Here is a 72,089-nt window from a genome sequence, read left to right as displayed (position 1 = left end):
TCCATTTCCTTTGCTTTCCCTTTATTAATCTCTTTGCCATTCTCCGTATATTCCTCTTTCTTTGGCCTGTGTTCTGGGTGCAACACCCAACATCCTTGAACATCATGTCCTTGTAACTTACAATGAGTACAATATTTTAGCAAATAATCATAATGAATGTTTTGACATTTTGATGTAACTTCTCCTGTCTCCTCATCCACACAATTTATTTGTATTCTTTTAGGTAGCTCCTTTAGTAAATCAACTTCCACCTTAATCCTAGCGCAACTAGGTCTTGTTTGATTATTCGTGGCCTTGTCAAAAACTAAAGGTGTTCGTACTGCATTAGCCAGTGTGAACATGGATTCTTTGTCAAAAAGATTTGTGGGTAGCGCCAGAAAAGATATCCATGCAATGGTGATAGTTGTTTCCTCCTCTGGATTAAATCATGGATCCCATTTTAGGAATCTTAATGGAAAATATCTATTTCTCACCTTTAATTCCCAAGCTTTCGATAAAAGTGCAGCATAATCCTCCAACAAAGATAATCGAATCAAAATATGTCATTCCTTTAGGTACCCAATGTCGCACTTTCCTTTGACTCCCTATTGAATCGGTAATATCGTCCTTAATTCGTTTAAATCAGGCCGCCCATAGGAAAATTTTGCTACAATAGCAAAATGTATATTTTTCCTCACCGCTAAAATTTCGAACTCCTTCTTTGTATATGTCATTATATCCTCTCCGTGTAATAGAACAATTGGCTTAATGCCAATAGGATTAGGGATCTCTTGTACAGATTCATTATGAAGCACAAGTGCATAGTTAATAGGCGTAGGGTTGGTGGTGCTCGTGTTTGGTATATCATGATTGGTTGTTAGCAAACCAACCCCAGTAGAGGGTTGGTTGCCGGCCAGCATGGCCATCCGGCGTGAACTAAGGAAAAGTATTAGGTTTTTGTAGGTTTTTGTAGGTTTAGGGTAGAGAGCGTTTGCCATTAAAGAGCTTGAGACTATCAACACCATTTTGTTGAGGTGTTCTGGGAGCAGAAAAATTGTGACTTATACCATTTTCAGCACATAATTCTTCAAATTTGGCATTTTCAAACTCACTACCATAATCAGATCTAATACTTACCACTTGATTTTCCAACTTCACTTGAATCTGTTTCACAAAAGCCACAAACACAGGGAATGTTTCATCCTTGGTTCTTAGAAATAGAGTCCAAGTGAACCTGGAATAGTCATCTACAATCACAAAGATATACTTCTTTTCTCCTCTGCTTTGAACCCTCATTGGTCCACACAAATCCGTGTGAAGAAGATCTAGTGGCCTTGAGCTGCTCACTTCCTTCTTTGGTTTGAAGGAGGATTTCACCTGCTTTCCTTTTATGCAAGCATCACACATCTTATGATCTTTAAACTTAACATTTGGCAGCCCAAGGACCAGGTCCTTCTCAATAAGCTTGTTCAGCAGAGAAAAATTTGCATGTCCTAATCGCCTGTGCCACAACTCAGCATTATCATCTATAGCACTAAGGGATGTCAAGTCACCACCATTCAATGAATCAAAATCTGCAACATAGATGGTTTTGTATCTTTTTGCTATCAGCACCACTTCACCGGATTTGAGATTAGTGACAGTGCAAGAACAGGACAAAAACTTCACTTCATTTCCCTTATCACAGATTTGGGACACACTTAACAAACTATACATCAAGCCATTTACATAATAGACATTTTCAATCGCATGGGGGAGTGTCTTGTCAATTTTTCCAATGCCAAGAATATATCCTTTCTTGTCGTTTCCCAAAGATACATTCCCACCTTGGAAGGCCTTAAGTGAGAGGAAATCATCCATTCTTCTAGTCATATGCTTCGAGCAGCCACTATCCATGTACCATTTTTGACTGCCTCCTCTCACTTTAGCCTGCAAATAGAGTCACTTGTTAGATTTAGAAACCCAAACCAGCTTGGCTCCCATATACTGATAGAACAAGTGAATTAAACTTTTTTTTGCCCATGCAGGCATTACATTCTTCTTCTTTTGGGGATCAGGTCCCTCAGCCTTCGACTTCTTTTCAGCAAAATTCTTATTTTTCTGCAAGGACTGAAATTTGGCTTTACATGTATCCTTGTAGTGGCCAGTTTGGCCACAATGAGTGCACAACCAATTACTAGTCACAGTAACATACTTGCTATGAGGATTGTAGGGGCTTTAGCTTTTTGAAAACCAATTCCTTGCCTTCCACCCTTACTCTTGTACATAGCAGCAACCACATTAGAGAACCAGGTCCAATGAAATGAGTTGTCAAGATCAAGTTTAACCCTTTTCAGATCCTCTTGAAGTTGCTAATTCTTCTCTAGCTCATCAGTGAGACTTATTTTGGTTTTCTTAAGCTTATATTCAAGCTCAAGGTAAGTCTTACTGGCCACTTGTTTCCCTTTAGATGGAGTGCTCATCCATTTTTTTATTTGGCTTTATAACAGAGAATTTTCTCTAGTTACTTCCTCAACTTGCTCCTTTAGATCTACAACAATTTGTTCTAATTCATCAATTTCTTCATTTAGACCATTTTTCTCATTAATAAGGCTATGATAGGCATCAATCAACACATTTGCTAAAGATATCAAAAAAAAAAAATTAGAGTAACTTTTTAGATTTTTCTGAACATCAAAAAAAATTACCTCATCTTTCTCATTGTCATCATTCTCTTCAGATTTGGCCATGAGTGCAGAGATTAACTCATATTCTAAATGTTCATTGTCACTACCCAGCATGGTTGTGTCTCCTTCATCATCTTCATCTTCAAATTCACTAGAGGAATCTCCCTAAGCAGCCAGAGCCTATTTTACTAAGTTGTCAGCAATATCCTTTTGTTGAACTTCTTGTCAGGGACCTGGTTCCTCTTACCCGCCTTATCAGCATTTTTGTAATAATCCTGCTTATGAAGAGGACATTCTTTAATGAAGTGTTCAGGCTTCCCACATTTGTGACAACAATCATTTCCTTTGAAGTTCCTGCTGGAGCTTCCTTTCTTTGCCATGAATTGAACTCCTCCCCACTACCAATCTGCTAGTGGTTATGATCCTTATATTAAAAAAATCCATATTCACCTTCTTTATCTTGATTTATATCTCCTTCACAACATATTATCAAGAGATATCAACAATTGAGACATATATACATTATGTATAGTCGTGTGTAGTCAACTACGATCAAACCCTCCTCTGCCACTCCTCCGATCACCCTTAAACCGCCAGCATAGTATAACAAGCATATATACATTGTATAAAAGTGTATAACAAAATGTTATACATGATTATACCAAGATATACACTTTTATACAGTCTTATATGCACTTGTAACCACCCCCCCAATCACCATTAAACCACTGTATAACTAATGAAACTATAATGTTACACAATGTATAATAGGTGTATAATTGCATAATAGGTTGTTATACACTTGTTATACAATGTAGACAACATTTTATACACATTGCATTACAAGCGCTTTTGGGCCACCATTAAAACCCCAAACCATCATTGTACCCACTTCAAAATATCTCAAAAATCCACTCTCCACTACACTCTAAGAAAAACATATCAATCTCAGCACCATATAATGTCTTCTTCTATGTTCATTGAGAAGATTAGGAATGCATTATGTGGCTAATAAAATTTATAAAAAAAGTCCCGACCGATTATTATTAATAGTTTAGATAGACTAGGGCTATTTTGAGTTTATCATTAATATGGGCCACTAATTGAGTTAATTATTCAAATATTATACCCTTTTAGAAATAAGTTCGATTGCTAAAAAGAAAAAATCAAAGACCAACCCATTTGAAGGAAAAAAAATTATGGACCAGCCCATTTAAAGGAAAAAACATGCAATTTCTTCGGCGAAGTAGTATTTGAATTTGCAGAAATCATGAATTGAGGTTCTCTCTAGAGATTGAGTGGAGTCATCAAAACGAGTTTGGCTCATGGGTTGTCGGCCCAACCTAACCTAGATAATAGTATGCGAATTCGAGTTAGGTTATTTTCTACCCTTTTAAAATTGAGACTGTTTAGCCCAACCCTTGTTCATTTGTCGGTCTCTAGGGCTTGGTTGAGACCATAAGAGTGTTTGACTAAGTTTATAAATTGCTTAGCTTGTAAGTTTTCTGACTTTATACGTGGTTGATAAATACCAAAAGTGTTTATAAGTCAAAATCAAGCAAGGGTCATAAGTCGGTCACCTCCAACTTATGGTTTTGTATCTTATAATTAAGTATTTTTGGACTGACTTCAAATTTTACGACTTTATTCCTACTGTCTTTTATAACCTCCTAAACACTCATCTAAACATAACTTTTATGTGTCTCTCTATTCTGCATCCATCATTCGTCATTTTTATGCAAAAACACTTTTAAATTTTATATTTTTTGTAAATAACTTTAAGAATATTTTGGTCATTTTAATAGTAAAAGTTATTTATTAACACATTTTTACCAAACACGCTAACTGTTTATTATCCGCTTCAACGGTTCTATTCAAACACATAACACCTTATTTATAAAATCGGCTTTAGCACCTAAAACCAATACCAAAAGAAAAGTACGTATATTTCAATCGAGTCATACTGTATACTGGGCAGTAGTAATTGATGTATCTTTTCCACACGAGAATTTTATATCTCAATAATATGTGTTGTGTATTTATTAACAAAAGCTAAACATTAATGCATAGAAAATTAATTCATGTATTATACACTGTGTTAATGGAAAAGGTGGGAAAATATTAAATGAGTCCACTTGGATGTGGTCTTTTAAATTGTATTATCGTATTAATTCGATGGAAAGTGAAACTCCTCATTCAACTAAACTTCAAACATGCTTCACTTCTTACCCTGCATTTGGCATCATTTTTATTTTCCAAGTTGATATACATTCCCCCAAATCCCATATTTCCCTCGACTTTCCTCATTCTTACATGCATTCCCACTCTCTAATTTTTACCTATAAAATGGTACTAATCACAAGATATTTTCTTCATCATTTCTCATCATTCTTGAATAGCCCATCTACTCTCATAGAAAATAACCCTATAGTAATGAAAATGAATACAAAAGCTAGCACTCGTTTTCCTACATTAGACTTTTTAATTTTCTTTCATTTTTCTTTGATTTCTTGCCGCAAAATAATAAGCCATCATGGTGGAAATGGCTTCACTATTGATCTTATCCACTGAGATTCTCCTCTTTCACCTTTCTATACTCCTTCAAACACTCCATCAAACCGCCTTCGAAATGCCTTCCATCGATCATTTTCACGGGCTTCATTTTTCAAGAAAAATACCTTTGCTACTAACAACACAATCCAATCAGATATTTCTCCAATCCTAGGAGAATACCTCATGAAAATATCAATTGGAACTCCATTGGTGGAAATTCTAGCAATAGCTGACACTGGCAGTGACTTAACATGGATTCCAACAATCAGCACCTTGCATTAATTGTTTCCAACAATCAGCGCCTCTTTTCGATTCCAACAAAAGCTCTACTTATAAAACGGTGGGGTGCAACGTTGAAGAATGTACATCACTAGGGACTTCTTCTTGTGTAGGAGGAAATATCTGTGAATATCAAATGAGTTATGGTGATCATTCACACACTTTTGGTGACCTTGCTTTTAAAAAATTCACGTTTCCTTCTACTTCTACCAATAACGTTGATATTCCTAATGTTGTCGTTGGTTGCGGCCATGAAAATGGTGGCACATTTAATAGCTATACTTCTGGTATTATTGGATTAGGTGATGGTGAAATCTCAATTATCAACCAATTAGATAATAAAATCAATGGGAAATTCTCTTATTGTTTGATCCCAATTCCATTAGAATCCTCAATTTCCAATGCTAGTAGTCACATCAACTTTGGAAATAGTGCCATCGTGTCAGGCTCTAACGTCGTTTCAACTCCCTTGATAAAAAAAAGAACCAACTACGCTCTATTATCTAAATTTGGAAGGTGTCAGCATTGCGAATAAGACGTTGACATTCGAATCTTCTAAAATTGGCTCTTCTTCTGCTGGTGGTGGTGGTGATGAAGGTAATATTATAATCAATTCTGGTACGACGCTAACACTTCTACCTAACGATTTTTACATAAACTTGGAATCAATGTTGGTAGATTCGATCAATGCTACGAAGAAGGACGATCCTTCGGGAACATTTAGTCTATGTTACGAGTCAGAGAATGGTACTATCGATGCTCCAATGATTGTTGCACATTTTACAAATGTCGATTTAGAGTTATCACCTTCGAGAACGTTTGCGCAAGTGGAGGAAGGTTTGGTTTGTCTTACAATAGTGCCAGCAGAGGAAATTGCTATTTTTGGAAACTTGGCGCAGGCGAATTTCCTGATTGGATATGATCTTGTGGCAAACAAAGTCTCCTTCCAGCCAACTGATTGCACCAAGTACTAAGGGTTTAGCTAACTAGCGTTGAAAAGTAATGAATTAATTGGCTAGCTAGTGTTATTTTGAGCCTGTTTGGATTGACTTATAAGTTGCTTATAAGCTGTTTTCAGCTTTTTTGAGTGTTTGGCTGGCCAGCTTAAATCCATTTTGTGCTTAAAATAAGCCCAAAAAATTAATTGGGCCAGTTTGGCTTAGCTTATCTACAGCTTATAAGCTGCTTTTTTAAGCCCATCCAAACAGGCTCTTTATTCCTTCTTCGTTTCTTGATCCTTTAATGTTATTAGCAGTAATTCAAATGTTGTTTAACTCTTGATGACTTTACACATATATTAATTCCATTTGATGCTTACCGATTAAGATATTATTATGTGTTTAATGAGCAGGGTGTTGTTGCTTAATTACATAGATATTAGTAATTAATTACTTGGTTGTTGTAGATGGGGATATTATAGAAGTGGTTGAAATTTCTCTGTTGAATAATTTACAATCTTTACCCTCTGGTCCATATGCCTAGAATTACCAACCTTGAAGGCATCAGTTTCATCATATATACCAAGACACAGAGGCGGATCTAGAATTTAAACACTTGGGGTTCAATCTTTAAATTTTTTAGCATTGAACCATTATATTTCTAAAGTTATGGGTTCATATATACTATTTATTGTAAATTTAGTAAATTTTTACATATAAATTTGTACACCGCATCGAAAGTTTGGGGTTCAATTGAACTCCAAATTATAATGCTCCATCCGCCTCTGCCAAGACATGACTATGGGATAAAAAGAATATAGTGAAAAAATGTTTGACTCTTTCCCGTTTAATGGTGGTCAAAACAACCAAAAAAAAAAAACAGTTTATCAGCTGGTTCTTATGGTTACCCCCAATATATTATGTGCTGAGAATTATGTAAAAAATTGCTATGAAGTGTGACCTGAGACTAAGAGCATGGCCTTATTTTAGAAAAAAGATGTTAAGAAAATAAACAGTTTTAATTATTTAGTATTCTAGTCGTAATACAATATTGTAATATTCATATGTCTATTTGGATTCAAACGTCCTGATCTTAATACACATTTTAATATTTAAATGTATATCAAATTTCAACGTCTTAATATTTTATAAAAAAAGTGTGAATCCCTCATTGCTCCCAAATTTGATCCGCGGGGATTTCGGTCTAATTCCCCCTATGTTCTAATTACTTTTTTTCTGTATATGGATCTGTGTTTCCAGCTTGGTCTTATGCATCCTTTCACTATATTTACCACCAAAATATTGAGTCATATTCAATATTGGTATATCAATAATGATTTTGAAAACATGAAAATAATACCAAAGAGTAGTGCATTGGCTTCAGCTACATTTCTTTTTCTTTCTTTTTTTTTATGAAAAAAATTGGGGTAGGGGAAGTGGAAATGGGGGAGGATATTACAGGGTGGGAATCGAACCTTCACCGACAAGGTGAAAATTCATGTAGTCAACTAACTGAGCTACTAACATTTCCCTGGCTTCAGCTACATTATTATAGCAAGTGCCATAATAATCGTTGTGATCTCTAAGGACACAACTACCACCAGGCATACTTGGATTGCCCTTAAAGCAGTCTATCAATGTTCAACTTGAGCTCAAACATTTTAGGTTTGTAAAGCAATTGAGAGAAATTAAGAACACAAAAAACAATTGGAAAATTTCTTGTAGTATATTTCTCTGCTCAAATTTGTGTACAAGCTACATTATTTATAATTGCTAAACTAAGGACTGATGCTGTAAATTATCAATATTACAAGGAATGTAAAAATAATGTGTAACAAACTTTTGTCCTATACAAGTGTCATTTATAGGGTGTGGTAGAGTATATGTGTACTACGGTGTATATGTGCATCTTGGGCTACTGAGATCAGTGTTGTAGACTAAGTGGGCTTCTGGAATAAAGCAGCCCAAATGTTCTTTGGCCCAAACTTGAATGAGAGGACAAGACTCAGCATCTCAACATTGTTTTATCCTAACTCCATCTGTGTGTGTGTCCTCTTCTTCGTTGAGCTCAATAATAGACATTTTATCATCCCCCCTCAAGTTGGTGTCCATTGATCGGATACCCAACTTTCTCAAGAAATGTCAATGAAGAGGACCAGCCAAAGCCTTGGTGAAAAGATCAGCTATTTGTGAGGACAACAGTATGAAAGAAAGGGAAAGGAGGCCACCGAGTAGTTTTTCACGAACAAAATGGCAGTCAAGCTCGATATGCTTGGTTCATTCGTGAAAAATGAAATTTTTGGCTATGTGGATGGCTGATCTGTTATCACAATGAAGGGAAACTAGAAGGGAAGGAGAAACGTCAAGGTCTGAGTGAAGTCGAACCAACCAAGAGATTTCTCCGACTAGCCGTGGCATAGATCGGTACTCAGATTCAGCAGAAGAGAGTGAAACTACCGGTTGCTTCTTGGATTTCCAAGACATTGGAGAATTTCCAAGGCTGATGTAATACCCACTAACGGAACGCCGAGAATCGGGACACGAGGCCCAATCGGCGTCACAAAAACCAAGAACTTGAAGAGATGGGTCGGTATTCATAAAAAGACCTGAACTTGGGTCTTTTCTGAAGTATCAGAGAGTGTGAAGGGCTGCTTGAAGGTGACCGGAACAAGGTCGTTGCATGTATTAGCTGAGAGATTGAACGGCAAAGGCAAGGTCAGGGCGAGTATGTGTGAGGAAATTGAGCTGACCTAGTAGACGCCTATATACAATTGGATTTGGCAAAGGCTCGACGGAATCAATGGAAATTTTGAGAGTAGGATCCATAGAAGTAGAACCAGTGCGGGAAGGAAGATCAGGGTATTCCATAAGCAAATCCATGGCAAATTTTCGTTGTGTCACAATCAGTCCATCTGGAAGAGTTACAATTTCCATACCCAAAAAATAACTTGCAATACCCAAATCTTTAATGCGAAACTCATCATTAAGGAAACACTTTGAATCACTAACTTCCTGTTGATTGTTGCCAGTAAGAAGAATGTCGTCAACGTATACTGCAAGTATAGTGACAAAATCTGGAGATGATCTGTGAAAGAGGGAGTAATCGTTCAAGGAAGAACTGAACCCTCGTGTACCCAGTGCTGATGAAAACTTCGAATACCATTGGCACGATGCCTGTTTGAGCCCACAAAGGGATTTTCTTAAAAGGCATACACATGATGGAGAAGGTGGAGATAGTCCTGGTGGAAATCGCATATAGACTTCCTCGTCTAAATCGCCATGTAAAAAAGCGTTATTCACATCGAGCTGGTAGAGAGGCCAAGACATCTTCACAGCAACAGTAAGAATGCATCGTATGGTGGTCATCTTAACAACAGGTGAGTACGTCTCTGTATCATCAATACCTTCACGCTGTATGTCACCTCGTACAACCAGACGAGCTTTTAGCCTTTCCAAATCACCATTTGACTTAAGCTTAACCTTATAAACCCATTTGCAGGGTAAAGGCTTTTTGCCTGGTGGAATAAGCACTTCATCCCAAGTAGAATTGGAAATCAGTGTATTGAGCTCATTGTCCATTGCAAGAGTCCAACCAGGATCACAGACTGCCTCTTGGTAAGTGCTTGGTTCTCTGATTTTCTCAATTGAATGTAAAAGTTGTTGATTTTTTGTGCTTAAGCAAGTAAAATAAAAATAATGTAGAGGAGGAATAGAAGAAGTAGGGGAAATGACTGAAAATGCATTATCATATTTAAAGTCAGACAAATGAGAGGGAAAAACAGATCTTCTGGTTGTTCTGCGCAAGCCTGCTTCTGCTGGCAACACATCCACAGTAGGAATAGGTGTAGGAATGGCATTAAGAGGAGAATTACATAGGATAGGTAAAGATTGTGGTGAAACATTATGGTGAAACATTTGGTTGAGGGGAAATATTATGAAGTGTTTGAGATGATGGTGAAGAGGATGTAGGATCAACGGGTGTTGTAGGTGAAAGAATTGGTGCAAGTGGAGGAATAGGAGAAAAATCAGACTCATCTATAGCTTCAGTACCAATATCTTCATTTACTTTGAAAAATCCTGGAAAAAGCTGTGACATAGGGATATTGTGTTCAAATGGAAAAATTGACTTATAAAACCTTACATCTTTACTCACTCTGACCTGTTTGTTAATGAGATTAAGGATTTTGTACCCCTTTTTTCCAAATGGGTAACCTAAAAACACTCCTGGAATGGCCCTTGGACTCATCTTGTCCCTATTTGCAGATAGAGTAGACACAAAACAAAGACAGGAAAATGTTTTTAAATGGGAATGGGAAGGTGCTTTTTGGAAAAGTTTTTCATAGGGTGTCATATTCTGTAGTACTTTGGTAGGAAGTAAGTTTATAATGTGAGTATCCGTTAGTAGAGCCTCCCCCAATACCTTGGTTTCAAATGGGATTGGTAAATAAGTGCCCTACACACCTCAAGAAGGTGTTTGTGCTTTCTCTCAGCCACCCCATTCTGTTGAGGGGTGGCCACATATGTGGTTTGATGGATAATACCTTGTGTAGAGAAAAAATCACTAGGAAATTGTCCAGAACCTAGTTCATATGCATTATCAGATCTCACCACCTTAATTTTCTTCCCAAACTGCCTCTCTACATATGCCAAGAAGGATTTAAAAACTGGAAAGGCATTGGACTTGCTAAACAGTAGATAAGTCCACGTTTTTCTAGAAAAATCATCAACAATGGTTAGGAAGTACTTTTCTCCTTTGTAGGTTTGAGTCTTATAGGGTCCCCATGTGTCTATGTGTATCATGTCAAAGCATACCTGTGATGAGATTCTACTGTTTGGGAAAGGCAACTTGGTTTGCCTTGCCATGGGGAAAATGTCACAAGGAAAATCATGTATTTTAGGTTGTTGTACAGAATCACCAAATATTCTTTTCATACAAATGTAAGGCAAATGTCCAAGTCTAAAATGCCAAAGTTTGCTAGAAACAAAATTCTCTTAATTTCAATTCATTTCATTGATGATAGAAGGATTGCAAACATTTGAACAAGTACTGGGTATGGAAGAAACGGATGAACCTTAGACACTAAAGGACAAACAGAATTAAAGAACTAGGCCTAACAACTTTATTCTCTGAAGGATGGAAAACACTGGATGTGGAATTGGTTGCAGATGTGTGACCTTTCAGCGGGAACAGACCTCCAACAGCTTCACTAAAAATCTGCTTCCTCTGAATTGTATGGCCCTATATGAAACACCCTTTTTTAGAAAAATTAATCTCAAGTTCAGTTTCTTCAGCATACTGACAGACAGAAAACAAATTGTGTTTAAAAGAAGGGACATAGAACATATTAGTTAGAGTAATGTGTTCTGATAAAATAATATCTCCTGCATAATGAACATTTACCTTATAAGAGTTAGATAAAGTTACAGAAACAGGGTGAGGAAGTAATTTAAGAGAATGAAATAGAGATTTATCAAAGGTCATGTGGTGTGAAGCCCCAGTATCAATTATCCAGGGGCTTGCCTGAAACCTTTTGATACAATAAGTGTAAGCTGCAAAAACAATTAGAGATACCATCCATGTTTGTAGTGTGTTGTTCCTGGGAACCAGTTCCATTTTGCACTGAGGTGAACATGTCAATTAGTTGCTGACACTGGTCCTTTGAGAAGTTGTTGATGTTGAATGCAGAATGTTTGTACATTCCCTTCACCTTAGAGGCTTATCCTTCAGGAATTGCAGTGTTATTCCCCTGGAAATTGACAACATTACCTCCACTGATTTCCTCTACTCCACTCACTGCATTGACCCTAGCATTGTTTGTAGGTTTCTTTGGCTTGTTTGTAAACCTGTACCCTTCTGGATAACCTATTAACTTGTAGCAACCATTGATAGTGTGGTTTGTTTTCTTGCAGTAGGTGCAAAATAAGTTGCCTTGGTTAGTTTTCTGGGAATTCCTAGGATAGGAGGAATCCGGGTAAGAGCTTTGTGTAGTTCTTTCTTTGTGTTGAACCTTCTCTTATCATTCCACTAGATTCCCAGAATGCACCTCTCTCTGTGATTCTTGGTTTAGCAAGATGGAATAGGCCTGACCGGTGGAGGGGAGTGGTTTCATCATCAAAATATTGGCTCTCACACTTGAGTATCCCTCATTTAAACCCATTAAAAATTGAACAAGCTTAATATCCTCATTCATTTTGTGATTATGCTCTTTTGCACCACACTTACAATCATAACTACACACCATAAAGTTATTAAGAACTTTCAACTGGTCCCATAATTTTTTCAGTTTATTAAAATAACTTGCAATGTCACTTGTTCCTTGCGTGATGTTGTTTAAATCCCTTTGAATTTGGAATATTTTAGATCCATCTGGCTGACCATACCTTTCCTCTAACTCATTCCACAGATCTGAGGTTGTCAAGGAGTAGATCAAGCTTTCAGCAATATCCTTGCTAAGGGAATTCAGCAACCATGCAATGACCATGTCATTGCATCTTCTCCACTGATCAAACAGAGGTGAATCCTGTTTTGGAATTTCTGATTTATCATTTATAAAGCACAATTTGTTTTTGGTAGAGAGTGAGATGAGTATTCCTCTCTTCCAATTTCCATAACTAGTGCCATCAAAGCTAACATTCAAAAGATTCATCCCAGGTTAATCTGATGCATTCAAATAATAAGGATGATTGAGTGGAACAACATCAGAAGACATCTTCTCAGTGGCTACACCGGAGTGTTCAGTGATTCCAGTGTTTCCTGACATTCTACTGATCTTTTGGAGAGAAAAGATAAAATAGGAGATGAAGAAAACAGATCTGGATCAGACCTGCTCTGATACCATAAAGGAATTGAGAGAAATTAAGAACACAAAAAACAATTGGGAATTTTCTTGTGGCATATTTCTCTGCTCAAATCTGTGTACAAGCTACATTATTTATAATTGCTAAACTAAGGACTAATGCTGTAAATTATCAATATTACAAGGAATGTAAAAATAATGTGTTTGTCCCATTGCTAAATTTGTGGGACATTTCTCTCCTTGTATATGTTGTTAATATAGTTTTTCCCAAGTAAAATGATCAAGTTGAAGTAGCATTTGAATTAACAATTGCAAATTTGCAAATCAAACACTTGAGCAAATTGAAGAGTTCTCTTGGAATTGAGTAGTATCATAAAAATGAGCTTAGCCCGTGAAATCAGCCCAACCCAACCAGATTGTTGGACAGATCTGGGATTAGGATTTTTCAAATCCATCTAAAATATAGGCTTTTCCACCCAGCCCTAGTTAGTCTGTCAGCCTCTATGCTTGGTCAAGTTTTTTTTTTTTAATTGAATATTGGTCCATTCAAGTATTTACACTAAGAGGTTCTTTTATAATAATAAAGGAGCTAGGGCTTACCTTATAATTCTAGTCGAGGTTGACCCCTAAGAGTAGAGGCGGATGTAGAGTACCGGTACCGGATTATCTAAACCCAATACTTTCGACGCATAAAACATAAATTTATGGGTAAAATCTACAAAACTACAACAAATAGTAGATATAAACCCATAACTTTAAAAGTATGATCAATTCACTGCTAAAAACCTTGAAGATTAAACCCATAAAGCTCAAATCCTCGATCCACCTCCGCCTGAGATAAAAAAAATGAATAAAAGAAAGATGAATTTTCTCAAGCTATAATATACAAATTTAGCATCAGGATATGATAGTAAACAAGTGCTCCGTTGTCAGAATTTTAGCATTTACTATAGTTTTGGTCATGTTCGCTCTTATGATAACTACTAGTAATTCTATAGCACGGGCCCAACATAAAAATTAAATTTACTGTTGTTTTAAAAAAAAAAAATTGGCCTTTTCTCTCTCGTAAGTCATGTGAAGTATTCTTTTGTTTCTATTTATAAGTCATATTTTTCTTTTTAATCTGTTTCAAAAAAATTAAAAATATCATACATTTTAATATTTATAAATATTGAATTTCATTTCATTATAATGAAAAATGAGGGAAAACCCTAAATTATAGTATTACATTTCATTAGCGCGTGTGATTATTCTCATTTCTCTATTTGCAACTAGTTAAACATACGAAGTGTTCACCAATGTACTCTGACTTTAATATTCACAATAAGCTCGTAAATGAAGAAATATGTGCACCAAATAGAAAATGCAGTTATGCAGTTTTAAATCTCATCTTTTAAAAACAGTGTATGTAACTTCATGACTTCATCTATACAGTATGCGCAACTGCCATGGATGATTTCTTGCTAATGTGATAGTTGCACTAATGTGTAAAAAAGTTCTCTCATCTATCTAACTACATGTATTCCATAAAATAATAGTAGCATTTTGTATTTCAAAATGAAACTCTTGTTTCTTTCAATTTTTCATATTCTCCAGCATTATATCCTAAAGTTAAAAATTTATATTAGCGATTTCAGCTGTTTATAGTATAAAATTAAAAGTTACGTTGTTTAAGATGTAGAGCTTTAATTTTCATAAAATTCTTTTATACAAATAATAGTACATGAAAGGAACAAATCTTTTTTAACTCCCTCAGCATACTGTAACTCACTACTCTGATCAATCTTAATAGGCTTGAGTTAAAACTTTACATATATTCTTTTAAAACCCAATCTGTCAAATATTGAGACATCATTGAAATTTAAAAACAATGCATTTTTAAGGTTGTGATTGGGACCCATACGTTTAAAAGAAAACCAAGGAAATGTAGAGAAAACAGAGATAGCTTAAATATGAATAGCCTGGGTCCCATAATTGAAAAGCATGGTGGCGTAAAAAAGCTGAAGTGCAACTATTTTTTTTTTAAGCTAAGACCTGTCACACCCCATTTTAACCGGGTTGATTTAGGGAGTATGACGTATTGGTGATTCCTATTTATTTGTTTTAAGGAGTCGCCACCTAATTAGTTTAACGGTGAATTAGGACACCTAGAGATTAACTAAGGCAAAGTTGAAACTAAACCTCAATTAATAGTCTGCTTAACCAGTGTGATTCTAGGTAAGGGCTCTATATTATCCTAAAGGGAAGGGGTTAGGCATCCTTTAGAATCCGTTAACTTACGGTTATCCGACTAACTTAGGTTAATTAATTAAGTTTTAAATATAGTGTTTGAATTTTAAGAAATAACTTGTAAAATATAGTAGTGCCATTTGAACTAACTTGTAGGAAGATATAATAACTAGCATAACGGGAATGTTTCTTTTTAAAATGAGACTTATAAATACTGTTGAAACTTTGAATGAAAATAGTAATGTTATCTGAAAATAAGGCTTACGAAGTATAATGTTTTGCGTAAAGAGGGGTTTCAAATGTTATTTATAATATGACTTGTAAAAGGTTTCAAATAATGACACTACTCAAAACGAGACTAACAATTTGTATAAAAGGATATTCTAAAATGCTATAAAATTATGAGTGTCACTAATGGTTTAAATGGAAGTGGAATAATGCTATTCAAAATTAGTTTTACGAAATATGATAATTTGCATATAAAAAAATAAAATAAAAGAAGATGCGGGGCAATGTTTTAATATATATTTGAAACAAACCAAACGATGAGGTATGAATTGACTTTGCATTTTAGAAAGATAAATGAAATACAAAACCGCTAATGAATTTACTTTATCCCTTTTATTGTTCCTTATTAAATACTTAGCCAAATATGTGTGGTTAATTCGACTTGAAGAATTTAAAATATACTGAAATTTATATTGGCACATTAATGACGTTTTGAAATGCTTAGGATAAAAATATGATTCCCTTTTTACTTAAAATATATAGTCGTGCCATTTTGTAGTTCAATTATTCCAGTGAAAAATAAACATTATAAGTATTATAAATAATTTTAACGTAAAATAAAACAAGAATGAAACCTATTAATTATTGGTTTACTACCCGTTATTAAGTAACTTCACTAAAGTTCATCTAAATTAACAGGTGTTAGTCACGCAATACAAATTAAATGCATAAAAAAAGTAGATATAGTTTAAACGGGCTCAGCCCATTTAGGACTGCTACAATCGAGAATGGATTCAGCCCATTTTTGGGGCTGTTTGCGATCTGCAGCTGTTATTGGGCCTCAATCCAATTTCTTCTTCTTTTGCAGGTGGGTTGACTCGAGAGCTGAGTTGGGCTTTTAGCCCAACAGCGAATGCAGGAATGACGAGTCTTTTGGACTCGTACACGATGGTCATGCACAAGAATGAAAGGAAAAGAATTAGTATCTAACCAATGGATAAGCCAAACATAAAAATGTACATCGAAAAAAAGGATCAGTAAGTTGTGTATATTCCGGGTATATGTGAGATATGTCCCATGTTTCAATCAATAACAGACTCGAGGCGTTGAACTAATTACCAGTTTAATCACTTGCAAAGACAAACGAACAGGATACAAAAGTATTTCAGATTATCAATATGCAAGCAATACGAACCAAATCAAGATATTTTTTACAAAAATATAGTTCTCTCAGACATAACAAACATAACAGATATTGCAACAAGCACTCAAAAGAGACAACACACAGCAGACGAACAAACAGATTTGCACATTGGATTCACACTTATCGGAGGCATGAACTAACTACTTATAAACAGAGGGAAATATCAGGGAAGAAGGGGAAAGTGTACATGATAAGAATAAAACAACTAGAGTCTCAAGTATTAAGCAGGAGGTCTAAATTAGATATACCACTAGATTGATGGTGATTCTGCATATGAATTAGGACACAAGGACCAGTTTAGAACGACATGTGCAAACTGGACTGGATTAGGCAAAGTCCCCCACATTATTAAAGTTTAAACTGACCATGTTTTTCATAAATTATGAATCAACAATTCCATAGAATCCTGATTCAGTTAACAGAACCCAACACAGCATCCCAGGTTACTTCCATATCAAATAAAATCTACAGACTATACTAAAGCATATTTAATCATACTGATTTCATCTTTCAACAAATCATAGATGACTGAAACCAACTAATATTGAGCATAAACAAGTACCACTGAATCTGCAGGACTATGTTAAACTACCACAGACTTAAGCAATCAAATTTTGATTGAACATACAGACTTAACCTACAACAGACTTAACCTACATCAGGAGTTGTGTAAACATAAGTTTGGATTGAACAATACGCTGACTTTGAAATGTCAAAATCATCTTCGGCAAATGAATGAGCTATTCTAAACAGGCTCAAACAAACCTTATTGTGTCAGATTAGAGACTAAATCGAATCAGCGACCAACATTGACGTATAATCATTCTATCATATTTAAAACAAACAGATTTCGTTCATGTTAGAGTATATTACTCGAATAAAGAGAGTGAGAGAGAGGCAACACTGAACTGTTTTGTTCACATGCCAATATACCTAAGTTATACACACAGTGCTATGTATATTAGATGTATATCGAACACATACTTCCCTTTGTGCCTTGATATCCACTGTATATTCTATGTATATTTATCTTTGAACAGATTCTAACTCTCGAGAATTCAGTCTAAAACCCCAAAATTACAATGTTCATCTTTCACAACTCATCTTAGTAATCAAAACACCTTGTTCTAACAGCATCTAAATATCAACAAACAAACGACGATAGGGACAAACTACACATTTAACTAACTAAAGCAAATGCTAAAGACCAAAAACAAGAGATGTATTAAGGTTTACCTTTTTGTCGTGCAGCGAACGGGATTCTAAATCTTCAATCTACCTCCGAACACTTATCAAATTCAGCTCGCATATGTGCGGATTCGAACTGATATCGAGGGTAAACGAAATAAAATTGATTTAATATTTTGACTTGGTAGAAATGACCCCTAAAGGACTGATGTTTAGGGAATCCTAGGAGACTTATGTTTTCTTAGGACGACATTTTTTGCGACTCGAGAAACTCGGATCTTAGGGAGTTTTTCTCCATCCAAAAACCCCTCCCCTGTTTCGATGAATCAACCCCATTTTATAGGGTTTTGGGTTCAAGACCAAAATGACGAAAGGAACAGAGGGAGAAGTAACGTGGCGACAAGCGGGTGTGGGGGTGTCAGACGCGTGGGGTGTCGGTGGTATAATGGAAGTAACGTGGGGGTATGGGGGCGTGATGGTGTCAGTGATGAAGTTGAGTGGAACAGATGGATGGCAGAGGTATGGGCGAAGTCAGAGGAAGTGGAAATCACGTGGGGGGGGGTACAGGTGCGGTGGAGATGGTGGAAGGTGGGTGGAGTTAGGGCAATGGCGATGGAGAGATAGATGGAGACGGCGGAGATGGGAGGCGGAGGGAGGTGCGATGGTGGAGATGACGATGAAAATGGGGAGGGAGACGAGGGAGTTGCGGCGGTGGTATGGAGGAAAGTGATGGGGAAACCCTAAAAGGGTTTCCTTATTCAGCTGAAAAATGAATTGGACCCGGTCCATTTGTGGACCGGGTCAAATTTTAGACTGGGTATTAAAAGAACGGACTAGTAAATTAAACATGGATTATTCTAAAAAATTGAGACAAGGGATACGGACTAGTCCTAAAAATTACCAAGAGTCAATCGGGCTTTAATTTGGAGTCCGGTAAGTCAAAATGCGGACCGAGTGCAAGAAATAGTTTGGCTTTAAATTTGAATAAAAGACCCATTTAATTAATGAATATACCGAGGGTGACAAAATATTACTTAATACCAAAAAATGTGTGATTATTAGACTCGGGTAATAAGATCATATGGTGTTATGATAGCCGTGTAATAATATATGTTATTTTTCTTTGAAAATCCGCACTAAATAAATACTATTATTTAATTATACAAAGATAAATGCGATGTGTGTGCGTAAGCTGGTAAAAGTACTGGAATGATAAAAATTGTGAATAATAATAATAATTATAATAGTAATAATAATAATAATAATAAAATACGGTAAATAATAATAATTGATAGAATAATACAATGGCGGTATTGATAAGAGGCTAATAATTATAGTAAACATAATATATATATTTTTTATTTTTCCCGAAAATATTAGAAGCTTAAAAATAGGTATTTTGGCAGAGAGACGGGACAAAATTGGGTGTCAACAACTTGTCCCTCTTTGCCCGGTAATGATGAAAAGAGTTGTTGGGCAAAGACGTTGACTCAGTAGCCTATTTTGTCCCGGCTAAAGGAAACTTGAGATTTTTTGAAAATTGGATTGCTGGAATGCGAAAGAATACTTGTGATTAGAGACGAGTGTTCGAGGTAGATCTTTGACCCGTGTCGGGAAGTTTTATTATCCTTCCCGACAAATTGCCCCAGTTCGCTGCCGAAGAAAAAGTTCCACGATTTGATGTGTGATGCCAACTTCGATATTGTTCAAAAGCCACCAGCTAAAAACAATTGTTAGCAATAAAGAAATATATGTAAATAAGACAGGGTTGGAGAAGTTACACTTGCAACCCCTGTTTCGAAAGTTGAATCCACATTCGGAGGTGGATGCCGGAACTGAAATATAAGATACCCGCATTCGGAGGTGGGTGCCTGAACTTGAAATATAAGATACCCGCATTCGGAGGTGGGCGCCTGAACTGAAATATAAGATACCCGCATTCGGAGGTGGGTGCCTGAACTTGAAATATGAGATACCCGCATTCGGAGGTGGGCGCCTGAACTGAAACATAAGATACCCGCATTCGGAGGTGGGTGCCTGAACTTGAAATATAAGATACCCGCATTCGGAGGTGGGTGCCTGAACTTGCAATATAAGATACCCGCATTCGGAGGTGGGTGCCTGAACTTGAAATATAAGATACCCGCATTCGGAGGTGGGTGCCTGAACTGAACATTGAAATACCCGCATTCTAAGGTGGGTGCCTAAATTGAAAATTGGCATACCCGCATTCTAAGGTGGGTGCCTAATTTGAACATTGAAATACCCGCATTCTAAGGTGGGTGCCTGAATTGAACATTGAAATACCCGCATTCTAAGGTGGGTGCCTGAATTGAACATTGAAATACCCGCATTCTAAGGTGGGTGCCTGGATTGAAATTGACATACCCGCATTCTAAGGTGGGTGCCTAATTTGAACATTGAAATACCCGCATTCTAAGGTGGGTGCCTGAATTGAACATTGAAATACCCGCATTCTAAGGTGGGTGCCTGGATTGAAATTGACATACCCGCATTCTAAGGTGGGTGCCTAAATTGAACATTGAAATACCCGCATTCTAAGGTGGGTGCCTGGATTGAAATTGACATACCCGCATTCTAAGGTGGGTGCCTTGATTGAAATTGACATACCCGCATTCTAAGGTGGGTGCCTAAATTAAAAATCGAAATACCCGCATTCTAAGGTGGGCGCCTAAATTAAAAATCGAAATACCCGCATTCTAAGGTGGGCGCCTATATTGAAAATTGACATACCCGCATTCTAAGGTGGGCGCCTATATTGAAAATTGACATACCCGCATTCTAAGGTGGGCGCCTAATCATGTCCACTTCCTATGGTGCAAAAATGTAAATCCATGCCCATTTTTCACGGTACAAAATATAAATCCACGTCGACTTTCACGCCTGTATTATACGGTGCAAAACAAACCTATATCTACTTTCACATCCGTATTATACGGCGCAAAATAAATCCACTTTACTTTCGAAAACGTAAATCTATATCCACTTTCTACAATTGTAGGTATATTTTCCGTAATATAATTCTATTTTCACTTCCATGCTCGCATCCACAATGTAAATGTAAATCCACGTCCACTTTAGAGATAATATTGTAAAAAGATATCCACATCTTACTCGATGTCCCATTGTGACGGGGGTTAAATCTATAATTAACCCCACAATTTGATATACGATGCAATATTTCGATCTTGTTATCTTATTAACATACTTCATTCTAAAAGAATTTGATGATGATTTGAACATGTATGAAGTGATGACGAAATTGAGGAATTCTAACCAATAACAGGTGATCAAGGTTAGTGTCCATGATTATATGTATTCGATCCATCGATGAATGTCACGAGCTAAAACAACTGTTAGTGATAAGAATCAATAGCTGGGTCTAAAAGAATTATACTTACAGCCCTTGGTTGAGAAGATGAACTTGTGTCCACTGTTGCAATTGAAATTTCGTGATGAGTGGAACGACGCCCACCGTTCGGCATAAGCTACCTTTGCATCCACGCTGAAGAGTATTTGCATTTTGAAGAAAGTTAACTTTTTTATCACGCCCATAATTTAATACATGCACCGTGTTCATGTTAATTGGACCTGTCTCAACAAAGAAAAATTGTGAGTTTAAAAGAAAATTGGTTGACTTGTGCATGTCGGGGAACTTGGCCCTTGAATTGACTTTGTCTCGGTCGCGTCCACGTTCTTCGATGTCTCACCACATATCTTGCTTTGCCGGGGAGTTTCAGTTATAAAAAAAATGTATTTTGAAAATAAAGTAATGAGATTTGGATGACTTTGAAAGGAAATACTTAGTGGCTCTAATATGTAACATGATTAAGAAGACTCGATTTTTGAATTTACTCACATTTTAGAAATATGGATGGACTTTTGTTTAAGACCACTTTTATGCTACTTCTAAAAATTTGTCCCAGTTTCAGTCTTAGAGATGCTTGATTCTGGACAATTGAAAAATAAGAACTTATAATGAAAGTTTTCGAAAGTGATTTGACCGACTTCGAAATTTGTCCCAGTTTCAAGTCCTGGAAACGCTTGGTTCTAAACGATCGAAAAGTGAGAAAATTGTAATGAAAATTTTTTTTGAAAGTGATTTGACCGATTTCAAAAAATTTGTCTCAGTTTCAAGATACTAAGACACATGAATTTAAGTGGTGGGAAGACCAAAATCTTGTTAAAAATCCTTATGTATTTTATACGAACCAAAAATGTTTGGCCAAACCGAAGATAAAAATTTCAAAATGGAAGGGCCGAACCCGCCTCGGGTTGCCTACGTATCCCAAAGGAATCAGGCCAGACGTAGTTCGTGATGAACATAAAGATTTTTGAGTTTGTTTAGTTTTTTAATAAAGGGGGGCCGAACCCGATATGGGTTGCCTACGTATCCAAAAGGAAATCAGGCCACACGTAGTTCCACCCATACAACAAAACACTGAAATATTTTGAAAAAGTGGCCGAACCCGATGTGGGCTGCCTACGTATCCAACAGGAAGTCAGGCCAAACGTAGTTCGTTCCAAACAAAATGACAGAATCTTAATTTAAAAAGGCCGTAACAAAACATAGAGGCAACATGACAAAAGGAACTAAATGTTCTAGTTGATGCCTCCGGCCTACTACAAAAAGGAAATTTAAACTTAAAATACTGAAACTCCCGGCGAACCGGGGCTAAGATAGAAGTTCAATTTTGCAACTCAGGTCCTGGCTCAGCAGCCTGTGAAGTCAATATTTCAGCAAAGTCTTTGATTATCGCAGCATGATCATTTTCATCTTCCACGAACAGGTTCTTGACTCCCTCCACGATATCATCATAGGCAACTTCAACAATCAGATCTGAAGGTTTTGAGAAAGTTTGATCAATGGTAGGAATAGGTTTTGGCAATGCAATCTCCTTCTTTTTATTCTTTCGTGCTTTCTTCACTTCTTCCTCAGTTGGCTCATATCCCAAACCGAATGTAAATTGTTGAGTAGGGAGAACGACTGGCTCAACCCGCCCATTTAGTGTTTTCCCTAGCCCAAATCCAGGTTGGTACCCATTTCTCACCATTTCTTTTGCAACCATAATTGCGGCGCATGATCTTTTGAACTCTTGAGTTTGACACACTTCACTCTCTTTAGTGACATTCACAACCTCCCAAGCATGGTAAGCTGCTCCGTCGAACCCTCCTTCTGCCTCGACGAATGGGGTGGATTGCTCTAGATAGAAAGACGTGTCTCCTTCTCCGTGTATACATATTTGTTGCTGATCCCACTCGAATTTGACAGTTTGGTGCAAAGTAGATGGTACGGCCCCAGCCAAATGGATCCACGGCCTACCTAACAGCATATTGTATGACGTGGAAATATCAAGTACTTGAAAATCCATAATGAATTCAACAGGGCCAATCAACACTTTCAACTCTATTTCCCCAATAGGGCGCCTTTGAGCCCCATCAAATGCTCGAATATTCATATCACTGGTCTTGAGCTCACTAACATTATATCCGATCTTCTTCAGACTTGCTAATGGACAGATGTTGAGTCCAGAACCCCCATCAATCAATACTTTAGCCACAAACATGTTACGACACTTGACAGTTATATAGAGTGCTTTGTTATGCATACATCCTTCTGGCGGCAGTTCTTCATTATCGAAGCTGATTCGATGGCTGTCAAGTACGCGCTCAATCATCCCAGCTAACGCCTCACTAGTTGTTTCGCTTGGAACATACGCTTCATTCAAGATCTTCAACAATGCATTCCTGTGCATATCTGAACTCAAAAGCAAAGAGAGAATAGGAATTTGAGCATTGGTCTTTTTCAACTGATCCACAACTGAGTACTCACTAGCCTTGATCTTCCTCAAAAATTCTTCTGCTTCGGTTTCAGTCACGACCCTTTTGGGAGGTACATTGGCTTCCTTAACTTGCCCCAATCTAACTAGCTCTTCTGGAGAATAGCATCTTCCAGACCTTGTCATTCCTGATGTCTTAACCTTGTCAGTGATCGTGTCCTTTCCTCGACATTCCATCACAGTTTGTTGATAATTCCATGGTACGGCTTTTGTATCGAGCACTGGTAACTGATTTGGTGCTTGAACTACTTCCACAGGCGTTGATGAAGCTCCTAATATCTCGACAGGCACACAACCCCTTATCACTACAGCCGGAGAAGCAACGGCTACAAAATCATGATCCTCCACACGATCCACAGGCACTATAAATTCGGCTGGGTCGTCAACATTTTCATCTATTCCAATCATATTTATCGTGGCCCCATCATGGGTCGGGAGTGGATTGTTAACCACATTTGGTGTTGGTGGTTTGACCGTGATCTGCTTTGCTTCAATAAGATCCTCAACCTTATGCTTCAATGCGTAACAACGATCAGTGGAATGGCCTTTTACCCCCGAATGATATGCACATGTTTTAGTGGGATCAAAGCTTCTGGGTAATGGATCTGGAATTCTACCTTCCACAGGATATACTAAGCCTGAAGCTTGCAGCCTTTCGAAAACAACGCTCAGTGGTTCTCCCAATGGTGTGAAATTGCGAAACGGTTTATTTGGGCGAGGTGCGGATGCATTGTTTGGATGATGAGGTTGTGATGGTGGAGCTGGATATGTTGGTGGTCGTGGAGCTCGATATGCTGGTTGTGTGTTGTAAACAGGGTAGGATATTTGTGGTGATTGAGGTTGGTAAGATGACAAAGCTTGGTCGTAGGGATGTGGAGAATATTGGAAATATTGTGAGTGGTGAGCGTTAGGCTGGTATCGCGGTGGTCGTTGATGGCGGTATGATGTGTTTCCCAAGGCCATCACTGATGCTGCTTCTTTCTCTTTTTTCTTTCCATTTCCGAGAGTACCAGTTTGTATAGCCCTACTGGTAGACTGCAAAGCTGCTAGACTTGTTATTCTCCCTGTCTTAATGCCATCTTCGATCATGTCCCCAGCTTTGATCACTTCTGCAAAAGTTTTTCCACTCATTGTCACCAAACGTTCATAGTATTCCGGTTCTAGTGCTTGAATGAAGAAAGTAACCATTTCTGTCTCCTCCATGGGTGGGTGTACCCTAGATGCTTCTTCCCTCCACCGTATAGCATATTCTCGAAATGATTCGGTGAACTTCTTCTTCAACTTTGTAATTGAGATTCTGTCAGGAGCGATCTCAACATGAAACTTGTAGTGATCCACAAAAGCATTTGCCAAATCATCCCAAGTACGCCATTTGGTTGTATCTTGCTTAGAATACCACTCCAAGGCTTTTCCACTCAAACTCTGATTGAATAGTTTGACTCTTATCCCTTCATTCTTCCCCACACCAATTAACTTTTCACAATAGACCTTCAAATGGAAGAAAGGGTTCCCCGACCCATCAAACTTCTCAAATTTTGGAATCTTGTAACCTGGTGGCAATTCTACCTCAGGAAATGCACATAATTCTTCATATCTCACGCTTTGGTTACTACCAAGTCCACGCAAACTTCTCATGGCATCTTCCAAACTTTTGAGCTTTCTATTTATCATTTCATCATTAACTGACCGTGCCTCATTTTCAACTTCGACATAATGATCAACATCTGTGCGACATTGTCCTTGAATCTGTGTCATGGGTGGAGCTGTGGTATAAGTATACACCGGCGGAACTTGATGTGTGTCATGTGCTGGCGGTATGAATTGAGCTTTTGAAGAGATGGTTGTAAATAAAAAGGGAGCATTTTGAGTGAGGTGTTCGGAACGAACTGGCTGAGAAGTGGTGAAATAATTTGCTTGGTTAAATTCGTCCAAATTTGGGAATGGATGTGGCACAGGCAAAGTCTGACGAACTCCCTGGGACGGAGTCATATGCGGCGGTGTTTGAGAAAATGACCGGTTATGAAGTACCATATGACTTAGTTCGGCAACTCGTCGCTCCAGACGAGCAATGGTCTCCAAATGTGTTTCTGGTTCATTAGAGGATGTGGGATCACTCGTGATTGGTAAACTAAGAGATGGCTCAGATGAAGTGGTTGCATTGATCAAACTTTGTTCCATTTTAGAACGAGTCCTTTTAGTTAACCAGGTGATTAGTGATGAGTCAGAATCTGATTTCTTGGCTTTAGACCGTGTGAAATATGGATGCTCCGCCAGTTCCCTTTTAGCACAAGTCAACCTTCTTCGTTTTGAAAATAGGTTTAAAAAGAAAAAAAGATAAAAACAAGAAAAAGAAAAGGAAAGTGAGTCAGTATACGGTAAGGATAATATTATTGCATATAAACACATTATTGCACATAATACATCGCGTTTTATAATGCAAGGGACCTCTTTATGCCAGAGGTAGGCCTAACGAACATTGAAGGACAAACATGTCTTTTATGTATCATTCCATAACTCTTCTTACAACTAATTTACAAGAAAATAAAATTTATTACATGCCAGTTTAATAATACAATTTAAAGTTGATCTAGGATATCTAACGCTTCATCTCCACTAATTTCTTTTAATTGTCTTCAACCTCCGACATTAATTTTAGATGCTCCACGTCAACCTGCAACAAAAGGTCAGTTTTTCTTGAAATACTTATCTATAGAGTACTAGGTCTACATATTCCACATATTTATCCTTCAAATAATGCACATAGATAGTGAGTAGTGTCACTTAGAGTCATGGACTCTTTTGGACATTTGGTAAGGTTGACTAATGAACTTAATACACCAAGGGTATTAAGCCTCCTAGGTTTTAAAATGATGCATGTTCTTACAAGGTTTTGGCTTCGCTCTACCCTAAGTAGACTAAGAATGGGTTTGCTAGACACAAGGTTCCCGAGCGGACTGCTCGAGTGAGAAGGCTACGCGGTCCCCGTTATTCGGGCACCCCCGCGCATGCGCCAACTCCCTTAAAATTTGGATTCTATGAAGAAATTTGCGGGTGCGCTAAGCACACCTCGCGTGTACGTGTGATAGTGTGAATTTTCCAAAAGTGGAGGAAATATGAACGGAATGCCAGTTTAAGGAAAGCAGTAATAACATATTACACAGAAAATACATATAAGGAATAAAAATACTTAAAAGCATATAAAGCAACAATATAGACAAAATAAAGCAAAATAAACAAAGCATCCAACAAATGATTTATTAACCTAAGTTGTTATGGTTAAGAGCCTAAAATCCCCAGCGGAGTCGCCAAGCTGTCACACCCCATTTTAACCGGGTTGATTTAGGGAGTATGACGTATTGGTGATTCCTATTTATTTGTTTTAAGGAGTCGCCACCTAATTAGTTTAACGGTGAATTAGGACACCTAGAGATTAACTAAGGCAAAGTTGAAACTAAACCTCAATTAATAGTCTGCTTAACCAGTGTGATTCTAGGTAAGGGCTCTATATTATCCTAAAGGGAAGGGGTTAGGCATCCTTTAGAATCCGTTAACTTACGGTTATCCGACTAACTTAGGTTAATTAATTAAGTTTTAAATATAGTGTTTGAATTTTAAGAAATAACTTGTAAAATATAGTAGTGCCATTTGAACTAACTTGTAGGAAGATATAATAACTAGCATAACGGGAATGTTTCTTTTTAAAATGAGACTTATAAATACTGTTGAAACTTTGAATGAAAATAGTAATGTTATCTGAAAATAAGGCTTACGAAGTATAATGTTTTGCGTAAAGAGGGGTTTCAAATGTTATTTATAATATGACTTGTAAAAGGTTTCAAATAATGACACTACTCAAAACGAGACTAACAATTTGTATAAAAGGATATTCTAAAATGCTATAAAATTATGAGTGTCACTAATGGTTTAAATGGAAGTGGAATAATGCTATTCAAAATTAGTTTTACGAAATATGATAATTTGCATATAAAAAAATAAAATAAAAGAAGATGCGGGGCAATGTTTTAATATATATTTGAAACAAACCAAACGATGAGGTATGAATTGACTTTGCATTTTAGAAAGATAAATGAAATACAAAACCGCTAATGAATTTACTTTATCCCTTTTATTGTTCCTTATTAAATACTTAGCCAAATATGTGTGGTTAATTCGACTTGAAGAATTTAAAATATACTGAAATTTATATTGGCACATTAATGACGTTTTGAAATGCTTAGGATAAAAATATGATTCCCTTTTTACTTAAAATATATAGTCGTGCCATTTTGTAGTTCAATTATTCCAGTGAAAAATAAACATTATAAGTATTATAAATAATTTTAACGTAAAATAAAACAAGAATGAAACCTATTAATTATTGGTTTACTACCCGTTATTAAGTAACTTCACTAAAGTTCATCTAAATTAACAGGTGTTAGTCACGCAATACAAATTAAATGCATAAAAAAAGTAGATATAGTTTAAACGGGCTCAGCCCATTTAGGACTGCTACAATCGAGAATGGATTCAGCCCATTTTTGGGGCTGTTTGCGATCTGCAGCTGTTATTGGGCCTCAATCCAATTTCTTCTTCTTTTGCAGGTGGGTTGACTCGAGAGCTGAGTTGGGCTTTTAGCCCAACAGCGAATGCAGGAATGACGAGTCTTTTGGACTCGTACACGATGGTCATGCACAAGAATGAAAGGAAAAGAATTAGTATCTAACCAATGGATAAGCCAAACATAAAAATGTACATCGAAAAAAAGGATCAGTAAGTTGTGTATATTCCGGGTATATGTGAGATATGTCCCATGTTTCAATCAATAACAGACTCGAGGCGTTGAACTAATTACCAGTTTAATCACTTGCAAAGACAAACGAACAGGATACAAAAGTATTTCAGATTATCAATATGCAAGCAATACGAACCAAATCAAGATATTTTTTACAAAAATATAGTTCTCTCAGACATAACAAACATAACAGATATTGCAACAAGCACTCAAAAGAGACAACACACAGCAGACGAACAAACAGATTTGCACATTGGATTCACACTTATCGGAGGCATGAACTAACTACTTATAAACAGAGGGAAATATCAGGGAAGAAGGGGAAAGTGTACATGATAAGAATAAAACAACTAGAGTCTCAAGTATTAAGCAGGAGGTCTAAATTAGATATACCACTAGATTGATGGTGATTCTGCATATGAATTAGGACACAAGGACCAGTTTAGAACGACATGTGCAAACTGGACTGGATTAGGCAAAGTCCCCCACATTATTAAAGTTTAAACTGACCATGTTTTTCATAAATTATGAATCAACAATTCCATAGAATCCTGATTCAGTTAACAGAACCCAACACAGCATCCCAGGTTACTTCCATATCAAACAAAATCTACAGACTATACTAAAGCATATTTAATCATACTGATTTCATCTTTCAACAAATCATAGATGACTGAAACCAACTAATATTGAGCATAAACAAGTACCACTGAATCTGCAGGACTATGTTAAACTACCACAGACTTAAGCAATCAAATTTTGATTGAACATACAGACTTAACCTACAACAGACTTAACCTACATCAGGAGTTGTGTAAACATAAGTTTGGATTGAACAATACGCTGACTTTGAAATGTCAAAATCATCTTCGGCAAATGAATGAGCTATTCTAAACAGGCTCAAACAAACCTTATTGTGTCAGATTAGAGACTAAATCGAATCAGCGACCAACATTGACGTATAATCATTCTATCATATTTAAAACAAACAGATTTCGTTCATGTTAGAGTATATTACTCGAATAAAGAGAGTGAGAGAGAGGCAACACTGAACTGTTTTGTTCACATGCCAATATACCTAAGTTATACACACAGTGCTATGTATATTAGATGTATATCGAACACATACTTCCCTTTGTGCCTTGATATCCACTGTATATTCTATGTATATTTATCTTTGAACAGATTCTAACTCTCGAGAATTCAGTCTAAAACCCCAAAATTACAATGTTCATCTTTCACAACTCATCTTAGTAATCAAAACACCTTGTTCTAACAGCATCTAAATATCAACAAACAAACGACGATAGGGACAAACTACACATTTAACTAACTAAAGCAAATGCTAAAGACCAAAAACAAGAGATGTATTAAGGTTTACCTTTTTGTCGTGCAGCGAACGGGATTCTAAATCTTCAATCTACCTCCGAACACTTATCAAATTCAGCTCGCATATGTGCGGATTCGAACTGATATCGAGGGTAAACGAAATAAAATTGATTTAATATTTTGACTTGGTAGAAATGACCCCTAAAGGACTGATGTTTAGGGAATCCTAGGAGACTTATGTTTTCTTAGGACGACATTTTTTGCGACTCGAGAAACTCGGATCTTAGGGAGTTTTTCTCCATCCAAAAACCCCTCCCCTGTTTCGATGAATCAACCCCATTTTATAGGGTTTTGGGTTCAAGACCAAAATGACGAAAGGAACAGAGGGAGAAGTAACGTGGCGACAAGCGGGTGTGGGGGTGTCAGACGCGTGGGGTGTCGGTGGTATAATGGAAGTAACGTGGGGGTATGGGGGCGTGATGGTGTCAGTGATGAAGTTGAGTGGAACAGATGGATGGCAGAGGTATGGGCGAAGTCAGAGGAAGTGGAAATCACGTGGGGGGGGGTACAGGTGCGGTGGAGATGGTGGAAGGTGGGTGGAGTTAGGGCGATGGCGATGGAGAGATAGATGGAGACGGCGGAGATGGGAGGCGGAGGGAGGTGCGATGGTGGAGATGACGATGAAAATGGGGAGGGAGACGAGGGAGTTGCGGCGGTGGTATGGAGGAAAGTGATGGGGAAACCCTAAAAGGGTTTCCTTATTCAGCTGAAAAATGAATTGGACCCGGTCCATTTGTGGACCGGGTCAAATTTTAGACTGGGTATTAAAAGAACGGACTAGTAAATTAAACATGGATTATTCTAAAAAATTGAGACAAGGGATACGGACTAGTCCTAAAAATTACCAAGAGTCAATCGGGCTTTAATTTGGAGTCCGGTAAGTCAAAATGCGGACCGAGTGCAAGAAATAGTTTGGCTTTAAATTTGAATAAAAGACCCATTTAATTAATGAATATACCGAGGGTGACAAAATATTACTTAATACCAAAAAATGTGTGATTATTAGACTCGGGTAATAAGATCATATGGTGTTATGATAGCCGTGTAATAATATATGTTATTTTTCTTTGAAAATCCGCACTAAATAAATACTATTATTTAATTATACAAAGATAAATGCGATGTGTGTGCGTAAGCTGGTAAAAGTACTGGAATGATAAAAATTGTGAATAATAATAATAATTATAATAGTAATAATAATAATAATAATAAAATACGGTAAATAATAATAATTGATAGAATAATACAATGGCGGTATTGATAAGAGGCTAATAATTATAGTAAACATAATATATATATTTTTTATTTTTCCCGAAAATATTAGAAGCTTAAAAATAGGTATTTTGGCAGAGAGACGGGACAAAATTGGGTGTCAACAAGACCCCGAGGGGTTGATTTTGTATTATTCAAAAGAAAGAGGTCCAAACAACTAAATTAAAAGGAAAACAAAGGCATAAAATGAAACGGGAAAGTTCACTATTGCCAAATCCCTAAATTGGTGCATCCTCTTCATTTTCTGTTCTTTCTCTCTATCAATTTCACATATTCATGTGAAAATTTATCCTTTATCAACTTGTTTTGAGCTCGTTGATGCTTAAGCTTGTCGATTCCCCACCTCGAATATGAGTTATCTCTTCTTGGTGACTTGGTATTTTCAGGTGACCCACTCTTCTCCTCTCACAATTTATGTTGATTTGGCTCTGCATATCACCTGAATCTTGTTTTCTTGTATTTCCATGACCCATCCGAGCTGCATTTATCGCAAAAAACTCCCAGATCTGCTTCGGATCTCTTCTTAGTTTGGTGTTGTTTCATCTTATGCTGACTAAAAGAGGTACGATTTCCTTCATGCTTTCTTCGTGTATCCTTGTCCATATGAACATGGAGATAGCTGTTACTCTTCCTTTTATTGGTCTCAACCCATATAAATTGATTTCTGCTCATTCGATTGAGCACTAATGGTTCTAGTACCACAAATCTAACTTCCATCAACTTTAACAAATTAATGCCAATATTAATGCTTTTCTGAATTGCATATTGAAAGTGATTGTTGTCCCTGTGTTTGTTGTTGCTGACTTGTGTCTCATGTATATGCTTTGAATGATTGCTGATTGTTTTTTCTCTGTGATAGTTTGCTTTGTTACTATTGACCTTAAAGTGCCTCCATGTATGTTTAGAATACCTGCAAACATTAACAAACTGTTATTATAAACCTTCTTCACATTCTCCTCCCAAAAGATTTGAATGTGAAAATTTCCTCTGCTCCAAACCTCCCTTAGAATTGACTTGCTTATTTGCAATTTGTCGCTATTCACTAATCTTCAACATTGACTCTCCATATCTTGAAATGAATTGAACTGCACCTCACCATTATCCAGAGCTAAATTAGCAAGATAATCTGCTAATTTATTACCCTCCCTATAAATATGCTCTATCACCACTATTTTATCTTTCATAATCCTACATATTTCTTCCACCATGGTGACAACTTGCCAGGGTATTTCCCAATTCCTCTGAATGATGTTTTTCAACAGTAATGAATCTATTTCAATCATGATTTTATCCCACTAAGTATCCTTCAAATATCGGAGAGCTTTAAGAATAGCCATTGCTTCTGCTTATGTGTTTGTACTTAAAGGGTCCTCCATCTCTTTAGACTGGGCTTGTACACATTGTCCATCTCATTCCTTACACAAAATTCCCAGGTTCTGGTATTAACCTTTGGAGAAGCACCATCACTATTAACCTTTAACCATCCAGCTTCTGGTAATTTCCAGAGAACTTTAGTTACTTTCACCTTTGGAGAGTATCTCAGTAAAGCTTCCACAACAACACTTCATCTATAAGGTGCATATTTGAAATTTTTCCTTCTCACTTTCATGAACTGAATCAAAGTATGCATCACTTGATAGATGAGTTTAGAGACTGAAACCTAACCATTATGTCTCATAGTGTTTCTTATTTTTTAAAAGTTTCCAAATTATGATAGCAGGGACAGCTTGATAAATACATTTAATATGAGGCTTTCCAGGTAGATCCCACAAACTATTAATTATTTGAGTAACTTGAAGATTATCAATATTCAACCCCACTGGATCACAAAAGTGCTTCCAAATAGCCTGAGCAGTTGGAGAGTTTAAGATAACATGTGAAAAGTCTTCCACTTCTGGATGTTGGCAACAATAACATCTAGAAGGAAATTGATGACCCCATTTCTTCAGTTTATCATCCAAAGGCAATTTGAATTTCCAAAACTTCCACATAAAGAAAGATATCTTTATAGGCAACCCTTTTATCCATATTTTCTTATACAGAATGCTAGCCTCCTTTCTCTGTCTTAGAAGTTGAAAGGCAGAACTTACTGTGAATTTGCCTCTTGAGTCCAGCTTCCAGTATGCCCGATCTTCCTGCATATTCTCATCTGGAGGTTTAATATTTTGTACAATATGATCAGCCAGTTCATCAGGAAGAACTCTTCTTAGCATCTCCTCATCCTACTGCCCTTCCTCTGCTGCTTCTTTTACAAGAATAATAGTTGGGTCACACACAAAATCTGGTGGAGTAAAGTGATACAGAGCTCCCAAACCTGATCAATTATCAAACTAGAAGTCGGAATTGCCTTGTTAAACCTTCCACTAAATTTCATGTTCAATCTCATCTCTATACTTGATCATCTTCTTCTACACATAAGTCCCTGACTTAATAGGAGCCATCACTGCATGAAACTTCTTTAGATACTTATTGATCATAAAAGGCCTCCAAAGTGATTATTTAGTCCTCATATTCCACCACAGTTTTGTAAACATGGATTTAGACATATCTTGCAAACTTCTTAACCCCATTCCCCCTTCCTCTGTTGGATGACATAGAGTTGTCCAGGTTGCCCAATGTTTGCTTGAATTACTAACTGAATTACTCTAAAAAAAAAAATTGCAAACAATCTGTGTATCTGTGCAAGTACTCCATCAGGGGGATCACAGGCTGATAGCAAATGAATGGGCATACTTTGTAGAACATGCTTAATCAGTGTTGTTCTCCCCCCAATAGATAGCAGTTTTCCAGTCCAGGAGCTAAGTCTATTCTGAATCTTTTCAACCAACTCCTTGTAATGAATATTCATTCTTCTCTCATAGCAAACTGGCACCCCCAAGTAAGTAAAAGGAAATTCCTTTTCTGGGATTTGGGTAACATTGTACACTACCTCTTTAACTATGAGGTCAAACAATGCATATAAACTGCACTTTTATGTTTGTTAATCCTCTGGCCACTTACCTTCTCATAATTAGCTAGAGTCTTCATAACCAACCTCAAAGATTCCTCATTAGCAGAAGTAAAGATAATAGTGTCATCTGCATATGCCAAATGATTGACATATGGACTCCATTTTGGCATCCCATACTCCTTGTAACAAGCTTCATTGAACAGTGCATTCAGAGCCCTAGACAAACATTCAACATCTAGTATAAATAGAGTAGGAGATAATGGATCCCCCTGTTTACTCCTCTTGATGACTGAAAAAACCATGTGGTTTTCCATTGATCAAAACAGAATACCGATTATTAGAAATGGTCCTGAACACTAAATCAACAGTGAATTCACCAAATCTCATTTTCCTCAACACTTTGGTAAGAAATAACCATGATACCCTGTCATATGCCTTTTCCACATCCAGCTTGATGACCACATTAGCAGGCTTCCCTCTAATTTTAATATCATGTACAATTTCCTGAACCAACATAATATTCTCTACAATACTTCTTTCTTTAACAAAACCAGATTGTTGAGGTGAGATAATAGAAGGTAAAAACTATACCAACCTGTCATGTAAGATTCTTGAGAACACTTTACTTGTGAAATTACTCAAACTAATTGGCATCATATCAGAAAAGGTGTTGATTTCTTTCTTCTTAGGTAACAAAACTAAATTGGTACAAGTGATATACCTAGGTGGTAGTTCATGTCCACAAAAGAAAAATGTCACCATCTTTACCTAGTCCTTGGAAATAGTGTCCCAGCATGCTTGAAAGAATTTTCATGTGAATCCATCAGGACCCCCTGCACTATCCCCATTTAAACCAAACACAGCCTTTTTAACCTCTTCTTCTTCTGGCATTTCATAAAGCTTCTGATTCTGTCCTTCTGTAACCATTCTAGGAATCTAATCCATCATAGAAAAGTTAGTAGGATTAGTATCTTCTCTTAATTGATCAGAGAAAAATCTGATTGCTTCCTGAGCTATCTCCTCTTCAGATTCCAACCATGTACCTGTTTGATCTTAAATTCTTTGCAACTGTAGTTTCCTCGTTTTTCCATTAACATGAGCATGAAAGAATATTGTATTTCTGTCCCCATCTTGAAACCACTGCATACCCGCTTTTTGCTTCCAAAATTTCTCTTCAATAGCATAGAATCTAATCAAATCAGCTTGTACCTTCTGCAGCCTCTCTCTATGCAGCCCTATAGGATTCTGTTCAAATTCCCTCTCATGAACTTTCACCACTTTCTCAAGAGAAGATATTTGTGTAAATATATCCCCATATGAATCCCTGCTCCACTTAGAAAGTGCTTTTCCCACCTTTTTTAACTTATTATGAAAGTTAAAGAAGGAATATGAACCATAAGATTCCTCCAGTTTTCTTTGACCACATTTTGAAATGACTCATGCTCCACCCAGAAGTTAAGAAATCTGGAAGACTTCTTAATAACTCTACTATCAGCCTTCATGTTCACCAACAATGGAGAGCGAGCAGACCTTTGTTTAATAAGATGCTCAATGCCTAGATTAGGAAATTTAGTTTGAAGAGCCTGATTTCCCAAACATCTGTCCAACCTTTTAAAAACACAAGCCTCATCTGATCTCTCATTCCACCATGTATATATGCTTCCAGTAAACCCCAGATCAACTAGTAAACATGTGTTAATACAAGGCCTAAAGTCCTCAGTTTCAGCAAACTGCACTGGCAATCCACCAAACTTCTCAATGGCATCAGTAATTACATTGAAATCTCCCCCCACAAGCCATGGAATAGTAAAATAAGATGAAATATTATGCAAATCTTCCCATAAAGCAATTCTGCCACTTCTTTCAGTACTTGTATATATAAGTGTAACCAACATTTCCTGTCCATCTACCAGTTGTGTAAATTTACAAAATAACATTTGTTCAGTGTCATCTTGAATTTAAACTTGTATGTCAGGTTGTACAAATATCCAGATTTTCCTATTTACATTATGCCAAGTTGTTCCCATATTAAGCCATAACATGTACATATTTATGTGTCTCACATATTGGAAAGGCTCCATTAAGGCAACATAATTGAACTGTTTCAGCCTGTGTAGTAATACCACCCTATCAAATGCCTGTTAAATGTTCACAGACCTTATGTTCCAAATTAGTGAGCTATTCATTGGGAAAAATCCTTTTGCATAAGCTGTCCTTGTTTGTACTCCCCCCAATGTCTTGGGTGGAACACTTCTACCCCTTGCTTTATGGCCTTTTTTAGCTTTTGATACATGTTTAGGAGAGATGTACCATTTATTTTTATCCTCCTCAAGAGATGATGTATGAGTGTCTCTTTCTTCCTCGTCTCCAATGTCTATTTCCATGAGTTTTTCTTCATTATGTGCAGTATGGACTTCATGATCTTTAGCAACCACTTGGGAGTTATCCTTTCCTGAACTTGCCTGTTCCTCTGCTACTGTTTAGGCCTCCATCATCCCCTGCTGGTAGTGCTATTTCTTTTTTATCACCCACCTCTTTACTGCATTCATGTTTCCCATTATCATTTACTGATGAGGCAGTATCTCCATCTTCCAACATTTTTCCTGTTTCCGACTCAACATCTGGTGGTTTTTTAAGTATTTCTTTCTCCTGATTTATGTAGTGCCTCACTGATATTTCCTTCTGTTGTGCAGCAGTTGAATTGACACTATCTTGTACCTCTATATGTAGGGGTACTTCTTGCTCTTCTGACTCCTGTTTACCTTTGTTGTAGCTTTCTTTTTTGTTACCAGCGTCTACAATATCTGTAATAGTTCTCTCTATGTTATGTGCGGTTGTCTCTACTAGTTGATCATGTTTTACCCTCTGTTCCTCTATTTTATCTTGCACCTGATTATTGACTGGTACATGATCTTTTGTCTTGTCTTGCTCCTGATTATGAATTGGGACTTGTTCCTTCATGACCTGTTCTACTCCCTGGTTATTCTGACTTTGTTTCGCAAAAGTAGTTTCAACCCATGGCCTAGCTGTCTCCTTGATAGCATTAGTAGTACTATTAGTGATCCCTTTTTCAGCTTCCTTGTGATTTCCTTCCTCTAGGTCCACTAATGTGTAGAATTTGTTGCTTGTACTAGTGACTGATGCCTCCTTTTGTTTGCTTTGATAGGCAGCTCTCTCCTCAGCACTGAAATTCCTGTTATCTTTGATGGCATTCTAATTTCCAGGATTGCCAAGAACCTTCCCACTAGGTAAAATTCTAGCTGAATGATTGTAGTGATTATTGTATCTTCTATGATTGTATCTCCCATTGTTTTTGTGCCCATCATAACCTTGTTGCCTCCCTTCTTGTTGTTTTTGTTTGCCTTTGTCATTAGCATGCTTGCCATTTTGTTGTTCATCTGCTTGCAGCTTTGTGTTTTCTCTGGATTCAACTTCTTTGTCCTTAGGAGTTATACTGTTTTCTTCATTGTTAGCCCTTTCTTCCTCTGGATGTTTTTCATTGGTATCCACCTGATCCTCTTCTTCCCCCTCATATTGGGCAAGCTCCGGATGAATAATTCTACAATCATACTCATTAAGTCCCTGTGATTTACATTCCTTGCAATACTTAGGAAGGTAATCATATTGAATCTCAACATTAACAGTCCTTATTGCTCCTGTCTTTTCATTTTCAATATCCATCCTCACTGTTTTGAGTAGATCTGCTACCAAATCTACTAAAACCTTGACCCTAGCACAACTAGGTCTAGTCTTGTTGACAGTAGCCATATCTAATTATATTGGAATACCCAATGCCGATGCAATTGAAAATAGAGTTTCCTTCACAAAATATGTAGGCAATAAATTTGGAAATGAAATCCATGCCATTGTCTTTGAAGTTTCTTCATCAATCTTGAACTTCGCATCATAGATCAATGGTCTCAATTGGTACGAGTATCCCTCTCTATCTTGAATGTAATAAACAGGTTTTGATGTGAAATTCACAAAGTCTTCAAAGAGAGTACATCTGATGAGCACATTCGGTTTCTTAGAAAACCTATTCTACACTCACCCTTTATTCCACATTGTGCAGGGATTATTCGTCGAAGTTGTTCAATATCTGGCTGTCCATATGAAATTTCCCAACCACAGCATACTGGAGTTTTTCAATAACATTCATTTGATCAACTTCTGATTCTGTGCATTTGATGTACGGCACCCCATGTATAAAAGTTACTGGCTTCATGGGAACTTGGGGCAGTGGTTGTTTTTTTATTATGTATTGGGTCATTCAAAGTTTGTGGTTTGAAAAGATCTGAATATTGTAAAGGATTAGGTTTGACATTAAGGTCAGTCAAATTGTGTGTTGGTTGGCCAGCCACCAGTGTGGACTGACCACCGGCCATAGAGGCCATGTTTACCAAGCTTGAGATCTACGTGCTAGGGTTTGCATGAAAATAGGAGGTGAGAGAAGAGAGCGTTTTTAATATTTTAATCTTCAAGTGAGAGAAGTGCAGCTATTTGGCTAACAAAGATAATCTCGAAATTACTACTGAGAGTGAGGGCTTTTTGGTCAATTCACATTGACCTGAAGCTCCTCCATTCTCTTATTAATCCGAGTAAGTAATACTCCCTTCGGATCAAAAAGAGTGTCCACTTAGCCTTTTTTTGTTGGGTAAAAAAAAGTGTCCACTTATTAAATCAAAAAAGAATTAAACTTATTTTTTCAGATTTGCCTCTATTAAGTGTTATATAATCAAATCGCAATGTCTATTTAATTAGGGATAGTTTAGTCAAATTACTTATTTTTGTCTAGGAGTTAGTATTTTCTTAAGGGGTTAGTATTTTTTTAAGGGTGGGCAAATGGCTAAGTGGACTCTTTTTCTTATCCTGAGGGAGTAATAAATTAAGGCGAGAATTCATTTTATGTATTTGTTATAATAAGGTTATCTTAGCACTTTGGATATTCTGGGGAGACGAAACCTAACATATTCATTGATAGAAGCCAAAAGGTAAATTTATGACAATGTTGCATTCAAATGGAAATATTTATTCCTCAGTAAGAAGCTTTCAAAATTCTTTATTCGGAAAAGGCTCAAATATACCATCGAACTATCGGAAAAGGCTCATTTATGTCACTCATCAATAGTTTGGCTCGTTTATGCCATCGAACTATCGGAAATGGCTCATTTATGTCACTCATCAATAGTTTGGCTCATTTATGTCATCGGCCGTCACCAAAATGACTCATCCATGCCATATTTCATCAACGCCGATTTTTATAATACCAGATATGATACGTGGCCTCCAATTAGAGGTCTACGTTGTTTAATTAAACCAACCCAATTTAAAATTTCAAATTAATAAAAAATTCGATTCATACATCCGACCCACCCACAAGCATAATCTAGTTGGAGGCCACGTGTCATATCTGATATTGTAAAACCGGCGTTAATGAAGAATGACATGGATAAGTCATTTTGGTAACGGGCGATGGCATAAATGAGCCAAACTATCGATGAGTGGCATAAATGAGCCATTTCCGATAGTTCAATGGCATATTTGAACCTTTTCCGTTCTTTATCTTAAATCAAACTTTGTAAACCCTGAACTTATTGTTTATAATGAAAGGAACGTTTTTATTAGGGAAAAGGGTCAAAAATGCCCGATATTTAGGAAAAGCGCTAAAAATGTCCTCCGTTACAAATCTGGGAGGGTAAACGAAAAGCCAAGTAGATGTTATTCACACGAGTAATATCGTGAACCAGGTAGTAGCAATTGTATCATTTCACACTGGAATATAACCTATATTATATAAAAAGCACGAAGGACCTTAGAAATGTTGATTGAACTTTTTGCTATTTATTAAAAGACTCCACAATAGACAAAATTATTATTTACCATTTTCATAAGCACTAATAATATATATATTTTGGAAAAGTAAAAAACCCACTGTTATTTTTAGTATATTTAGGTTAAATGAATTTGTTCCTTATTTGATTTTGGTAAAGTAATAGCTTCTTTCTATTAGTTAAAAAAGGGGCATATAATGTAACGTCCATTAGATTTTTACTAATAGCTAATAAGAATTCAGATCTAATTATAAGTCTTTTAATAATGAAGTTTACCATACCATGGAAATCAAATTTATACGCACATTTGCACGAGTAAGCAAACATTTTTAAATATTCTATAATAATTATGCTTAGTTTTATTAAAGAAAGCCCTTATTCCCTTTCATTTCATTCCAAATTTGGAGACTTGAAAAAGTCCTGTATAAGCGTATTTTAAGTAAATTTGGAGACCTGAAGAAGAAGTCGGCTATATAAGCGTACCCAAAGAAATTTATGTTTGTCCGATTTATTTTATAGTTTGTTTTGGTTTGATTTAGGTTTAACTTTTTATTTTTGCTTTATTCATTGCAGGATTTTCAATTATAAAACTTCGCTTCGTTAAATTTCTTGCTTATGCTCTCCTTGCTTTTACCATCAATCTAAAGGGTCAGGTATGCCTTTAATCATTCAAAGTTTTGAGAATTGTTTACTTATGATGTGGTTTCTCATTTATAATATATGGAGCACAATTGATTTTTCAGAGGAGGAATGAGAAGGCACTCTTCAATGGTTAATATCATTAAGTATCACGAACGAACAAAGCCGTGTACTTTTGAGTTATTAAGATGGGGTCGAATCGTAGAACTTTCAGATTCTAATATATATATATATATATATATATATATATATAGATATATAGACAAATAGAGTTTGAGATAATTAAATATATCAAAATAGAATTATAGTTTAATTATATTCTTTATATTTATTTAGGAATAAATATTTAATTATTTTTCTAATATTTAGGACTTCAAAACCACTATTTTTAGAGGTAATTCTTCTTCGGTCTTTGACTTGTAATAATCAAAGTAAATTGTAGCTTTATATTGAAATTGAACATGATGTTTATTAATTTTGTTTAGTTGACGAAATAGACAAAAGAAGTTAATTTCATCATGACTTTTTCGATGCAGAGAACAAATCATGTTATTTGTTGTATGTTTATGAATTGTTATTTTTCCCAAATCAATATGTTGATTTCAGGATGAAAAAGTCAGAAGTACTCATTTAACATGGTGAATTTCTTCTTCTTTGTCTAGTGCACTTTGTGCCTGAATGAACAACAATATTGGTATGTTTTAGATTCTAAATTGTTTTTAAAAGATTTCCAGTTATAGATATTTTTCTTTTTATTATATTATATAATATTTATTAGTCATTTAAATAGATATTGCATTTATTTTAATGTTAATTTTTGTTTTTCAATAATATATGTATATATTTATTGTTTGACGCGATACAGCTGCACGTACACTAAATTAGACAAAATTCTCATTTACTATTTTCCTTAAATAATTAAGTATTTAATTATGCACAGAGTACTCATAATTGTTCGAGGAGTTTTTCTCTTCAGGAAGTCTAATTTCGTTACAAAAGGAAAATAAGTTCGATCCTATTCGATTGTTGCATATTTGTAGGTAATTTTATTAACTCGATTGCTGCATGTTAAGATCTTTCCCCTTAGAGTTTCCATTAATGCTTAATAAAACAAAAAGGTAAATTATAGAAGAATTCTAGAACTCCTACTAATACTTATTAATTTAGAGTTTTAAAAAAAAAAATTATTTCCCCTTAGAACCTCCATTAATGCTTAATAATTTGGAATAAAATAAAAATTCCTACTAAAACTTATTATTTTAGAATTTAAGAAAAAGATATGCAAGAAAACACTGGGACAATAATTTTTTGGGGACATAAAATTGTACTTTAATGTTGAAAGTGCGTAGAATGGAATTAAAATTTTATCCACTTTGAATTTTCGTGACCATCACCACAAGCATATACATGCCAAGTTAATATATAGCAAATTTTAACCAAAAATAAAATAAATAAATAAAATATATATATATATATATAGCAATTGATTTCAACTTAAAATTTCATGTTAAAATAAAAATTTTAATAAAAATCTGTCGTTACTTTTGATAAAATGCCTTAATTTTTGGCAAAAGAAAACTGTCTTACTTTTTTACGAAAGAAAATCCGTCGTCGGGATCCGAATTACTTTCCAACTCAAATTGAACGTGTGTAGTTGTGTACCATGATAAACCGATCGTGTGTTTTTGTTTGCAATTTTATGTAGGGGCAAGTGAAACTAAATCAGATTGGTGCAGAGCCAACTATGAGGTGGATGATGATGTTTCTTTCGTAGAAAACTCAATTCATGGAAGGTTGGACAAATTTGTTTGTTTTTCTTTTTTTTTTTTGTTTTTTTGTCTTTTTTTTTTTGTTTGTTTTTAAAGTTATATGAAATAGTTTTGGCTAGGATTTTAGGTTGAAGGTATATGTCGTCGTTTTATTTTTTGTTATGCATATTGACCTACACTTTTTATGTTGATACCATTATTATATATTTGCGTGAATGTTTAGAGTCGTGATGTTTATTTTCTTCATTTATATTGTTGTTATACATGAATTTAGTCTTGAAAATTATATGTTTGTTGCTTCATGATTTTCTAATTATTATCATGCCATGATCTAATTAACTACGTCAATTTTTGTTTTTCAATAATCTATGTATATGCTTATTGTTTGACACGATACGCACGTGCAACGCACGTACACTAAACTAGTTATATATATTAATGAGTATTAATTAATGCCCAGAAAATTAATGCATGGTATTATATTTGCGGGAATATATTAAATGAATCCTCTTGGATATGGGTTATTATGGAAAGTGAAACTCATCATTGAACAAATTTTTTTTAAAAAAATGTTTCACTTCTTAATTATTATACTCTGCCTTTGGTATATTTATTAAAATTTCTTCCAATGCATTACCTCAAAATCACATATTTCCCTTAACTTTCCACATTCTTATATGCATTTCCACTCTCTTATTTTTACCTATAAAATGGTACTAATCAATAGCTAATTTTCTTCATTATTTCTCACTATTCTCGAATACCATACAACTCACGAAGATGAATACTAAAGCTAGCACTATTTCTCCTACATTAGTCTTTTTAATTTTCTTTGATCTCTCTTTTGTTTCTTGTCGCAAAATAGTAAGCAATAAGCGTGGTGAATATGACTTCACTCTTGATCTTATCCACCGCGATTCTCCTCTTTCACCTTTCTACACTCCTTCAAACACTCCATTAAACCGCCTTCGAAATGCCTTCCATCGATCATTTTCACGAGCTTCATTTTTCAAGAAAAATCCCTTTGTTACTAACAACACAATCCAATCAGAGATTTCTCCAATCCCAGGCGAATACCTCATGAAAATATCAATTGGAACTCCATCGGTGGAAATTCTAGCAATAGCTGACACTGGCAGTGACTTAACATGGACGCAATGCAAACCTTGCATTAATTGTTTCCAACGATCAGCGCCTCTTTTCGATTCCAACAAAAGCTCTACTTATAAAATTGTGGGGTGAAACGTGAAGAATGTACATCACTAGGGACTTCTTCTTGTGTAGGAGGAAATATTTGTGAATATCAAATGAGTTGCGGTGATCAGTCACACACTAGTGGTGACCTTGCTTTTGAAAAATTCACGTTTCCTTCTACTTCTGGCAATAACGTTGACATTCCTAATATTGTCTTTGGTTGCGGTCATGACAATGGTGGTATGTTTAATAACTATACCTCTGGTATTATTGGACTAAGTGGTGGTGAAGTTTCAATTATCAACCAATTAGTTAATGAAATCAATGGGAAATTCTATTATTGTTTGATCCCAATTCCATTAGAATCATCAATTTCCAATGCTAGCAGTCACATCAACTTTGCAATAGTGACATCGTGTCAGGCTGTAACGTCGTTTCAACTTCCTTGATAAAGCAAGAACCACATACGTTCTACTATCTAAATTTGGAAGGTGTCAGTTTTGCGAATAAGACGTTGACATCAGAATCTTCTAAAATTGGCTCTTCTTTTGCGGCTGGTGGTGGTGGTGACGAAGGTAATATTATAACGCTAACACTTCTTCCTAACGATTTTTACACGAATTTGGAATCAACGTTGGTGGATTGGATCAATGCTACGAAGAAGGACGATCCTTCGGGAACATTTGGTCTATGTTACGAGTCAAAGAATGGCACTATCGATGTCCAACGGTTGTTGCACATTTTACAAATGTGGATTTAGAGTTATCACCTTCGAGCACGTTTGCACTGAAAGTACAAGAGGGGGGGGGGGGGGGGGGATTGTAAGCCTGTTAAAAAATCTAGTCGACTACTGTTTGGTGCCAGTCGACTGATACCAAGACAGCCTGCACAAAATTATCAGTCCTTCGATTCGCACAAGTATAAACCACAATAAATAGTAAGGGTGCAGAATATAATATGAGAGCAATAAAATAAATGACACCAGGAATTTTTATATTGGTTCGGAACCAATGTGGTATCCTAATCCAGTTCCTTGGGTTGCAAGGAGGTTATCTCTTTAAGCTCTTTGTAATTTGAGCTGAGTACAGCCTTTGTGGTTTTCCTTGTTCACCACCAACGTTTACAAGGTTGGTATTCACTCGCTCACCAACAACGAACAAGGTTTGGTTTTGACACGCTCACCAACAACGTACAAAGTTGGTTTTTCACTCGCTCACCAACAACGACTCTTTGGTTTTCACTCGCTCACCAAATAAACGAACAATGACACAACCTCTCAATACAAAGCCTCACCAACTATACTATATCTCTCATCTTTTTTTTTGTTTACACAGTAAGTTACTCAGGATTACAATGCTTATGAAAAGTAGAGCAAAGAACTTGAGAAGGTTGAGACGAAAGTATAAGTGGCTGCGTATCTATTTTCTTGTTCTCCTTGTTCTTTTTATAGTCTTCAAGAAGTAATTAGTCGTTGCATGAATCGTGGACTTAGATATCTGGTTGACCTCTTTGAATCTGGACTGTCTTTGAATAAGGCAGTGCCAGCTTGTTGCTTTCTGCTTCCTATAGGTCTTGAAATATATCTTCTTTCCTTGAATGAAGATTTTTTGGCTATTGAATTTCCTTGTATAATCTCTTTCTTCCTTGAATGTTGTACCATCAATAAATGACCACTTTTCTCACTTTTCCTATTGCAGAGAGCTTTTGAATAATTTTAAGGAATTGCCCTTCATATTGATTTCCTTTCCATTCGTAGAATGTTGACAATTATGCTCCTTGATTCCTTAATTGTAGTAAATGATAGTATCATTTATTCAACCAATAACAGTTATCCTTTTGATCTGCTTCCTTTCACAAATCTTGGTAAATAATTTCCCTCCACAATAATACTTGTAGTAACGTAGCAAATAATATCAACCATATCCTTCATAAGATTTGCTACGGTAATAAATATCTTTCTTCCAGAATGACTAATATTCTTTCCATCTTTGAGCTCTTCTTTTGGCTTGTACAAATATGAGATCTTATTAAAGCAACCCAAGAGAATTTCAAGATCCTCTTCATTTCACCTCGGATCTTGATTTATATTAATTTGAATGTAGTCACATTCATCTTCTACAATTTGAATTTTGATCACTTGAATGTGGAAACTTTTGTGCACTTGAGACTTCTGGCATATCTTGATACTCCATCATTTTTGGACCTTCGTTAAGTAACAAAAATATCTTCTTCCCTTTTGTAGAATATTTTCCTTTCATAAGATTGTAATAAATATCCTTTCCATGATTCTACTAAATTGATTTGGGCAAATCTTTTTCTTCCATATCTTCTCCCGTAATTCCATCTCGTAATATCTTCTTCTCCATATTTTGTTTAGATCTTCACCAATTCTTTCTTCATCAAATAAACCTGTACCAAAAATAAATTCACCACAAGTAAATGTTCTTTTATTAAATAATTATGTTGGTTTGTTATCATCAAAATTAGTAGGTGAAACCTTGGACCTAACATGCACAAGTGGAGGAAGGTTTGGTTTGTCTTACAATGGTACCAGCAGAGGACATTGCTATATTTGGAAACTTGGCACAGGCCAATTTCCTAATTGGATATGATCTTGTGGCCAATAAAGTGTCCTTCCAGCCAACTGATTGCACTAAATACTAATTCAAATGTTGTTCAAACTTCAAACTTTAAACCTGTATTTATTTCATCTTATGCTTAAAAATGAAGATATCTGATGTGCTTAATGAGCAGTTATTGTTCTCTTTAAGTGTTTTAATCGGTTTAGATATTATTCTTCTGGGTTTTTTACCACCTTTTGTAAGAACTGGCTAAGTTGGAAAACAGTTCTGATTGGACCAATTTATATGGGATTTAAGTTACATACGTTATTTAATTTTGTACAACTGAGAGAAAAAGTCTTTCCAGCTTCCCTTATAATGCTAATTCTTGATACATATAACCGATATTAAACTCTTCTATAATACGATATTTAAGTCTTAAAATAAATCGAGGGATAAAAAAGTCATATTTCATTTTTCATAGACCTTTTTTTTTCTTCTTTTCTTCAAGCATCTAGTATACTAACTTCATTAGTGTGATTAATTCGGATTCATCTGAGCTAACTCACTAAAAGGGGTATGATTAATCCAAATTCTATCAAGCTGATTCACTAAATGGCGTAAAATTTTCCTAGCAAAAGCTCTCTATCCTCATAGCTGAAACCGGAGAACTCGGGTTAAAGATAAAGGGAACTCAATCCTCCCACCACAACCCTCACGTAGTTATTTTCTTTGTCGCACATTAGCTTTTCGTTTTCTGAAGTTGAAAAAGGAAAGCCAACTCAATTAGCTAATATAGAAAGAGATTCTCGAATGATATCGGTTCTGCTTCATCCCTAAATAGGGGCGTCAAAATCCTTTCCATTGCTTCTTGCGGTGCTGTTGATTTAGATGATAAGACCATTTTATCAAAACATAGGCAACAAAACCAGATTGAAAAGGGCCAAACTAACTGATGAATGCTTTTACCAACGACTGTGCCTCATTTCCGATTGTGGGACGGATTGCTCAGATTGCCTGGTTACAATTTCGATCTTCACTAAAAAAAGTATAATACAGTAATTTTTTTAATAAACTGATTACTTATACAGAAAATACTCTATTTGTGCAAAAGTGCTACATTCATGTACAGAGAATGCTTCTCAGCAGCTACATTATGTGCCTAGCATGATATCAATATTGTCCAATACTATTCCAAGCTCCAATATGTGAGCTTGTCCCAGATTAATGAGACATGGAAGTTCAAATCCAAAAATTCTTCCTATCCTTCCACTTCATACTCTTCTCTCCCTGCTTCCAAGTTGCCCTTTCCTGCATATAATAGAGAAACTAGATAAGCTTGGAAATTTCTTTTATAGTACAATGTGATATTTTACAACATCAACAGTACTACCAGACCAATTTGTTTAAGTTGCTTTATCTTCTCTAATTTATCACCAAATTTCTGGTTTAATTGATAGTAAAAAATGAACATTTTTTCAGAAAGAATGCACCATGTTGCACTTGAGGCGCTACTTTGAGGCAGCTTTTCAGTAATGCTGTCAACCTGTTTACTTTAAAAAGTTGTGGTTGCTGCACAGATGCTCCTCTTACCAAGCTATTAGGCTACTGGACACATAGTGAAACTGGGCACACCTCTAAACTAAGTGTCCGGAGTACGAAGTAACTCTCGAGCAACTCTATCTTCCCTTCTGGAATTTTTCTTCCTCTTCCTCTCCAAATTGGGCTCTTTTGCTTTTAGGTCATTGCTGAAGGACCTCAATGAGGCAGCCAGGTGATCATTCCGATGTGCTAGGAAGTATGTATTAAAAACATTAGTAGCTCGTAGGTTCATAAAAAGGAGCATTGTTAAACCAATTTTGAAAATGAACTGCTCTGACAAGACACATACTATGGAAAATTGAATGTTGTCTATCTTGAATGAACCTAAAATGAGCTGTGCAAAGGGCAAACACTATCAATTTTGAATAATTGACAGTAGTAGCAAATGATTATCAACCTTTCTTATGGACAGGGCGGGAAAAAAATTAGGGACACATGCAATACTTTTAAACTGATCAGATGAAACACATGATTCCATATACATGAAGCAGCATTGTTCTTCCAGTGAACTGCTAAGTAAACTTTTAAAATACTCTTGAGTATCTGGGAAAAGTGACTGCAAATTTAACAGAAAGCAGATAAAGCTAGGTTGTGAGTATAGACAAGGCCAAGTAGACATAAAACTAAGTTGTGCTTATAAGGAGTGATGTCTACGATCTACATTTACGGATATTGACTAGTAAGAACTCACCGGAAACAATAACATCTTCCATGTTTACAGACTTACGACCAGCATGCTGTGCAAATAATTCAAGGTCCTTCGCTAGCTGTTCTGCTCTTGAAAAAGAGTACTGTGTAAGTTAATTGCTTCAGCAATCAAGATATATAGTTAGACATGTTAATTGCTTCAGCAATCAAGATATATAGTTAGAGACATGCCTGAACATGATATTCAATTAAAACGGCAACGAGACAACTACGGCCTCATTTGTTTCCACTTAATAGATTTCTCAATGAATCATTAACATCTCAACTCATTAAGTACATTTGTTTTTATATACGACCCCTTATTTGCTATTACTAGGTCTGGTTCATTCAAATCTTGTATGAAGTCTTAAAATCATAAAGAAGATGTTTATTTAGATAGTCTTATAAACGTGACATTTTACCACTGCTCTAGCCATTACCACCAGCCTCCACCGCACAACCACCACTACTAACTACCTTTACTGTCAACCACTTGTGCTCCTTGATGTAGCCATCTCAAACCTCAAGAGCCCCAAGACATCTTTCATTGTTGTTTAAAAAATTATTATTTTATTCCTTGAATAAGATGTAATTCTAGTGTAACTTCAATGTATTTCGTTTGGTGAGAAATCGATTCTTCCATTCTATTTTTCTTTTGAAATTGGTAACATTGGTATTGATAGTACTAGGGCAGTGCTGAAGCCATATTTACAAAGGAGAAGTCCCCGCAGCCAACAAAAATCCTAAACAACAGTTACAATTGCCCTATAAAATCTATTAAGGAAACCTCCTCCTCTAAGTAGCATTCTTTACACCAAAAGTGAAACAAAAGTAAACACTTCATCATCTTAATGTCCTGCACATGATTACCCCTATCATCAAAAACCCTAGAGTTTCTCTCTTTCCAAATTGTCCACCAAATACAAGCAGGAACCAATCTCCACCATTTCTTCTGTCTAACTGAAACTCCCAAACTGTTCCAGCTCTTAAGCAGATCAACAGTGTTTGCAGGCACACACCATTTGATCCCCACAATATTGAGAAAGAGCTGCCACAGCTGAATAGAGAAAGAACAATGAAGAAACAGATGCCTATTAGTTTCTGTGTAAAATTCACAAAACAAACATCTGAAGCATGCCTCGAACCCCCTTCTTCTCAACCTTTCTCGAGTCAAAACTGCCTGCCTAGCCACCAGCCAGGTGAAACATAGAACCTTTGTAGGAGCATAAGTCTTCCAGATAAACTTCCATGGCCAGTTGACTATCTGATGAGCATAGTCGCTGATTGTTAAGTAGGCAGATTTGACTGTGAAGGCCCCATCTTTGCTTGGATTCCAAATCAGCTTCTCCTCTGCTTCTGATAACCCCTGGAAGACTTCCAAGGTCTTAAAAAACTCCACTATTTCAATTTCCCAATCATTTAGAGCCCTCCTAAATGTAATGTTCCATCCTTGCAATCCCTTAACTGTAGATAAATAATCATTTGGAGAGGTAGAGATACTCAGCAAATCAGGAAAAAGATCTTTCAAACTTCCATGCCCGAGCCAATTATCTGCCCAAAACAAAGTCTTTCTTCCATTACCAACCTGAATCTTTGAGTTCTTTAAAAGTGTGTCCCAATGAGATCTGATGGATCTCCGCACCCCTACTCCATAAGGACTAGTAACAATATCTGTGCACCACATCCCTACCTGGCCGTATTTGTCTTGGATTAACCTTCTCCATAAGCTATTCCCCTCCACATTATACCTCCAGAGCCACTTCATCAATAAACTTGCATTTTGAGCATTTAAATCCCTAATTCCCAAACCCCACTTTGATTTGGAGGTGATTACGGACTTCCATTCGACCAAATGCATAGCTTGCTTGTCCTTATTTCCTTGCCAAATGAAGTTTCTTCTTAAAGCATCGATTCTATCCCTTACCTGGCAAGGTAAGGGGAACAGAGACATCACATAAGTAGGTAATGCATCTATCACACTATTTACCAATATAACTCTACCACCCAAAGACAAGTACTGACTTGTCCAGGAAGCCAATCTTTTCTCACATTTTTCAATCACTCCATTCCATATTTCCATGGCCTTGTTTTTAAAGCCCAAGGAAAGGCCCAAATAGATAGTTGGAAGGGCCCCCACCTCACATCCCAGAACAGCTAAGATTGCTAAGATTCTTTTTTTTTTATTTTTTACTTTTATTTTTTGGGGGAGCTATTGCTAAGATTTTAAAGCACTAGTGCATAAAATTACAGTTCTCAGACGAGCAGCTATAGTGGATGACAAAATTGTACGATTGCATGGAGTTTGTAGCATATGGGATTTTGTACAAAACAGACCAGCCAGTAAGATACGAGATCAATAACATTTGGTACAAGAACAGCCTCGAAGTTGCCTACTACATGTGGTGACACTTTTTGATGGGCCTTCAGTGTTTGTATTGTAAGTGACTAACTGTACACATTGAAAATGAAACAGGTTTCGTGTTAGTCACAAATGAAATCTTCAAATATATTGTCCATTTTATGATGGAAAGTGCAGATAGCGTCAACATGCAGGGTCAGCATATCACTCCTTAGACAGATTGAAGTGTCATCCTCAATCAAACGAAAGTGAATGTTGAATGTCCTATGAAAAAACAACCAATAACTTCTATACCTCAAGGCATTTTTCTTTTCCTGACAGGCTCTCTATATCTCAAGTCACATCACATGCGCTTAAAGTCCATATGTATTTTCCTTAGCCCTCAAGCCTCTAGTGCAAATAGGAATAAAACCAACATAGGATGGAACCTCATTGCTATTAAAACAATTCTAACTAAAAACTAGAGTATTCGAGAAGTGGAGCAATTGAGCGAATCTCCTTTAAAAATACATGAAACTGTAACTAACTTGAGATATTCTAAGAGCTAACCTAACAACCAAATCTAATACTCTAATCTTCTAGATAAAGATTAGATAAGGTGTTCAAAATAATTCAAATAAATGAAATCAAACTATAACAAACTAAATGTATTAGATAAGATCGGTGTTATCAAAAGCGAAAAGCGCAAAAAAGCTCTAAGGTCCACCAGGGCTTTAAGCGCAAATAGAGCGGGGGCTTTAATGCAAAAAGGCCCAAATGGAGAAAAAAAAAATACAAATAAATATGTTTAGCCCAAGACTAATAATTATAAGCATGAATAACAAATATGTGGACAAAGAAATTAAATTTTCTTTTCACGATAAAGTGAAATATCGATAGTTTTAGTGTCGCCTCATCAGAAACGCTCGTTCACAAGGAAAAGTTTGTCGTAAAGCCTTGATGACGACACGTCGACACTGAAGCGCAATAAGACGAGAAACTGAGTTTCCTCATAATTAACGGAAGTCATTTTCTTATAATTATCCTTTTTTCAGCCCCTTGCTAGTATATTATTAACTTTAGAAACTATAAATAGTTGCGCATAATAACACATAGTTAATAATATTATTAATTTCTAGGATTTTGATCAAATCATAAAAATAGTACATATTTAAAAGCACAAATTAAACATACCTGCAAACTTGAAGGCTAAATCAGAAATACAGGTGATGATGGGTTGAGAAACCTCCATAGCGCATTGTTTTGCTGTTATTAAACAATAATGCACCAAAATGAACAAGTTAAAAGACGGCATTTCAAAATGAACAATTGGGAAAATAACGTACCCTGTGATTGGGCAATGGAGATTGTGCATAACCGGAAACGATCACGGAGTAATTCGGTAACGGCTTCTTCTTCGTCTCTGTCAACTTCACTTGCCATTTCGCCTCCATCTATGTCGATAGTAGGGGAATTGTTGTTGAGCATTATCAAACTATTGCTGCCGATTGCGATGGATGGATGCGCGGGAAATTCGATGGTCCAAACGGGTTTTATGTCAATGGACTCATGGAAACACCTATTGTTTTTTGTTTTTTTTTGTTTTGCGCGGATTGGCCTTCATTTGGGGTGGTCTTTAATTTTTGTCCCTCAAATTGGCACTCTTTAAGTTTTGCCTCAAAAATTAGTGGTCTTTAACTTTTTCCCTCTGTCTTTGCAAATTTTATCTTCAGGCAAAATTTTACAAATATAGCCATGCAAGGAAGAATTTGCAAAGATAGAGGATAAAAATATTTGATGGACAAAAATTAAAGACCACCCGCAGCGAAGGACAATCCTGCAAATTGCCCTTGTTATTGGGCTATATCTATACATACACAAGCCCCTCAAATCTGTTTGTCCTCGTTTTATTTGGATTTGGCTGGTCGCCCAAAAATATTTAAACACACACTATTTTGTATTTCAAAAATGTAATTTTATGTATATCATACTAATACATATGAAAAATATATATTTGCTCACTATTATTTTGGTGGGCTGCTATTTATCTCACTTCTCTTTATTTTAATCCTCTTTTTGTTCCGGCAAGTTACGCAGTTGGCCAATCGACCAAAATATTTACATGTTCTGGCCAAATATACAAAACATATATACTATTACGTGTTAAAATATATTATGTATTAAAATATGTCATTTATGTATATTCTATATCAATATACAAAAAATATATACGTTTGTGACTATTATTTTATTGGGTGACTATTTATGTCAATTTCTCTATTTTTGGAAATAGACTAATCCAACGGCCAACTACTTATTTGAATGGTTGTTACCCAATATTTCATATTGCACCATTTTATGTTGTGTTATGTCGTACCATATGTAGTTTATATTATTTTGTGGATGCAATATCGTCTTGATACATTGTATTGTATCATTTACATTGTATTGCATCGTTTACCTGCTTTAATAATATTTTGAATTGTTCGATTTGACTCCATTACGTTGAATTACAACGGATAAGTTTACTAAAATATCTTAATTCTACTAGATATCGAAGTCCGTGTCAGCACGGGCCCAACATATATTGTAAAGGGTAAAGTACATGTATGTATATATATATATATATATATATATATATATATATATATATATATATATATATATATATATATATATACACATATTAAGGAGAAATATTTACGAAACGTGACGATAGTTTTCTATTTACAAAATATAACATTACAAACCCTATACAAAACATGCTTTTTTGAAAAAAAATATATTTTTAAATTTTTTATTTATTTTTAAAATTATTTGTTTTAAAAAAATATATATATTTTTTCCACTCAAAAATTTATGTATCAAAGTTGTATTAAATGTGTATATCTCACTCAAGGCTTAAAAAGACCATTCAAAATTTAGTGTATGAAAACGGTATGAAAAATGTTGAAATGTGTATATCTCGTTCAAGGCTTAAAAAATCCGCTCAAAATTATGTGTATGAAAACAGTATGAAATTTGTATCTCGGACAAGGATTAAAATTTCGCTGACGTTACAACTTTGATACAACACTCAAGACTTAAAATAATCGCTCAAATTTTTGTGTATGAAATGTGTATATTTTGCTCAACGCTTAATAAGTTCGATCAAATTTTGTGTATGAAAAACGTATGAAATGTGTATATCTTGATCAAGGCTTAAACATTACGCTCAAAATTTTATGTATGAGAATGGTATGAAATGTGTATATCTCGCTCAAGACTTAGAATTTCATTCATATTTATCGTATATAAAGTTCATATTAGGTTTCTGAAAAATTAATACAACTACAACAACATTGTAACAACTTTCATACAATATTCAAGGCTTAAAGTTTTCGCTCATAATTTTTTGTATGAAAATTATATTAAAAATTTCGCTCACACATACACATTTCATATATTTTTCATACAGCTTTCATGCACAAGAATTTCAGATAATTTTTTAAGCCTTTGAGCAAAAATAAATAATAATTTTCTAAAAAAATAAATTCTTACAAAAATATTTTTAAAAATTAAAAAAAAGTTTAAAATATTTTTTTTTAAATAATTTTAAAAAAAATATTTTCTGAAAAAAAATAAAAATAAAAACGAAAAATATATGAAAATCCGTCATCTTTCGTAAAATATCGTTATATTTTGTAAATAAGAAAAACTATCTATATACTTTGTAATAAAGAGTCTTGAGTAGGTACCCTATGTCATTTTCCCATAATGTTTTCTCTATGCAATTATAAGAATCTTTCAACGTATTTTATGAATTTTTTAAGAACTACGTGTAAAAATTAGAAGTTTTGGGAGCATAGATTCAACAATTTGTGTTATAGTGTATCTATTTGTTTCAAGTAATGTAACCTTATTCTTATTATTTTTGAAAGAAATATGCTAATAATCATTTTTTAAACTGCTAGTCAAACCTTAACTAACATTTCAAAACATATTAAACTTTAATTACTTTTTTTAAATTCAAAAACATCATTTGAACGATCATACTCCTAAATTAAAATGTGAAATTTGTGGATGCAATATCGTCTTGATACATTGTATTGTATCATTTACATTGTATTGCATCGTTTACCTGCTTTAATAATATTTAGAATTGTTCGATTTGACTCCATTACGTTGAATTACAACGGATAAGTTTACTAAAATATCTTAATTCTACTAGATATCGAAGCCCGTGTCAGCACGGGCCCAACATATATTGTAAAGGGTAAAGTACATGTATATATATATATACATATACATATTAAGGAGAAATATTTACGAAACGTGACGATAGTTTTCTATTTATAAAATATAACATTACAAACCCTATACAAAACATGCTTTTTTGAAAAAAAATATATTTTTAAATTTTTTATTTATTTTTAAAATTATTTGTTTTAAAAAAATATATATATTTTTTCCACTCAAAAATTTATGTATCAAAGTTGTATTAAATGTGTATATCTCACTCAAGGCTTAAAAAGACCATTCAAAATTTAGTGTATGAAAACGGTATGAAAAATGTTGAAATGTGTATATCTCGTTCAAGGCTTAAAAAATCCGCTCAAAATTATGTGTATGAAAACAGTATGAAATTTGTATCTCGGACAAGGATTAAAATTTCGCTAACGTTACAACTTTGATACAACATTCAAGACTTAAAATAATCGCTCAAATTTTTGTGTATGAAATGTGTATATTTTGCTCAACGCTTAATAAGTTCGCTCAAATTTTGTGTATGAAAAACGTATGAAATGTGTATATCTTGATCAAGGCTTAAACATTACGCTCAAAATTTTATGTATGAGAATGGTATGAAATGTGTATATCTCACTCAAGACTTAGAATTTCATTCATATTTATCGTATATGAAGTTCATATTAGGTTTCTGAAAAATTAATACAACTACAACAGCATTGTAACAACTTTCATACAATATTCAAGGCTTAAAGTTTTCGCTCATATATTTTTGTATGAAAATTATATTAAAAATTTCGCTCACACATACACATTTCATATATTTTTCATACAGCTTTCATGCACAAAAATTTCAGATAATTTTTTAAGCCTTTGAGCAAAAATAAATAATAATTGTCTAAAAAAATAAATTCTTACAAAAATATTTTAATTTTTTTTTAAAAAGTTTAAAATATTTTTTTTAAAAAAAAATATTTTCTGAAAAAAATAAAAAAATGAAAAATATATGAAAATCCCTCATCTTTCGTAAAATATCGTTATATTTTGTAAATAAGAAAAACTATCTATATACTTTGTAATAAAGAGTCTTGAGTAGGTACCCTATGTCATTTTCCCATAATTTTTTCTCTGCAATTACAAGAATCTTTCAACGTATTTTATGATTTTTTTAAAAATTACGTGTAAAATTAGAAGTTTTGGGAGCATAGATTCAACAATTTGTGTTATAGTGTATCTATTTGTTTCAAGTAATGTAGCCTTATTCTTATTATTTTTGAAAGAAATATGTTAATAATCATTTTTTAAACTGCTAATCAAACCTTAACTAACATTTCAAAACACATTAAAATTTAATTACTTTTTTTTAAATTCGAAAACATCATTTGAACGATCATACTCCTAAATTAGTGAAAATCTTTAAACTTCGCATATATGCATAACTTGAAATACAATGACTACATAAAAAATTCCTAGAAACAATATTAACACGGTTCATACTCCAAAAATTATTTATAAAATTTGAAGTATGCAGTTCAAACTCTAGGTATTTATTATAAATCAATGTCTCATATATAGGGTAATTATATGAGTATATGGTAGCATATAACATGGGAAATGTGATATAAAATACTCCTTCTATCCTTTATTTTTACTTGAACTGTCATAATTATGTATTTACTAATAAATTATTTTGGCTATTTTCATGCTCCATAATTAGAAACTTAGTACATTGGATATTTATCTTAATTTCTTTTTAGAACATTAAACATTGTAGTAAAGTGTAAACACATTTAAATAATTTGATCACAAAATAACATTAAGTGACATTACTTCGTTAAAAAACTAATTTTGATAAAATGAATCCCTGCTTACGTTTCTCTGTCTATTTAAGACACTTAAAAGCTAATATGTAGGATATTTATTAAAAAAGCTATGGAGAGATGGACAAGTAAAACCTGCAAACAGAGACTTCCACATAAATTTTTTCGAGTGACCCACGTTTTTTGATGAGTCATTTGAAAAGGCTGCAAATGCAACGTGTAGCGTAGAATCTAGTGTGAACCCATTTTCCAGCAAAGTAACTTATGCACTTTATTGTCCAAGAAAGAAAAAGTACACACATATAACACCTACGCACAATGTCTTTTAACCAAAAAAATCCGAAATGTCAATTTTGCCCCTCATCAGCAAGCAGGATAGAAATGCACTTGGAATGATGTCGATGATCCTGCTTCAAACCCGTGCTTCTATGTAAGGATAACCCGTGCAGTGCACGGGCTCAATAACACTGCTAAATATTGGAGGATAAGTATTTTGTTATAAGAAAAATATCATAATTTTGTTAGTCATAAGTATTAACTGAAAAATAAAGTTTAAAAGGAGTTTCTCTCATTATTGTGAGTTATTACATTGAATGACTATTTATCATAAAACTATTTTTTACGAGTTTATGAGCTTTTAAGAATCCAAGAAATGGAGTTTTAAAATTTTACTTTAATTCACTCATCCTCACTCAATTTCTAAGCATAAGACTATTAGAAATTATATTCACAAATTAAGAAATTCTTATCTTTTTTTAATCACAAATTAAGAAATTCTTATCTTTTTTAAAAAAAAATTAAAGTGTATAAAAATAGGCTAAATAGGATAAATATTGAAAATATAGACTCATTACTATCGAATTTTACTTAAAATCATGTGTTGGAAAACATGATGTTCGGATAAACAATTGAGATCTACAAATATTCACTAACTTAGACTGTGTATTTAAGGGCCTGTTTGGCCATAAACATCAAAAACTTTTTCACTTTTTTTGAAATTTTTAAAGTTGAAGTTGTGTTTGGTTATGATTTTTGAAATTGTAATTTTTGATGAAATGTAGTGTAAAAAATGAAAAAAGTTAAAAAATTAAGAAATAAATAAATAATTTTTATAGCCAAACACTAAAAGTAAAAAAATAAAAAAAAAATTTGAAAAAAAATGAATAATTTTTATGACCAAACGCCCACTGAATATCAACATCAGCTATCAACATCAGCAAAACAGAGGCTACCAATTGATACGTGTAAAGTAAAAAATTTAGTTGGGCCCACATTTGCAAAAGGAATTGTGCTGTACTTCTTTGAACAGCTTCAATATTTTGTCCAACACGGGAAAGGTATGTATATGAAACCTTCATGTACAACCACAATAAAGCACAAATATCATAGAATATCAAAAATAACCTTATGGTGAAACAGCATGACGACGTTCCTCTACAAACTCATACTTCTATATAGTAGATAGAAAAAAAAAATATGAATATTAGATTCATCAATGATGGTTATTAAAAAAATATAAGATAATTTTTTTTCAAACTTATCTGCAATCATGCCTGGTAAATATATTGAGATACTGACTTCATCCAACTTACCAGATGTCTTTTAATTAAAGCTTCTACATCCAATAAAAAAAGAGCCAATAAAAAGCGGTGCTGACAAAATGTTAGAATCATGTTTTTACTAGGCACCAATCCGTAATTAATATTCCTTTAGTCCCAAATTAAGTGTCTTACATTCTTTTTAATTTGTCCCAAAAAAAGTGTTTATTTCTGTATTTAGTAAGTTGACAATTAAAATATCTTACATGACAAGTTTTAAAACCATAAGATTTAAGGATATTTAGTTTAGGAGCACAACATTCAAAAGTTTCCTTTTATTCTGTATATGATGTGTCCAGTTAAACCAAGACACTTAAAGTTTCCTCTGTTTCAATTTATGTGAACTCATTTGACTAAGCACGACATTTAAGAAAGAGTGAAGACTTTTGAAACTTGTGATTCAAAATAAGTCTTGAATATTTATGTGGCTGTAAATCATTTCATAAAGTGAATTTGTTTTCAAATTAGGAAAGAGATCATTTATTTTGGTACGAATTAAAAAGAAAATAGATTCACATAAATTGAAACAAAGAAATAAGAGACAGTCGGTGAACCAAAGCAAAGCATTTTGAGTCCCACATCGAGGACCAGAATGTTATCAATGAATATGGAACTAGTATAAAGGGATAGGAAGTATCAAATTCAAAACTTGCCTTAAACTAATGAGTAAGGAAAACAAAGCGGACGGTGAGAGCCGGACGCAGCGCTTGTGAAACTCAATGTTTGCGCAAGAATTTATGGAGGGGTTATAGGCTGGCCAAGTGTTGACGCTGCCTACTTTGCAGAACTCGCTTGTGCGGGCCTCCCAACCCCCAATTCTTAGTTCTAAATCTTTTTATAGAAATTCCTTAATTAACTATGTAGAAAAGGTGCATATTCGATTGTGAATTATAGAACACTTTTTGACTATCTATTTAATACTTCTTCCAGTCAAGTTGACAGTTTTAGTTGGTCAAGTTGACAATTCCCTACATGACTTTTAATACATTACAACATCTTTAATTCAGAATCGATTCAATTTTTTTTTTTTTTTTAAATTTTGTGTCTAGTCAAACTAATATATTTAAATTACAACATCTTTAATCCAGAATCGATTCATTTTTTTTTTAAATTTTGTATCCAGTCAAAACTAATACATTTAAATTAAGATGGAGGGAGTAAGAAATTGTGTAGACCAATAAATAAATATTTTTTAAATTTTGTGTCCAGTCAAACTAATATATCTAAATTGGAATGGAGGGAGTAAGAAATTATGTAGAGCAATAAATAAAGGTCATGTAGACCAATAAATAAAGGTCACGTGTTTAATTAAATGTTTTTATAATTCTATCATTACTGGAGGGACAATTTTAAGTCTGAAAATATTGTTAGGGGCAAATTTGATGAAGAACGAGATTTTTGAGTCATTTCTAATATGTTGAGGCAATTTTATTCAAATAGGTAGAAGAAGGGAAAATTTGATCCAATAGGTGGAAGGAGAGGGTTTTGAAACATTTTTGCTACGTAATGACATTTTTAATCCTTTTCCAAAAACAAAATGATTAACTAAAATCAATCCAGAAAAAAGTCTCAGCAAAAAAAAAAAAAAATGTAAATGGAGATGAAAATGGATAGAAAGAATGTGGCAAATGAACAAGCAATATAAGGTGGAGATTGAAACCATTATACCAAGCAGCTCTAGCATTGATCATGTGGCAGATATGGAAGAGCAGAAATACATTGAGGCATGGTGGATCTATCTCATATAGTAAGGTGATTCATGAAACAACATGGAGTTTATATTCCTTAGCTCAGATGAGATATCCAAGGATACAAAACCTTCCAAAAATCTGGCCAGGTATGATTCAGTTCATGGAAAGTCATAAGGTGCCATTGGTGTGTAAGCAAGTCAGTTGGAAGAAGCCAAGCATAGGATACAAATGCAATACAGATGGAGCATCAAGAGGAATCCAGGCCCTAGTTCAACAACTTTTTGTATCAGAAATCATGAAGGGGATCTGATATATGCTAAAGCTAAGAGATTAACAAACACTACAAATCAGGTGGCAGAGGCAGTTGCCATAGAGGAAGGTTTACAATATTGTATTGATCAGCAACTCTTACCAGTAATATTGGAAACTGATTCATTAACCATGAAGAAAGTCTTGGATGGGATATGGGAGGTTCTTTGGAATATATCTTTGGTGGTTCAGAGGATACAACACTTAAAGAAAGACCAAGCAGTTCAAGTAGAGCATGTTTTGAGAGAAGGAAACTGCTTGGCTGATTATTTTGCTAACTTAGTTTTTGATTTTGCAGGTACAGAAGTGATTCAATTCAGGAATTTTGAGGAAGTTCCAACTCAAGGTAGAAGATTCATAAATCTGGACAAAGCACAAGTTCCAAACCTCAGAATAAGATCAGCTATGACATAATACAGTTTTCAGGGAAGGGAACAAACTGATCATAGAATCATCTTTAGTGTGTGGTATTAATCTCTTGATTCATTCTATTAAAGATGTGTTTATGATTGGTTTGGGGATGCAAAGCAGGTTAGCTTGGCTTTGATATATTCATGCATGCAGTAGCTACTGCAAACAAGTTTCCAGCTAAATCTGATCAAAGTCAAAAACTGGATGCTTCTGATATTGACATTCTCAGCAGATTGAATCAGTTACATCCATATTTGTCTGAAGAGTTCTTCAAGAGATTTGATCCATTCCACCTGTGAGACTTGTTGGTGTGAAAGATGGATACAAATCAAGACATATGGAGCTTTATTAGTTAATAGATTTCTGCCTAGTTTTTGTCAAGTTTACATTTCCCCTTGTATAGCTCCTTTATTTTCTTTCTTTTGTTTTCTTTCTTTTTGTGTTGCAGTTTTTTTTTTTTTTTTTTTTTTTTTTTTTTGCAGATTCTGTACAGAACTTATTTGATTATGAATAAATCTCCACCTTTATGGTGGATTTTTTAAAGAAAAATAAAATAATATGAGGTGGAGATATATAGCGTAGATGAGAATGAAGAATTTATAATAGAGGAAAGGTCCAAATTTGTGTTTGTGAATGATCTGCTTTTGCCTTACGTATGAACTTAAGGTCAATCGTCATGCCCTCGTCCTTACAAAATTGAAACAAATTAATTCTTATTTTTCAGTTCATCTAACGAAACCATTAAAACATAAAAAGGAAAAATGGTTAAGTTTGCCCCTCTACTAAGTCAAAAGGATTAATTTTAGCCTATGTTAAACTATCCATATAAAAATACTATCATTATTACCTACATGGTTCAAATAAAGTCTCGCTCCGTTCGAACTATATGATGAAAGATCAACAAAACCACGAGCACAAGATTAATAATCAAGGCCAAAAAAGTCCTAAAATCACAAGTTTGAAGATCCTTTCATTCTAAGATTGGAGACTTCTTGTTTCTTGATTTATATTGTAGTCGAAATTTAATTTCTTCTTATTATTATTAGTCTTCTAATTTGGTTAGTATTATAATTTTAGTTTTCTTTCCTATTTTCTTGTAGAATAGGAATTTTTACTTTTGTTGGTTTTAGCTATTTACTTTCTAGAGTAGATTAGAGATTTGATGTCATCAAAGAAGAGATCCTAGACCATATAAAGAGTTCTCGTGCCATGCAATATTGGACCTCACGTTTTTTGAGTTTGAATAAAGTTATTTTATCGATGTCTTCTTCTTTATCCTTGTTTTTTGTTCCAAGCAACGTGTTGATAGTTTTTGTCTTGTTTTTAATAGCGTGTCGTGTTTCTTTGTCACGCTAATTAATTCAAGTGACTTGATCATTCAAGAACACGTATTTTGATTAAAATGCATTATATTTCGTACGCAGAACCTTAACCTTCTTTCCATCATTTCACCTCAATATTTACTAGTTTTAAAAGAGTAAATAGTTATTTTCATACTACAAATTATCATGTTCCATCTCCTCTTGGAAGTTGGAATCACCTAATTCCGAGATATAAAGCCTAAGATGTGTTACACCTTGTAGTTTTGTGCATTGAGATTCGTAGTACGTTGGTGCCTTAATTTTGGACACTGGGACTTCTTTCAAGTATATATGAGGTTGGACATGCTTAACTTGTGATTATAGATGTTTAAATTCATGTTTGGTAAGTTACAGAAGAATTAGAGAATAAGTGAATCTAAGCGGGAAGGTTCGTCAAAAGTTGTTTTTGGAAAACATGATATACGCGTCGTATAAGTGAGATATGGTCTGTATTTTAAGATATGGACCGTATTTAAGGATATCAAAATTTAACAGAGAAGCAGAAAACTGAGGTGGTATTACACGACTGAATTATACGGACCGTATAATATTATACGGCCAGCAAGTTGGCCGTATAATGTTATACGACCAGTGTAATACAAAGTCGGTGGAAATTTCCAGAATTTAAGTACGACGACCCCTCTTCATTTTAGTCATTTTAAACACACTCCCAAGTTCAAGAGAGCTCTAGAAACCTCTCCAAACATATTCCAACATTTCTCCAAGCCAAAATCAAAGATCAAAGTGAAGATCAAAGTATTTAGCATTTCAAAGTGAGGTTTAAATCTAACTTCTCTCTGAAGAAGAAGCTTTGGGTGAGTATTTTAAGGAGGAGCAACATTGAAATTGAAGTGTTCTTGCATTTTGAGGTAAGATTTCATCTTAGTTTCATGTTTATGAGTTTGTGTGATAATTATGTTAAGATTTGAGGAGAAGAAAATTGGAGGAAAAGTTCAAATATGAATTTGATGATATTTTGAGCTGTAATTATTAGCATGTTTTGAGCATAATCTTGTTATGAGGGATAATAACGATGTTAAGAAAGTGTCATATACAAGTATAGAGGGGTTGTGTTGAAGTTGTTGTTATGGATATTATGAAAAGAAGTTTTGGGATTGAATTGAGTATAATTTGAATGTAATCTTTTGATTATGGAATTATTGATGTTTTATTGTGGTTTTGGGAGTTGTTTTGAAGACTGGAGGGAGTAGAAGATATAAGGGAAATGCTGTCCGATTTTCATTAGCTTACCAACTAATCTAGTTTGACCTTATAAGTGTTTCAATGACTTACCCTTAGTGCGAATCATCTTGACTGTAGATTTACAAGCTCGGGAGGATAGGCGTTGAGTATTTAAGGAGACAATGAGGTATGTTAAGGCTGTCCCTTTCTGCTTCGAGCTTACACAAAGTATGTGTGATCCCTCTCTTAGAAATATTAGAAGCTTATGTTCTTGATGTTCGTATGATATTGTTGATCCTTATCTTATGATTATTGGTTATTGATCTTATTATTGATGTTGATCTCATATTATGATTATTGTTTCTTTCAAGGTGAGATATGTTCATGATGATAGTTTTATAATGATAATCGGAGGTTACCGACCTTACGTCACTCCGATAAAGTTATATCTTTTATTTGGGCTCTCATACATGCTTTTATATTTATGTATGTATTTTCTCACATCGAGTCGCGCTATAGTCGGCTGGGCAGGCAAGTAGATGTTACGCCCCTCGTTTTCGTCACTGTAGAAACTATGGTTCCTAGTCGGGTATGCCTTGGGAATGGAGACCTGTGCCTGAGTTTTGGAGGTAGAGAGTGCCTTACCCCGTACACAAATGTACAAGCAGGTATTCCTAGTAATACACAGGATTATAAGTTGAACGAATCGAATCGACGCAATCTGAACTGAATCAAGGAATTCTGCAGACATCAGTCAGTGTCGACGGGCCGTCGCTGTGCACCGTTAATATGTTTCTGCAATCAGAGATCTGCAGGGGTAAGTCGACGGAGCTAGTCGATGGACCGTCGACACGTTAACGGGTCGTCGACCCGCTCGTCGAACCGCCTCGCTGGAACTTTCCAGCGCCAGTTATAAATAGACGACCCTTGCTCTTATTTTTCAGTTTCCACTTTTTCTACAAGTTTTGAAGACTCTAGAATATTCTCCACACCATATTAACACAAATCCAAGGGGAATCAAGGACTAATTACCAAGAATCAAGAGAATCAAGTGGAAAGGAGGCACACTAGGGTTGATAGAAGCCAAGAATTCCATTGGTATTGAAGTTAAGGTTTCTCTCAAGTAAAGTATATTCATCCAAAGTTCATCCTTACATGATCAAAGGTGAGTTTTATATCTATTTCATGTTATTAAGGGTATTTGAGTGGTAGAAAGACTTGGATGAGAGAAGGAAATAGAATATGAGCTTAAATATGGAGATAATGAGATTTTGAGTGGTAGGTTCATTTGAATCATGATTCTTAGTATGAGGTGAGTATAATCTTGTTGTGAATGATACTAATAACGTTGAGGAAGTATTATATGAGAATGAATATGGTGTTGTGTTGCAGCTATGATTGTGGATGATTTGGTAGGGAATTGTGAGGATTGAATAATGTTTAACTTGAAGAAGTTCATTGATTATAATATTATGGGTGTTGTTATTGATGTTTGGGAGTTGTTTATTATATGGAGGAAGTTGTTGAAACAAAGGAAATGTCGCCCAATTTTCGTTAGCTCTCAGTCGCCTTAGCTTAGTCTTAAGCATGTTTCCAATGATCTAATGTAATACGAATTCTCTTGAATGTAGAGTTGTGAGCTTGGAGGGAGAACATCTAGTCGTTAAGAAGACAAAAAGGTATGTAAGGCTAGTCCCTTTCTTTCAAAAAGGCATGACTCTTATACCACTATATCTTATATACTTCTATGACCTTCTTACATCCCACAAGTTGAAAGTTTATGATTCTTAAGAGCTTCTTATGAGATAGAGATGAGATATGTTCCATGATAATGATGATGATAATGATGCTATTTCAGAGATTCCAAAGCCTATGAGATGATGCTATTATGAGCTTGATAATTCTACCTTCATGACTTCATTGATATTATTTCTTGTTGTTGCCTCACCTCATGATACTAGTTCCTTCAAGGTGAGACCTAGCGATGACGTTGATCCATAACATAATCGGAGGTTACCGACCTTACATCACTCTGATAGAGTCATAGCTTTCACTTGGGATCTCATGCATGCTTTATGATATTTTCATGTATGATAACACCATGCCTACATGGCCGGGCAGTATAACACCGCGCTGCCCTATAGGTGGCCGGGCAGACACACTACTGCAGTGGACAGCTTACGGCCTAGACGCGGGAGGCCTGGACTCGGGCTAATGATGATCACACCGTACCTATATGGTCGGGCAACTTATATATGTATGATATGATACTATTTTTACTATAAAAGTTAGCATGCATGACTTCGCCTTAAGAGGCAATCAGTCACAAGTTTTTTTCCCTCTTATGCCCTTTTATTTCTTTATTATGATGTTATACATGCCTTACATACTCAGTACGTTGTTCGTACTGACGTTTTTTTTCTTTTATGGACGCTGTGTTCATGTCCACAGGTAGACAGGGAGACGGCCCAGACGCTTAGGAGCTTACTCAGCAGATTTGCAGGAGCACTCTACTACTTCGGAGTTGCCGCTTATTGGTACTTTTGTGTACATGTTGGGGCACGGCGGGGTCCTATCCCGTCTTTATGATTACAGTGTTCTAGTTAGAGGCTCGTAGATTCACACGTGTAGGTAATAGACCCCCATGATCTCTTCAGTGTATATTTATACCTCATTTTTGGACCCTTATGGGCCTATGTATATAAATGCACGTTTTTGGGAGATGTGTCGTGATCATTTCATAATAAGCAATACTTTGAGAAAATTATGTGTATAGAAAATTATGTGTATATGTTCAGGTTAGGTATGACAGTTAGCATGCTGAGTGGTGCTTGGTAGCTAGCTCCGGGTACCCATAATGGCCCTCTAGCTGGGTCGTGACAAAAGTGATATCAGAGCAGTTCCGTCCTAGGGTGTGTCTACGATCCGTGTCCGGTAGAGTCTTATTTATGGGCGTGAAGCGCGCCATACTTATAAACAAGAGGCTGCGGGGAATTTAGGAATAATAAACTTCCTTCTTCTTTATAGATAGTGCGATAGAGCTGTAAAATAAGACTTTTCCTTTCCCTAATTGTGCGTTATGATTTCAACGATGCCAATGAAGAGGAAAGCAACAGTTGCCCAAAAGGGCAAGACTGCGACAGGAATACGGATTGAACAGGAGCCACCGGTGAATATAGAAGAGGGTGAGTCCCATAATGAGGCTCCATCTCATACCTTTTATACTCCGCCTTTATCAGAGGAGCAAGAAGGGGTCTCCACTCCAGCTCCCATGCCTCCAAGTCCCCCACCAGGTGCTTGCCAGCAGATGACCGAGGCTATTCAGTTTTTGACCCAGCTAGTTGCTGCTCAAGCTCAGCAGCAGAGTGCGGGTCCGGGTGACAGAGCGGCTAGTGCCAGAGCCCGTGATTTTATGAGTCTGAATCCTCCAGAATTGTTTGGGTCAAAACTGGATGAAGACCCACAGGGCTTTATAGATGAGATGTTGAGGACACTGAGAATAATACATTCTTCCGATACTGAGTTAGTGGAGTTAGCATTATATAGATTGCGGGATGTGGCCGTTTTATGGTATAATAATTGGATATCCTCGAGAAAAGAAAACGCACGACCCCCGGTATGGCAGGAATTCGTAGATGCTTTCATCCGTCATTATTTTCCACCTGAGGTCCGTCGGGCCCGAGCTGACAGGTTTTTGAATCTAAAGCAAGAAAATATGAGTGCTCGGGAGTATAGTCTCCATTTTAACTCATTGGCTAGGTATGCTCTGACTATGGTAGCTGATATGGGGGACCGGGTACATCGATTTGTGAGTGGCTTAGGGCTACATTTGATCAAAGATTGCTTGACAGATTCACTCCAGGAAGGGATGGACATTTCCCGTATTCAGGCCCATGCCCAAAATTTAGAAGAGCAGCAGCAGCCGCATAGGGGTGAGCGCGATATCGACAGAGGGCATAGTAAGAAGGCCAGTTCTGCCGGTGCTAGTGGTGAGTATAGAGGGGGCCAGAGGCGACAATATTTTGGATATTCAGTCCAGTCTATGGCTAGTGCACCTTCTCAATTTGCGGGCCAAAGATTTGATCGCCCTATTTATTTCGAATCGGGTCAGAGTTCGAGAGTTTCCGATTCCCAGTTTGGAGGTGATCCCAATCAGAGGAGACAACTGTTACCATGATACAACCAGTGCGGTAGATTACATTAGGGTCCGTGTCGCCGAGGCTCAGATGCTTGTTATACCTGTGGTCAGATTGGGCACATGATGCGTGATTGTCACTCGATGAGTGGTAGAGGTCAGGCTCAGCCTACAGGATCAGAAGTCGGTTCTTCTTCGTCCGTGCGCCTATAGGGCAGACTCCCCAAACTTCAGTAGGCCGAGGCAGGGGCAGAGGGGGAGCATCCAGTTCGAGTGGCCCTCAAACCCGTATATATGTATTAGCCAGACGACAGGATCTTGAGTCCTCCCCTGACGTTGTCATAGGTATATTATCCATATTCTCTCATGACGTTTATGCCTTAATTGATCCGGGTTCAACTTTGTCGTATATCACTCCTTATATTGCTGGCCGTATTGGGGTGGAACCTGAGCCAATCAAACCTTTTGAGGTGTCTACTCCTGTTGGTGACCCGGTAATAGCCAGACAAGTATATAGAAATTGTGCGATCGTGGTATAGCAGAGTTCGTAGCTCAGTGCCCAAATTGCCAACAAGTGAAAATCAAGCATAAAAAACTAGGAGGATTGTTGCAGGCTATGGAAATTCCAACCCTGAAATGGGAAGTGATCAACATGGACTTTATTGTAGGTTTTTCTCGTTCTCGGCGTAAGTATGACTCCATATGGGTAATTGTTGACCGACTCACAAAGTCAGCTCATTTTCTTCCAGTCAGGACTACATACTCAGCGGAAGATTATGCAAAGTTGTACCTTAGAGAGATAGTGCGACTTCATGGTGTTCCAGTATCTATTATCATAGATAGAGGAGCATAATTTACCGCTAATTTCTGAAAGTCCTTTCAAGAAGGTTTGGGAACTCAAATGAGACTCAGCACCGCATTTCATCCACAGACTGATGGACAAGCTGAACACACTATTCAAACCTTGGAAGATATGTTGCGGGCATGTGTATTAGATTTCAGAGGTAATTGGGATGATCATTTGCCACTTGTCGAATTTGCATATAGCAACAGTTATCATTCTAGTATCCAAATGGCCCTATATGAAGCTCTATACGGAAGAAAGTATAGATCGCCAATTGGATGGTTTGAAGTCGGAGAGACACAACTAATAGGTCCATAATTCATTCAGCAAGCAGTAGAAAAGATCAAGCTTATTCGAGACCAGTTGTTGACAGCCCAGAGTCACCAGAAATCTTATGCAGACAATCGTCAACGAAACTTGGAATTCTAGGTTAATGATTGGGTATTCCTAAATTGTCGCCGATGAAAGGAATAATAAGATTCGGTAAGAAGGGCAAGCTTAGTCTTCGATATATTAGACCTTATAAGATTGTGCGCAAGGTGGGCCAAGTAGCTTATGAGCTAGATTTACCTCCAGAACTTAAATCAGTCCATCCAGTTGTTCATGTATCGATGCTCCGTAAATATATTGGAGATCCTTCCAGAATTGTGCCCGTAGATGATGTTCAAATTACTGAGAAATTATCTTATGAAGAAGTACCCATTGCCATATTAGATAGGCAAGTGCGGAAACTCAAAACCAAAGATGTAGCCTCAGTTAAAGTTTTGTGGAAAGACAACGACAGAGAGGAAATGACTTGGGAAGCAGAAAAAGATATGAGGTCCAGATATCTGCATTTGTTTCTTCCCCCAGAAGAGGTTCACGATAAGACGCCATTGTCGTAAATCGTAAGGTATGTAACGCTTTCTTTTGATGCTCTTGGTCGTGTGTGGCCATGTTATCTTGCCATTGTTGTTGTAGCCCTATGAGGCGATATTATTTTGGGTTGTTGTGACAGGATAGTAGGGCCATATTATAGGGGAAACTCTGGCAAAATTTTATAAAATCCCCGAGAACCCAACATTCGAGGACGAATGTTTCTAAGGAGGGGAGAATGTTATGCCCCTCGTTTTCGTCATAGTAGAACTTATGGTTCCTAGTCGGGTATGCCTTAGGAATGGAGACCTGTGCCTGAGTTTTGGAGGTAGAGAGTTTCTTACCCCGTACACAAATGTACCAGCAGGTATTCCTGGTAATTCACAGGATTATAAGTTGAACGAATCGAATCGACGCAACTGAATCAGGAAATTCTGCAGACATTAGTCAGTGTGTCGACGGACCGTCATTGTGCACCGTCAATATGTTTCTGCAATCAGAGATCTGCAGGCGTAAGTCGACAGAGTTAGTCGACGGGTCGTCGACCCGCCTCGCTGGAACTTTTCAGTTCCAGTTATAAATAGACGACCCTTGCTCTTATTTTTTGTTTCCACTTTTTCTACAAGTCCTGAAGACTCTAGAATATTCTCCACACCATATTAATACAAATCCAAGGGGAATCAAGGACTAATTACCAAGAATCAAGAGAATCAAGTGGAAATGAGGCTCACTAGGGTTAATAGAAGCCAAGAATTCCATTGGTATTGAAGTTAGGGTTTCTCTCAAGTAAAGTATATTCATCCAAAGTTCATACCTACATGATCAAAGGTGAGTTTTATATCTATTTCATGTTATTAAGGGTATTTGAGTGGTTGAAAGACTTGGATGAGAGAAGGAAATAGAATATGAGCTTAAATATGGAGATAATGAGATTTTGGGTAGTAGGTTCATTTGAATCATGATTCTTAGTATGAGGTGAGTATAATCTTGTTGTGAATGATACTAATAACTTTGAGGAAGTATTATATGAGATTGAATATGGTGTTGTGTTGCAGCTATGGTTGTGGATGATTTGGTAGGGAATTGTGAGGATTGAATAATGTTTAATTTGAAGAAGTTTATTGATTATAATATTATGGGTGTTGTTATTGATGTTTGGGAATTGTTTATTAGATGGAGGAAGTTGTTGAAACAAAGGAAATGCCGCCCAATTTTCGTTAGCTCTGAGTCGCCTTAGCTTAGTCCTAAGCATGTTTCGAATGATCTAATGTATTACGAATTCTCTTGAATGTAGTGTTGTGAGCTTGGAGGAAGAACGTCTAGTCGTTTAGAAGACATAAAGGTATGTAAGGCTAGTCCCTTTCTTTCAAAAAGGCATGACTCTTATACCACCATCTCTTATATACTTCCATGACCTTCTTACATCCCACAAGTTGAAAGTTTATGATTCTTAAGAGCTTCTTATGAGATAGAGATGAGATACGTTCCATGATAATGATGCTATTTCAAAGATGCCAAAGCCTATGAGATGATGCGATCATGAGCTTGATAATTCTACCTTAATGAATTCATTGATATTATTTCTTGTTGTTGCCTCACCTCATGATACTAGTTCCTTCAAGGTGAGACCTAGCGATGATGTTGATCCATAACATAATCGGATGTTACCGACCGTACGTCACCCCAATAGAGTCATAGCTTTCGTTTGGGCTCTCATGCATGCTTTATGATATTTTCATGTATGATCACACCATGCCTACATGGCCAGGCAGTATAACACCACGCCGCCCTATAGGTGGCTGGGTAGACATACCACTACACTAGGTAGCTTACGCCCCGGACGCGGGAGGCCTGGACGCGAGCTAATAATGATCACTCCGTACCTATATGGTCGGGTAGCTTATATATGTATGATATGATACTATTTTTACTATAAAAGTTAGCATGCATGACTCCGCCTTAAGAGGCAATCAGTCACAGGTTTCTCTTCCTCTTATGCCCTTTTATTTCTTTATTATGATGTTATACATGCCTTACATACTCAGTACGTTGTTCGTACTGACGTTTTTTTTCTTTTATGGACGCTGTGTTCATGTCCACAGGTAGACAGGGAGACGGCCCAGACGCTTAGGAGCTTACTCAGCAGATTTGCAGGAGCACTCCACTACTCCGGAGTTGCCGCTTATTGGTATATTCATTTGTGTACATGTTGGGGCACGGCGGGGTCCTGTCCCGTTCTTATGATTACAGTGTTCCAGTTAGAGGCTCGTAGATTCACATGTGTGGGTAATAGACGCCCCATAATCTCTTCAGTGTATATTTTTACCTCATTTTTGGACCATTATGGGCCTATGTATATAAATGCACGTTTTTGGGAGATGTGTAGTGATCATTTCATAATAAGCAATACTTTGAGGAAATTATGTGTATATGTTCAGGTTGGGTATGACAGTTAGCATGCTGAGTGGTGCTCGGTAGCCAGCTTCGAGTACCCGTCATGGCCCTCTTGCTGGATCGTGACAGTAGATATGCACACCACTGTAGTGGACAGGTTATGATGTTACCCCGGACGCGGGATGATGATGATATGATAATAACACCGAGCCTAAATGTCCGGGCAGGATGCTATATTTATATATGTATGTATAAAAGTGTTTTATTAAAAACCTAAGCATGCATGACATCCGCCTTAAGAGGCATTCAGATGTAC

The 72,089-nt window shown here is 35.8% G+C and overlaps 1 protein-coding gene, 1 non-coding gene and 2 pseudogenes across 4 annotated transcripts; 3 read left to right on the top strand and 1 right to left on the bottom strand.

Moving 5' to 3' along the window:
• The first annotated feature begins 5,078 nt into the window (after positions 1-5,078).
• Positions 5,079-6,451, top strand: LOC132601634 (aspartic proteinase CDR1-like; annotated as a pseudogene).
• Positions 6,452-43,344: 36,893 nt separating this feature from the next.
• Positions 43,345-46,422, top strand: LOC132601633 (aspartic proteinase CDR1-like; annotated as a pseudogene).
• Positions 46,423-47,332: 910 nt separating this feature from the next.
• On the bottom strand, positions 47,333-52,601 carry LOC132603603 (protein MHF1 homolog). Of its 3 annotated transcripts, none has more exons than XM_060316731.1 (5): positions 52,293-52,531; positions 52,141-52,212; positions 48,613-48,693; positions 47,955-48,110; positions 47,333-47,630 (listed from the first exon to the last, which is right to left on the bottom strand). In XM_060316731.1, the coding sequence occupies exons 1-4, from the start codon at positions 52,432-52,434 to the stop codon at positions 47,962-47,964; spliced, it is 444 nt and encodes a 147-aa protein (XP_060172714.1). In that variant the 5' UTR covers positions 52,435-52,531; the 3' UTR covers positions 47,333-47,630; positions 47,955-47,961. The 3 variants fall into 3 exon arrangements, with proteins under 3 accessions (XP_060172714.1, XP_060172713.1, XP_060172715.1); XM_060316730.1 differs by having other exon boundaries at positions 47,913-48,110; positions 52,293-52,530; XM_060316732.1 differs by lacking the exon at positions 47,955-48,110 and having other exon boundaries at positions 52,293-52,601.
• A 6,639-nt stretch (positions 52,602-59,240) lies between these two features.
• LOC132604672 (U12 minor spliceosomal RNA) lies at positions 59,241-59,403 on the top strand. Its single transcript, XR_009568787.1, has one exon. It is a non-coding gene; the product is annotated as a U12 minor spliceosomal RNA (small nuclear RNA).
• The last annotated feature ends 12,686 nt before the right edge of the window (positions 59,404-72,089 follow it).

This window comes from Lycium barbarum, chromosome 7, assembly GCF_019175385.1.
Source record: "Lycium barbarum isolate Lr01 chromosome 7, ASM1917538v2, whole genome shotgun sequence".
Classification (NCBI taxonomy): Eukaryota; Viridiplantae; Streptophyta; class Magnoliopsida; order Solanales; family Solanaceae; genus Lycium; species Lycium barbarum.
This window is presented reverse-complemented; position numbering and strand designations above follow the sequence as displayed.

Excerpts from the sequence above, each read along its gene's own strand:
- LOC132603603 (XM_060316731.1), bottom strand. The coding sequence starts at position 52,434 with ATGCTCAACAACAATTCCCCTACTATCGACATAGATGGAGGCGAAATG. Across the intron at positions 48,694-52,140 it reads TTTAGCCTTCAAGTTTGCAG|AACAGCTAGCGAAGGACCTT; the intron begins GTATGTTTAATT and ends TTTCAAGAGCAG. Across the intron at positions 48,111-48,612 it reads GGAAGATGTTATTGTTTCCG|CACATCGGAATGATCACCTG; the intron begins GTGAGTTCTTAC and ends CATACTTCCTAG.